This window comes from Oryzias latipes, chromosome 20 (assembly GCF_053564925.1).
Source record: "Oryzias latipes strain Hd-rR chromosome 20, Olatipes_Hd-rR_3.1".
Classification (NCBI taxonomy): Eukaryota; Metazoa; Chordata; class Actinopteri; order Beloniformes; family Adrianichthyidae; genus Oryzias; species Oryzias latipes.
The window spans coordinates 609144-679459 of NC_136256.1; the positions used below are offsets into that span (position 1 = coordinate 609144).

At 49.6% G+C, this 70316-nt stretch overlaps 4 protein-coding genes across 9 annotated transcripts in view; all 4 read left to right on the top strand.

Moving 5' to 3' along the window:
- reck (reversion-inducing-cysteine-rich protein with kazal motifs) overlaps positions 1–5075 on the top strand; it is a 65498-nt gene extending 60423 nt beyond the window's left edge. Inside the window, exon 20 of the mRNA XM_078938366.1 lies at positions 3366–5075. Within this exon, the coding sequence (XP_078794492.1) occupies positions 3366–3584 (219 nt within the window). The 3' untranslated portion in view covers positions 3585–5075. The remainder of the gene's footprint in view (positions 1–3365) is intronic.
- Positions 5076–13758: 8683 nt separating this feature from the next.
- Positions 13759–42503, top strand: tgfbr1b (transforming growth factor, beta receptor 1 b). The gene is made up of 9 exons (XM_078938367.1): positions 13759–13921; positions 32655–32906; positions 34263–34526; positions 35306–35536; positions 36231–36398; positions 36507–36663; positions 37478–37602; positions 37849–37979; positions 39241–42503. The coding sequence occupies exons 1-9, from the start codon at positions 13858–13860 to the stop codon at positions 39364–39366; spliced, it is 1518 nt and encodes a 505-aa protein (XP_078794493.1). The 5' UTR covers positions 13759–13857; the 3' UTR covers positions 39367–42503.
- Positions 41263–42503, top strand: LOC144988221 (uncharacterized). 5 transcript variants are annotated; one of them, XM_078938372.1, is made up of 2 exons: positions 41263–41388; positions 41428–42503. In XM_078938372.1, the coding sequence occupies exons 1-2, from the start codon at positions 41352–41354 to the stop codon at positions 42336–42338; spliced, it is 948 nt and encodes a 315-aa protein (XP_078794498.1). In that variant the 5' UTR covers positions 41263–41351; the 3' UTR covers positions 42339–42503. The 5 variants fall into 5 exon arrangements, with proteins under 5 accessions (XP_078794498.1, XP_078794500.1, XP_078794497.1 ...); XM_078938374.1 differs by having other exon boundaries at positions 41352–41934; positions 42013–42503; XM_078938371.1 differs by having other exon boundaries at positions 41352–41817; positions 41857–42503.
- A 27575-nt stretch (positions 42504–70078) lies between these two features.
- lancl2 (LanC lantibiotic synthetase component C-like 2 (bacterial)) overlaps positions 70079–70316 on the top strand; it is a 13307-nt gene continuing 13069 nt past the window's right edge. Inside the window, exon 1 of one of the 2 annotated variants that reach the window (XM_078938369.1) lies at positions 70079–70316. This exon is cut by the window's right edge and continues 483 nt beyond it. The gene's annotated coding sequence lies outside the window, so the exon portion shown is untranslated. The other variant, XM_078938368.1, reaches the window with a different exon arrangement.

The window sequence follows — 70316 nt, forward strand, 5'->3', positions numbered from 1 at the left end:
TGGACGTTATGGTGTGCATGTTGTGGAGGGGGGGCAAGGGGGTATTTATTTATGTAATCAGATGTCAGTTCATCTTATGTGCTACCATCAGCAAGCGTCTTTCCAGAACGTTCACAACAGCGTTCCTCCTCTTCTCTGAACAGTCTCAAGCCCAGAAAGGGTCCAGAAATGACCCCCCAACAGCGTCATCACAGAAAGGCACCTGGGCCCTCAGGGACCATCAGAGGATGCAGAGTGGTTGCAGTAGTTGCTGCAGTTAGACGAGGTGCTTAGGATGCCGGAGGTCTCAGCAGACCTTCACTGTGAGTGGAGGCATCCTCAGGAGCAGGTCAGGGAACCATCCGTCCGCCCTCAGCACGCCATGCTCTGAAGGGAGACGCTCACTGCCACAAAGAGGCGATCGTCCCACTTCTGTCACACCTACAGCCTGAAGATGAGGCCATCAGCCCCTCAGACCTGGAGGAGAGACTCCTGACACGCCAGGAACAGGAAGTCTGAAGGCTCAGACACGCCAGGAACAGGAAGTCTGAAGGCTCAGGCACGGCAGGAACAGGAAGTCTGAAGGCTCAGGCACGCCAGGAACAGGAAGTCTGAAGGCTCAGGCACGCCAGGAACAGGAAGTCTGAAGGCTCAGGCACGCCAGGAACAGGAAGTCTGAAGGCTCAGGCACGCCAGGAACAGGAAGTCTGAAGGCTCAGGCACGCCAGGAACAGGAAGTCTGAAGGCTCAGGCACGCCAGGAACAGGAAGTCTGAAGGCTCAGGCACGCCAGGAACAGGAAGTCTGAAGGCTCAGGCACGCCAGGAACAGGAAGTCTGAAGGCTCAGGCACGCCAGGAACAGGAAGTCTGAAGGCTCAGACACGCCAGGAACAGGAAGTCTGAAGGCTCAGACACGCCAGGAACAGGAAGTCTGAAGGCTCAGACACGCCAGGAACAGGAAGTCTGAAGGCTCAGACACGCCAGGAACAGGAAGTCTGAAGGCTCAGGCACGCCAGGAACAGGAAGTCTGAAGGCTCAGGCACGCCAGGAACAGGAAGTCTGAAGGCTCAGACACGCCAGGAACAGGAAGTCTGAAGGTTCAGACACGCCAGGAACAGGAAGTCTGAAGGCTCAGGCACGCCAGGAACAGGAAGTCTGAAGGCTCAGGCACGCCAGGAACAGGAAGTCTGAAGGCTCAGACACGCCAGGAACAGGAAGTCTGAAGGCTCAGGCACGCCAGGAACAGGAAGTCTGAAGGCTCAGACACGCCAGGAACAGGAAGTCTGAAGGCTCAGACACGCCAGGAACAGGAAGTCTGAAGGCTCAGACACGCCAGGAACAGGAAGTCTGAAGGCTTAGACACGCCAGGAACAGGAAATTTTAGCGCTGAAGATAAAGAGAACCAGTGCAGAACTGAAGTGCTGGAAGCCGTCAGTCTGGAGATCAGGTTGGTGTCAGGGACAGAGGTATCTGGGTGTCCCAGAGGAGGAAGAAGAGGACTCTTCCTCTCTGAGGAAACGATGTTTCTCTTCTATCTGCCGCTCTCTCCGTCCTCTCGACCCAGGCCAGAAACACGCTGACCTGAGAGCGCTGCTCTGCTGACATCAGCGCCCGTCAGCGCTGTGGCGATCACAGCCAACATCAGGTTTCAGACGTGGTCCCAGCTCAGCCTCTCATTGAGGATCAACCGCTGACTCTGCCATCACGACACATAACAGCCGTCATTAAAATGTTCCAGCCGAGTTCAGATGATTGTTCCTCCTGAAGGACATTACAGCGGCTGTTTCTGAGCTTTTAACTGAAAAGAGACCATCAATGAATGGAAGGCTTCCTCTGCTGCCCGTTTGTGCAGCACAGCAGCACACATCCTTCAGGTCACACCACTGCCCCCCCCCCCCCCCCCCCCCCTTGTTTGGGCCACAAAATGCAGAACTTTGATCAGAACGGCTGCTTCTCACCATCTGTTTGACGTACGGCACAGTGTGGATGCAGCCACTGACTGTGGGGACGAGGTGAAGACTGAAGGTGTCCAGTAGACTCATCAGGAAACCTCTTCTCACACAAACACACAGCTATTGTGTGTTTGTGTGTTTCAGCTATTGTGTGTCCTTGTCTGTTATTGACTTTTTGCTCAATAGTAATACAGTTTGAACATTAAAAGTCAGTTCAATGTTCACAGAGGAACTGATTGGTGATCAGAAGCTCACTGCAGTGCTGCTAAACGTCCATGCTTGGTCTGTAGTGTTACCTAGCAACAGCCTCCTTCTGCAGTTATTGAACAGAATTCCTTTTCCAAGGTTTCATCCGTCATACCTTATTAATCCCTTTTCTGAACACAGTTTGAACAAAAACTCTGGAGCTGCCTCAAGTTGAAGTTGATCGCTGCTTTTCTGACAGCCAAGAGCTTTCAGAGGAAACAGACGAGTTCACGAAGAACCGAGGAGAGCAAAGCTGGAATTCAGGGCTCACGTCACAAAGACCAAAGCCATGTTTCAGTGATGATCCATTTAGGATGTGAGAAATACAGCGTGTGTCTGGGAGGAGAATCCCTAAACTCTCCTGGAAAGAACTGCAGGGAAGACATTCAAATCCAGCTCCAACCTTTACAAAGGTGGTTAAGAGAGAAAGACTCAACGAGATTCTTTAATATGGATTTTTGTTCCTTCATTGATTCTTTTTAGTGAAATATAGCTTATAATTTTGAAAACAAAAAAAAATACTGTTTATAGAAATTTAAGTTTGCTCTGAACTGAAAAAAAGAATATTTTCCTTAATTTCTGTTTTCATCTTTTCATTCTTTTTTGTATTTCTGTTTTTTAGTCAAACTAAAATGATCCTCTATTTTACAGCCAGAGGACAGAAGCGTCAGCAGACAATAATGTCAGTAAATGACCTCAAAGTGGGACAAAAACCTAAATCCTGGGAGGGTCACTGACCCACCGTGACACGACGGAGGGATAGAAACTGGAAGCTGCTGTGGCTGACAGGGAAGAAACCCTGAAACCAGAAGGATCCCAGCAGAACTGCAGCATTTTCAGTAGGATGTGGAAGCAAATGTGCTGGAATCCTTTTCAGCAGAACACATCTTTAGTCTACAGTTGTTTAATTGTGGGATTCATGGGTGGGGGGTACTGTGCAGAAAACGGCACCTGTTGTAATAGATTACATTTGTTGCTAAATTCATGACATCACTTCCTGTCTAAATGACACATTTCTGTTGAAAGGGAATGAATTGCTGCTTTATTCATTTCTGTTCAGATACACAGGGGGAGGGGCTCATCAATTCCCTCATGAATATGACACGGCGGGCTGTTTTATCTCATGTGTGTGGCCCCCCCCTGCTGCTCACACAGAGCCCACTCAGCTGCTCCTCTGCTGTCTTTCAGGTGGAAGCGTGCAGCAAGGAGGCGGAGAAGATCCAATCCCTCATCAACTACGCCAGCCCCACTCTGGTCTCCCACGTCCCCCTCTCTGCCTTCCTGAATGCGGACATCAGGACCTCCTCCATCACCTCCAGAGGCGCCCTGCGCTCTCCTCCAGCCTCTGGCCTGCGCCTCCTCCTGGTCCTCCTCCTCACAGCAGCGCTGGCTCTCCAGCAGGTGTAGGAGGCCTCCGCTTCCTCCTGGACTGTTCCTCAGGCGCTCCGTCCTGTCCATGTTGGTGCTGCAGAGGGAGGCAGCTGTCCTGACCATCACTCTATGACCCACCTGTACCACAATCAAGCTGTCGTCATGGAGACCGTGGAGCTGCCGCCATGAGCCCCGCCTCCATCACTGAGGCTCCTCCACGCGTGTCTGACCTTGAAGAAGCGTTTGCTTCAGACCAGCACCGTTTGTTCCTGCAGCAGCAAACCTTCATGCACCTCCTGTGTGAGTGCGTGCACGCTCCCAGCTGAGCGTGTGCGTGTTCGTGTGCGGGTCTGCATGTGTGGAACAAACTACATCTTCAAAAGAGGCCGAAAGGTCCGACAGAACGTTTTCAGACGTACGTGCACACACACCTGCATGTGTTGTGGGTGTGGCATTGTGTGGTGTGCACGTCTCAGACTGCAAGCCTTCAAGGTTCTGCAGATCTACTGGGTCAGACGGAAACTCTTCACCATCTGAAGACTCCAGCGAAGCGAAGCGGGATCCAGGCTGATCCTGAGAAGGTCTTCAGGGCTCATGGAGAGCATGGACCCTCTTCATCATCCTCCATTCTTCATCATCCTCAGACTTCAAAAGAGGACGTGGGGGCATCTATGTTGGTGCCGTCATTCTGATCCACACAGGACTGAAGGAACCCTGAGCAGAAGAGAACGAGCCAAAGAACAGAAAGACACAGACGCACTCATGAAAAAAGTTCAGGTCTCCACTCTAGACCCCCCCCCCCAATGGTCCAAAGCGCTCCATGGAAGAATACCTGAAGATGCTGAAGGTTGCAGTTCTCTGATGATTCCTCCTGGATCCTGCTTCAAACCAAAACCAGCTTCTGTTCAGACACACACTCTGACCTCAGCCCCCCTGTGTCTGTGTGGGACGCTTCATTCAGGCGGGGATGGGAGTGTGTGGACTGCAGCAGCTCACAGGTTGTGTGTTTGTGTTAGCCTGACCAGAGCTCTGTCTGTTCCTGGTCACGCTAACACACTGCTGCAGGTTGTGTGTTTGTGTGTTGTTGTCTGTTCCTGGTCCATCAGTATTATGCAGATGTGATTCTGCTGCAGTGAAGCTCTGAGACGTTGAACATCGTCTGATTCCTGCGTTCAGAAGCCATTTAACAAGAAGACAATCAGCTGCTTTCTACCTAAATTGTGTCTTATCTGAAGTATTAAAGAAAATGCAATACGTATATTTTTAAAGAAATATCTATATTTTTTATGGCTTCTCTCATGATCATGTATGTGCCATGTTTTCCCTTATTCTGCATGATGACGCCGGTCTGGTGTTCGTCTGCTCGGCATTCTCCTCTGACAGTATTACTGTGCTGAGCGGCGTGGTAGGGGGGCCCCTGATTCACGCCCCTCTCACTTCCTGTATACTATTGTTGTTGTTTCTCTGTGTTCATGTATAATGGGTGAATAAATGAGCGGGTACAGGAGATTTCTCTGCCCAACTCAAGCATCATGTGTGTCCACATTCACACTGAACTCATCAGGAGGATGAGGGGCATGTGTGGGCAGGTTGGTGGAAGATTGGCACCAGTCTTCAGCAGCGGAGCCGCCACAAGTGTGTGAATGGGACTGTGACTTTACCCCTTGTGCTATCCTAGGCACTTTAACATTGGGAGTTGGGTCATCTAGACCCAATAGACAGTGCTCTGAACCTTTTTTCTTCAATGATTTGTGGTCTTCACTGGTGTCCATGGATTACATGAAATCTTTCCACCTTTATCCACCTTTGTCATGGTAGGGAGAACACGTCAATGGAAGGGAGGGGTCATCTGGACCCCATAGGATAGCACAAGGGTTAAAGCACTTTGGGTGTTCCAAAGAAGGTAGAAAAGTGCTAAATAAGTATACACCATTTATCATTTACTGTCAGGATTTGGCTCCGTCTCCTCCTGCAGTCCAACCTCTGGTAATCACGATCATTGCCTTCACCTCTGTATTCAAACATGTGCTCCTGTCATTTTGTCCTCTGCAGCGATTCCGTCATGATAACGTTCTCCACTGTTGCCACGTTCCTGAGCTGCACTCTTGCTCCTCCCTTTACTAAAGGATCCTCGGTCATTGTTGCCCTCGTCTCGGATCTACACCTGCACCAGTCTGGATCAAAAAGCCTGACGTCAAACCCAGCATGTGAGTGTAGGGGCACACTTTCACCTGCAGGAGGCAGACTGCAGATGTTCATCAAGATGCTGTGCACAGCAACATTTGGAACATTTTGTAAATGATAATGTGATGAGATTGTAGCTCTTTTACTTTGTTCAACTTTCAAACAGTCCTTGGCTGAACTGGAAGAACAAAAATCCCGTGAGGGACAGCAGACGTCCTCCTTCCTTACAATCTGGCTTAGAGACAGCAAAGCAACAGGTCACATGACCACAGCTCTGTCCAGCACTCTGAAGGTCCAGGACCTCCAGGGTGATGACACAGTAACTGATGGAGTTTGACAGCCTGCCTGCCAACATGTCAGACTTTACTTCCCTGTGACAAACATGTACACGTTAAACCGTCACTGAAACCATGATGATCAGTGCTAATTAAATGAGTTTAAGGTTCTGGTTGAATCTATTGGTCCATTCTGCTGAAGGACAGCTGTTAGCGTAGCAGAGATGGAGACAGTCTTGTGTTTTCTTCACTGGTGTTTTCTTTCAGGCTTGTATTTCTCAAATATTAATGCAAATGTAAGAATGTATCGTATCACGTTGAGCACAAGATGCGACGCAGCTAAAAGCACAGGAGTGGTGGCAAAGCGGTGATTGGGTAGAAAGGGCTGTGCGGGCTCAGGCTGCCACACCTGCAGAATATCAGCATGTTTGGAGGGAATCGGATGCTCCAGGTCCAGGAACACCCCCCGCCTTCAGGTTTTCCTTTAACTGCATATGAATCCAGCCTGTTCTTTAACTGTGAAGGATGGTAGAATTTGAAGGGGGATTGCCACCAGGTGGAGCTGTAAGCTGAGGACCAAAAGTTTCTTTAGATTTTACTAAAACAACGTATTTACTGATCCTTGGTCTCCTAACTGACTGTTGTTTCCAACCTTAATCAACCAGATGTTCCACTTGGTGACAGGCTGGGAATCACTGGGTGTCTGACGATACACTGCTCACGATAACGATACTATCACCATATAATGTGATGATCGATATATATTGTCTCTAACAACTAACGATATATCAAACTTTAAGAAGGAAGAACTTGAAAAACTGTTTTTTGGAAAAGATTTCCCCATTTATTTTGTAGTTTTTAAACGCAATGATAATACACAACTTGTGTCCTATTTGGTGTAATGAATAACTTTGTCATACAACACTTTGTGTGCACAGTTTGTCAGGACTATTCCCCCAAAAGCCGCCTCCGCCCGTCCCGAAGCCCGTCCTCGGTCTGGAGATACAAATCTCCCGGGAGACACGGTTCTGGAGTCCGGGCGGCAGAACAGGGAAACGGACTGCGGTCCGAAGTCTCCTCCGTTGCGCACACTGCACCAAAGCACCCTCACATCCCTGCAAACACAAAGCCAAGAGTCTATCTGCTCTGCTCAGAGACATGCACATGCAATAAATGTGCGTGCGCACACGACTGCGCAACAGTACGAGCACAATTGATTAATCCGTGAGCACAGTTAACAGATTTTTTTATCTTTTTAACCACTGGCACCCGGCGGTCTCCGTATATTTCCTTTGATCTTTTGTTCATTTTCCACCACCTTGAATAGACTTTTCCGTCTGCCAAACACCAGAGTTCAGATGATGGAAACAAATTCACTTTGATGCAGACTCCTTTCTATTTATTTATTTTTTCTTTAAATCCAGTGAACCCAATAAATGATATTAATTTTATGGATGACAACTATTTTTTATTAGGAAGCAGCTGTTAGTTTGTCTGGAATTATGAGCGGTGAGTCTAAGCCCCGCCCCCACCTCTCTACCTGTTTGTTGTTTCCCCCCGCGTGCACCCCCCCCCCCCCCTCCAGCATGTTCTAATCTACACAGACAGATCAAAGACAGTTGACGGGATAGTGGGGGCGCCCTGACACAAATGTGATTAATTTTACGCTGAAATGGGGGCTTTTAGTCTACCAGATCACCACTGACTGTCTTTCCAGAAAAACTTTCCATCCCATAACAGACTCTGGTCGGCGTTCACAGCTGCAGACACGCCCCCTCTGCGTTCACGCTGCTCTCTTCCTCCTGCCCTCTCTGACGGTGTTAAAGGCTCCACCACAATCTGAGAACATGAGTCTAGGCCCTAGACTCATGTTCTGGGGAGAAACATGAGTGGGGAGAAAGAAAAGGACTTTTTGGGGGGCGCTCATGTGTCCCCTACAAAGATCAGCACTGGCTGTGTGTGCGCGCGCCGTGTGCTGTCTGAGCAATAGCCCCGCCCCCCGTGCACGCAAATATCCATTCAGACCTCTCCTCTTCAGCGAAAATAGAGAAATTAACATCATCATTAATTAACGGAAAATGGACTGACTTGGTGAGTTAAATATGGCAGATAACGTTTATATCTTGTGCGACTTCTCCAGTACCGATAGCAGAACCGTTGAGGTCAGATCAGAACGATACTGCGGTCTTGAAGAATGCTGACCCGGGGCTCGTTCAATACCGGGACTCGGTACCCATCCCTAGCAGCCAATGAGCAGCTGAGCCTTTACTCTCAGTGAAGCACACATGTCCACCAGCAGCAATCACCCACTAAAATACACAGTCTTAATGCTCTGAGTCATGGTGCTTTGACAGCATGACTCAGCTGGAAGGGTTTCTACCACCAACACCCAACCATTCAACGCACAGATGAGCATTTTATTTGGCCCCTGAAAACACTGTAGTAACCAGAGAAACTGTGGTCCAAACAGCCTGGAGAGTTTCAGGACTCCAACATTTCACTCAACAGTGAATGCCTTTCAAGGCTCCTGTCCAGTGCTGTGACACAGCAGCTTTGCAGACTTGTCACCGTTGGGTTATCGCTCAGTTTGCTTAGCCTCACATTTATAGGCAGACTCTTTCAAGCGACTCACAAAAGACACACACATCCATCTATCTTCAGAAGCCGCTGAATCCTTTTCAGGGCCGTGGGGGCCTGGAGCCTGTTCAAGGTGCTGTTGGGCAAAGGTGGGGTTTACCCTCAACAGCTGGCCAGTCTGTCACACCGGGCCACACATGCACACCCAGGGGCAATCCAGAGACACCAACTAACCTATGAAGCATGTTTTTGGACTGCAGGAGGAAACCCACACATGTACGCAGAGAACATGCAAAGGACGCAGCTGGGTTTTGACTGAAATGTTTACTTTTAAAGAAACCGTGTGTCTGTTTGTTTGGTTAAAGTGGGAGGAGCCAGCAAATGTATTGAAGTGCATCAAAGCTGGAAGAAAGGCTGAAGGGGGCGGAGCAAGTTTGAGCTGTGCAGCAAAAGTGGTTTAGTCAAATAAACGAGAATGTGGTTGCGGACGTTTTTGGACGTCTGCATCCTATAAAGGACGGGTCGCTCTGGCTCTGGTCTCACTGCGGTGGGTCTACTCATGTGCAAGTCAGATGCTCAGGAGTGTCAGCCAGATCTGTTTGGAATAAAATCCATTTCTCCTGGCTCTAGTCGCTCACTGAGGACACCCGCTGGTTGAAGAACAAACCTTGGAATCGTGGGAAAATTGTCATGTAGCCTGTTTGCTACTGGCATACAGCTGGGAGCACTAAATCGTTTGAAGATTTAGAGACACTGAACTATGGTAAGTAACATGTGTGACATGAAAACATACAATTAGATCAGGAACAATTCAGAGTCAAACATAAAGAAAACTTTATTAGGTCAGCACTTTTTCAAAAAGAATAACAAAAATCTTAACAGCACAGGTCGAAGGTTATATAAGAACAGGATCAAACAAGATGGGCTTCATCGTGGTGTGGCACTTAGCACCCTCTCCTCACAGCAAAAAGGCCCTGGTTTCTGTGCAGAGCTTGCATGTTCTCCGTGTCCGTGTGTGGGTCATCTCAGGACATTCTGGCTTCCTCCTACTGTCCAAAAACTTCTTCAGAGCTTCATTTTCTGCAATGAACTGGAGACTTTTCCATAGCAGTGGCTGGGTGGCTCCAGCATCCCGTGGCCCTGCAGGGGCAGGTTTAGAAGATGGGTGGAGTGTGAATCTGTATTCAACAGAAGAGACCTCATCAAGCTTCCACCAAACAATCAACATGGAGAGACCTGGGACCACCACAGCGGCAGCCCGCCTGCTCTCTGCTCCACTTCAGGGTTTTCTCCACACTCCTGGCTTATCAAGCCCTGGGACAGTTGGACTTCCTCACACACGACTGAAGGTTTCCCTCTGCCTCCTGAACACCAACGGTTGGATGAATCCCACCCTATACAGTCACTGCACTAAATGCAATGGTTGACTGAAGCGGTTCTGGTCTGACGACCATTCAACAGATGTTGTTTTAAAACCCAGAAATTCTCTCAACTGAGCACCAAAAGGTTTTTGTTGTTTTTTGGTTTCATTTTGTGCCAAAAGAAATGATTTTTTAGCTTCCTGTAGTTTTGCTTTTCCATCACAAGTCAGACGTTTTATTCTACTGATTGGATTGCACTGAAGGTGTCCTTGCCTTTTACCCCAGCAGAGAGAACGCCTCAGGACGTCCCTCACCATCTCTGCTTTGATCACAGACTTCACGCCGTCTCTTCTTGTTAGCTGCTCATTCTGACATCAAAGTTGGAAAGTTTGCTGTCTTGGTCAAATCTCTGGAAGATCAGGAGAAATTGGATTCTTTGTATTCAGCAGCATTTAAACGGGTGGTAAATAAAACACACGTTTCTAAGAGTGAAATGATATCAATTAATTTAGTCCTAGTTTTGTAAAGTTTACTCAGTTTAATTGACTGTTTAGTCTTCAATGAGCTACAGCTTCTGCCTATCTCCTTTTCCTTAAGTTTTTTCTTCTTTTTATTTTTATATACATTTTATATACATTCTCTTGACCAATGATGCTGGAGATTATGTTGTTCTGGTTCTGCTGGACCTAACTGCAGCATTCGATGCCATAGACCAGGGGTGTCAAACACACGGCCAGCGGGCCCTATCTGGCCCGCCAGGTGGTTAAGTCCGGCCCACGCATGAAGAGTAAAAATCACAAGGATGTTTAAAACAGAAAGCAAATTTGTAGTCCATTCCTGTGGCGAGTTATGATTTTTTTTAAAGAAATAACCGAAATGCGCAATTCCGCCACTAGGGGGAGCAAAGGAAAAGCAAAGCAGGTGAAAAAACATATCTCTGCACGTGCCAAAACTAACAGCTTTGTGTCTGGGTAAAATGCATTTTTGTTCCATTCGAGCCTCACCACTGTTATTTTGCTATAAGGATGATCAGTATTGACACAATAATGACCAAAATGTTGTCAAAAAGTGAAGTAGAGTCAAGAGCTTTCCAGGAAAAATAGTTTTTTTTGTTTGTGTGTGTACAAAGCTGAATGCAAAACTCCCATGCTTGATATGTCATCAACAGGTCGCGGTGTTCAAAGAATACAAAATTCAGCACCACTGAGACTCACCATACAGAAATGTTTCACCATTTGCAGTTAAGAAAAGAGAAGCATTACCAACTATTAGCTGGACTGAAAAGACAACCGTTTGCATTCACTGCAGCATTGACATTAGTGATGGAGCAGTGACAGCTACCTTATTGTAATTGGTGCAAACATCCAAACCCTTTTCAGAGGTGAACTTGTGCCCCAAAAAGCAGTCGACCTTTGCCAACATGAGTCTGTCAAGGATTACGATTCCAGATCCAACATCTCTGAGGAGACTTGGATGCAACTGAAGGAATCCAGTCATTTATTGCATTTTCGGTTGCTATTTTTGAAAACACCAGCATCACAGATATATACAGCTGTGCATATTTATTAAAGATGTTAAAAAGACCGTCACAGCTGAGTTTGTTGAGTTGATGGACAACAGCAGCTGATAAAATAGTCAGCTCTCTAGTTACTGTGCTGGACAATGTTGAAGTGAACTGGTCACTGATGTCAGTCTGGTCACTGATGGCGCCCTATCAAAGGTCAGGAAGAAGGCAGGTGTTATCACAAAATTCAGGCAGCAAACCAGGAAAAGATTCTTGGACATTTCATTGTGTTTTGCACAGTTGAATGACAGTAAATGTGTTTCTGCACAGGATTTGAATCCTGATATTGACGGTCGTGTGAAGTTTAAGAAGAGAAAGGGAGGATATATTCTTATGTTCAAAATGTTAGCAAGTTTAATTTAGTTTAATTTTTAATGGTTTGGACATTTACATTCATGGCACGGTGTTTCGTTTTTTTCTGTAGCCCCTTTTGAGTTTATTATCGGGATTTCTTCAGTGTCAGATGTCAAATATTCAGTCTGTATAAAAGTGAATAGACCAACTCTTTTTGAAGTGAAATTAATTTTATGTGAGATCCATTGGCTCCAAGTGATTAGGCTACTATGTTGGTTGAGGCATTTTTTTCCAACTGAGTAAAAAAACAAAAATAAAGCTGTTATTTTGCTTTTATGTTACTAATCCGGCCCACTTGAGATCAGACGGGCTGAATTTGGCCCCCGGACCAAAATGAGTTTGACACCCCTGCCATAGACCATGGCACTTTAATTTCTAGGCTCCGGAACCTGGTGGGGATTCAAGGTACTGCACTGGACTGGTTCAAATCTTACCTGGCGGAAAGAACCATGTGTGTCAGTTCGGGTGGTTACGAATCCACCACAGCTCGGGTTCCCTATGGGGTCCCACAAGGATCGGTTTTGGGACCTCTTCTGTTTTCTTTATATCTGTTACCTTTAGGGTCCATTCTAAGAAAACACGGCATTTCCTTTCATCTGTACGCTGACGACAGTCAGATGTATCTGCCGCTTAAAAAGGATAATCTCTCTGTGACGCAGCTCCTGTCATGTCTCCACGACATTAAGGACTGGTTGGCCCTAAGTTTCTTGAGTTTGAATGAAAAGAAAACAGACGTTGTTTTTTTTGGACCGAATGATTTTAGTGGACCGTCCCCGATTGATCTGGACTCTCTGAAGTTTTTTTTTAAATCAACTGTTTCTAACTTGGGTGTTAAATTGGATAGTGATTTTAAGATGGACTAACAGAGAAGCTCAGTAGTGAAGTTAAGCTTTTTTCATCTTCGTCAACTAGCTAAGGTAAAACCTTTTTTAACAGCTGCACATTTGGAAACAGTAATCCAGGCGTTCATCCCAGCTGGATTACTGTCATTCTCTGTATGTTGGACTCAGCCAGTCGTCTCTCTCACGTCTCCAACGTGTTCAAAATGCAGCTGCCCGTCTTCTGGTTGTAGGTCGTAAGAGAGACCACATCACGCCAATTTTAGCATCGCTCCACTGGCTGCATTTGCATTTTAGAGTTCACTTTAAGATTCTTTCATTTGTTTTTAAATCTTTACACGGTCTGTCCCCGCTGTACCTCTCTGAGCTTCTCTCTCCCTATTTGCCAGCCCGGTGCCTCAGATCAGCTGATCAGCTGCTTCTGGAGGTACCGAGGTCCAGATGAAGCTCAGAGGGGACAGAGCTTTTGCTGTAGCCGCTCCAAAGCTGTGGAATACTTTGCCGCTGGCCATTAGAGAAGCCCCTTCACTGACCATTTTTAAAACCCGTTTAAAAACCCATTTTTATGCCTTGGCTTTTAACCCAACATGAGACCACTGTCTTTTTACTGTTTTCTATAGTCTTATCTCCCTCTGTGTTTTTTAACATGTTTTAATGTTTGAAGTGTGTTCTGTAGGCAGAGCTCAACTTAAAAGGTCTGATTTCATAGCATCGTTATGAAAACAGGAAGTTGGTGTCTGTGCTGAAAACACAGCAGACATGACTGCAATGGAAAAGAGCTTTCTGCTGTTTTATCTGCCCTGTTGGGACAATAATGGGACAGTTCAGGGCTGTTGTGCTTCTGTGGAGTTCTGACTCCCTCCGAAGCAGACGACTTAACAAAAATGACCCAAACCTTTTATTCTGAACACATTTTTTCCTCCCGCATTTCTTAAGAAACTGCCTTCTTTACGAAGAGCAAGTGTTTGTTTACATGGGTGGAGGAGCCGCCAGTGCGGGGCGTGGCGTAGCGTCCTGTCCACCAATCAGCTGCAGCCTTGTCCTACACTCTGCGCAGGACAGGCGGGACTGTCCCCTCCCTCAGCCAATCAGCGCCGTCCTCTCCGCGAGCCAGCAGGAGTCCTCAGACAGGCGCCAGTCTGCTCCGGAGCCACGATGCACGCGCCCGCCTGCCTGCTGCTCGTGCTTCTAACGGGGACGAGGATACACGAGCACACCGGTGAGTGCGACGCGGAGGTCCGCTTCGGGTTCCGGCGGGGTTTGCTGGAGTCCTGCCCTCGGGTCGGGGCAGGGGGTTCGGTTCCGAGTGGCCTTTGTTTAGAAAAAGCACAGAGTAACTAAGATGGCGCGGGTCCGCTCGCTTCCGACCGTCTGAGGAATGTCTGCTCCGCCGCGGGGACTTTACCCGCCGTCGCCTCCGGACCCTGCGGACTTTCGGGTCAGCGTTTTCGGGTGGGTTCGGTCGGAGCCTCGGTTCGGTGTTAAGCCTCCCCGCTCCGTCCGTCCGCGCGGTGTCCGGCTAACTTACTCCACGCGGAACGGTTCCGTCGAGTTGGAGCGGAATATGTGGCAGAACTTGTGTGGCCACTTTCCGGTGTTAGCAGAACCTTCCAGCGGCTGGGCAGATGAGCTTCGTTTCTGAGGGAGGGGTGCAGTCTTTGGAAATCACTGACAGATGTGCGCGCGCGGCGCAAAAAAGTTGACCATTCCGAGCGCGTGCTCGCGTGCTCTCCTGCCACGGCTTCCGGCGGTCTCCGTTTGTCAGGAGAGGGGGATGGCTCCTCTCTCCGCTCGTTCCGGGGCAGCTGTTTTTCTCTATAGACCCCCCCCCCCCCCCCACACACACACCACCACCGCTGGCAACTTGTAAAGGTGGGACGTGGTGTGGGGGGGTTGTGATGTGGGGGAAAGGGAGGCAACAGCGCTCTCTTTGTGAGGGAGCGTGGTGTTCACGGGTGGGGGTCCACGTTCTGAGAATCAGAATCTGCATGAGAAAAGAAGACAGGAGCGCGCGGCGCACACTGGGAAAATAGGTGGTGCACGTGCATCCATCAGTAGAGCTGTCAGTGACGTGGACATCCGGGATACTGGTGAGAAGTATATCTTCACAAAGAGCAGAGGATCAGCATCACTGCTGCACCACGCCCCTGCATCTCTGCACACCGGAACAGCGGGGGGAGGGGGAGGGGGCGTTTATTTACTCCGCGTTGTACTGTAACAGCTGGGGGGGGGGCGTTTATTTACTCCGGGCTACACTGGAACAGCTGGGGGGGGGGGGTTACTGTGGGTTACACGGCTGTAATAGAACTTCCTAACCCACATCCCAGTGTTATACCCTGCAGAACACTCGGCGGTCCCGCGGCACGCCGTCCCCACGCGCCGTGACTCCTCCCACATTTATGCCTCCTGGACTGGTGGGTCAGGAAGCCCAAAGGGCTGCTTCACGATGGGCTCACATACGTGTCCCAGAGCGTGACGCGCCGTGTTCACGTTGACTGGAGGTTCCTCCATCAAATTCCTGTGTTCTGATGGCGAGTGATTGGACAAAGACAAAGAACAACCACCCACCCCCCCAAAAAGGAGACGTCTATTCTCCAGTAAAATCAGCATTAGATAAAGTCCTAAAATGTCAACTTGCCTGGTTGGTTTCAAAAGGACAGTGAATGTATTTCAGTTCCCACTGTGTTGTGTATGAGGGAGATGATGACGATGACGATGATGATGATGATGATGATGATTTCATCCTGAGGGGTCAGCGGCTCTTGGATGCTGGAAGTCATTTTTAGAATCAATCACTGATGTTGTGGAAGGATGCAGGTGGATTTAATGATGATGTGCAGAAATCCAGCCCAGCTGGGCTAACGGGGGAGGGGGGCCGGCTGGAGGGAAAAGGCAGAAAGTTGAAAGCTTTACGTTCAGATGTTGTTGTTTTAGATTCAGATTTGACTTCTCACAGGTTGTGGTTTGAACTGTTTGGACTTTTCTCCAACCAGTCAGGGTGGAAGTGCCAGAGCAACACATCTATCAAATCACCTCCCAGCTGTGGTTTTGATCCCAGCGTGTCGCTGAGCCTCCGTGGGAGTCCCGGACTCTCTGTGACCGTCCTTGGTCCTTCAGGTGGACGTCTAAGAACCGCCAGGTGTGAACGGCTTCGGCGACCCGAGCACATGCACACTGCTGGAAGTGCAGGCTGAGGGTTTGGAGGGCCGGTGTTGTGGTCGGTGAGGAGCGGCTGGGATGTCTGTCCTCCATGTCGTCTTCACATCATTCACTTTTAGAAGTCCCCTCTTAAATTCAGCACAAAGAAACAGTCGATGAGCGCAGATTGGTTTTTGTTTTGAAGGACCCTGAGCATCTCCTGAGGTTTTTAGTCAGAAGAACTAAAACCCAGCTGAACGGAGACTCGTACAGCTCAGTGTCTGCTCACATGAACACATTTGTTAGTTTGAACCTGCAGGGAGGTTTCATTTATTCTCTTTGGAGTTCCAAAAGGTTTTGCTTAGTCCTGGTTTACATTTACAATTGTTCTTCCACTTTTGTGACTTTGTGAGCAAGAAAAGGCTTTCTGGACACGATTTGGGAAGGAATCTGCTTTTGAATCAGAGATCAAATGTAAACATTAACAACTAAACATAAATCTCATTTTTAGCAGACATTTTCTTTGTCAGCGCTGCTTGGATTTAATCAAAAATGAATGTTTAGCCTGAACGGGACACAGAAGCTGGTCTGGCCCATGAGGGCTCGGATCATCTGTCAGTGTTTACACGTGAAAACACGGAGACGAGGAAGTATGTGTTTTCAGCCTGTGACCCGGCTGCAGGCCTGATGTTTCTCTAAGCGGCTCAGATAACCAGCAGAGGAATGTCTCAGAAAGGCAGCGGTCATGGGATTTTTTGTCAAGGTTACTGCAATCCTCTGCTTCCTCTTCCTCTCTTCAGTCGTTGCGGTTCTCTGCTGTCTTGTTCCTCTGTTTTGGTTCCTCTGGTGTTCTGGTGAACTGTTGTTCTTCTGGTGCCGTCTGTCGGCAGTGGTGGAGGAATGTCAGGCACGCTGGTGACCCTGAGCTGCTGTTGTCCTGGCGCAGAGACCCCTGACTAATTGGAGAGGTTTTAGTGTTTGCAGTGACTGCTGGGTTCAGAGGCACACAAAGCACTTCTGAACACTCTTCAACAGACCAACCATAAAGGCTGGGAGCCGCCGCCGGGTGACCGCATGTAGAGGTGGTCTGTCTGCCCCACGGCTGAGCCCATCACCAGTACAATGTTTCTCCTTGAATACTCACTTTAGCGCTTACATCTCAGGGTGGACGTTGGATGTGTTGGCAGCGAATCTGTGTGGCCTTCAACTGTAACTCAGATCTTTGTGCTGCTCCCTGAATGAAGGCAGTTTACTCCACTTGCTATCCTCCTAGGCCCCCATTACGTCAGAGAATTGTCTTGTCTGAAGTCTAATGTCTGGTTTTAGATTGTTTGCAGTTTAGACTGTCGCCGTGGAAACGGGCCCACCTCACTTAAAGTTCAAATAAACATGTTATTTCTTTGTTTGTAGATGACTGACTGGTGTGGTATGATGCTCACTGAACCGCGTCTGCACATGCACGCCCCCAACCATGAATGTTCTTCCCATCCAGTTTGTCTGGAGACAACGTTGGCCTTTGATGAGAACCGGAGCAGAACTCTGGGAGAACCCTGTCTCCAAAAGGCAGATCTGTTACTGGTGGTGTGCAGATCTGAACTTCAGACCCCCTCCAACAAGAATTGTGTTTTGATGTTTTTGACCTGTTCCTGTGGACCTTTTTTCTGATGGGGAAGGACATATATTAGGAGAACTAAGACCAAACTGCATTTCTGAGAATTTCTATATTTAAATTGATGAATAAGTGGTGTTGGAAAAAGACCTTGTTTGTGATATAAAAGTACCATCGGTAGGATAGAAGCCCCCTGCTCTGCTCCATTCTGATCATCCACTGTCAGACAAATGGATCCATGAACGTCTTTGTTTTCCTGGCCTGAGCCAGAACCTGGATCAGAACTGGACGGATGGATCTGATGTTGATCACCATTTGTGTTGTAGCAGTAATGTTAGGTTGGGGTTGTGAGGGGCTGTAAGCTAGTGGGACAGAGTGTAAAAGGATGGATAATGGGAAATATGGGCAGGTTTACTTCACACCAACTGTTCCACCCGAAACTCAGAGGCGAATCTTTAATGAACTCCTGCTGTTCTACAGAAACTATGTCTAAGAAAACGACACAAGCTTTTACATTTTTGTCTTAAAACAGCATAAGCATGATTAAAAGACCACTGGAAACACTTTTACAATAGATGCAAAGATGACCCGTTTGGGACTCTAATGCCCCAAACAGACCAGGACCAGGAGAAAACCCAACATGACAATGGGATAGTCCTGCCAATCCTTTCCCTCTATAGATTACAGGACTCTGTCTACTGAGGAGTCTCTTCTGACCTCCTTCAGAATCCTGTTGTGTTTTGCTTTTACCAGTAGCCCCTTGTTCTGAAGCGGCCGTTTGCTTAGTTGGTTCTCTGAGTTCAGGTGAGCCGGCATGTCGTCTTCCAACAAGCAGAGTCCAATGAACAAACAGAACAAGCCATCGCCATCGCCGTATAAACGTGTCCTCCATGTGTACGCGCTCTGAACAATAGGGGGTCAGTGTTTTGTGTGTGTGGGTCGAAGCAGCTGTCAGCATGCTGACGGTTTGTTCTTGAGGTCAAACTGTTGCATATTCATCAGGGCAGGCAGATGTCCTCCTCCTCTTCCTCTGCCTCCACTCCTCGATGGTCACAGAGCTGCTTCTGGGCAGAATTGGTTTTCTCTTAAAGCAACAGCAGCCTTTATGTCACACTTTAATTTTAAAAATGTACGTTAGCATTCCACCTTTGGATCAGTAACCGTGGTGATATTGTTAGGATAAACAACACAATGGTTTGCTGTTTTACACTGAAAGTTTAGTTTTGAGAAACCCATATGGTATTGGAATGTGGTGTGAACCTTTGAGGCTCAGACGACAAAAGGACGGGTGCAGCCTTTGCTCTGTTAAAGCTGGGGGCCACGCAGCCCCCGGGTGTCAGCTGGGTGGGGGGAGAGTCCAGCAAAGCAGATGGCAGGCTTTCAGTTTCAGGTTTTCAGGGTTTGTGAGTGGACCCCCTCCTTCAACACAGCTCACATCTGTATGGACAAAGAGTGGTAATAATGGGGCAGACCGGGTGGATGGGGGCAGGGTCAAGGGGGCAGGGTGGAGCGGTGACCTTTGGAAACCACTTGAGCCGAGGGTCACATGGGGGGAGGGTGACATTTGGATATCATTAGGCAGTGCTGTGGGGGTGTTTGTTCTTGTTGCTGGGCAGTTTTAGTGATTTCTGTGAATGAGGTGTACCCCCCACTTTGTCCTCAGGGAGGGAGGTGGGCCTGTCCTACAGACCTCCAATAAGAGGACAATCTCACAAACTGCTTGTCTCCTTAAAGTTTTTGGTACAACTTTAAGAGCTGTCCGTCGACAGGCACCTTCAGCCCACACATATGTACATTTTCTGACAGGGAGGGGTCCAAGAGCAACATTTCTGATGAGCCATTCTTTACATGCCACAGTAGACAGAATGACACCTCATCCTGAAAAAGTGTTTCACATCTCTAGCCTAAAGTAAGGCCTTACAGGGCATTCACTTGGGTAAGATGTGTGTAATTAAATGCTCTGTCTAACTATGTATACATATTCCTGGGTATTTGTAATCTGTTCCCAAAAATTCAAGTGCCGAGTGTTTTGCTGTGTCTGTGATCGCTGATTCACGATCTTGGTAAGACAAACGCAGAGCGTATTAAAATACACTTCAGGCAATGTAAAATCTGCTCTAAAATTGCAGAATGATTGTGGATCTTAAAGGTAACTCCAGTGTAGTAAATTGTGTTTTTGACATGTTCCTGCAGCATTTCTCTGATGATGATCATCTGAACATCAAATCTGCATTTCTGAGTATTTTCTTTTTTCAAATTGTGGAATAAAGAATAGGAGCAGACCAAAAAATGCAGTTTCACAAAGGTTGTAGTTATAACTCACAAACTACAGTCAACGGGCCATAAGCTTCCTGCTCTGCTCCATTCTGATCATCCACCTGCAGACAAACATATCCACGAAGGTCTTTGTTTGCCTCGTATGAGCTGGAATCTGGATCAGAACTGTACGACTGAATATCTACATTATTGCTCAACGTTTGTGTTGCACCGCTAATGTTAGCTTGGGGTGTGAGGGGCTGTAAGCTAGTGGGGGAGTGTTAACAGATGGATGATGGGAAATAAGTGTGGGCTTACTCCGCCCCACAACTCAGAAGTGAATTTCTGATGTACTTCAGCTGCTCTGCAGAAACTATGCCTTACAAAGCAACTAAAGTTTTTTTTATTTTGGTCTAAAAACGACATAATCATAATAAAAGTATCACTAGGAATGCTTAAACATACATCCGACTGTCTCCTGAAGTAAATACAATTGAAAGTAAAGTCTGAAGTACATATTTTTAAGTGTTTTTTGTAGATAAGCTCCGAATATGATTTTGTTTTAAACATACTTGACTATTTATGACGGCCTGCTAGCTAGTGTGGCAGAGAAGTCCGTACAAGAAGGCATCTGCAAAATGTTCATCTAAGGCGTGGCAGTTTTTGGTATTTCCACTAAGGATACATTTTCTAAAATCTTTGTGGTTTTTAATGTTTTCTTGTTCCTGATCGGCTGCTAAAAATAAAGGTATAAATTTTTGGGATCAAACGCATGTTATTTTGGTTTTTATACGTCTGGTAAAAAGACATGCCAAAAGCAACCATTCAAAAATAATACATCAAGAATTGTGGCTTCATTTGTGAATTATCGGTCTTGATTCGTGAATCGAATTGGATAGCCACCCTAATAATGATCCACAGCCCTGTTTTACCAATAAAAAAAATGGATCAACGCGTCTTTAAATCTATCTGTACAAACCAAAGCATCCGCTGACTTTACACTGCCTTAGTATCATCATGTCTATTTAGGGACATACAACGTTACCTTTGGGTTCAACGAGATGATGTCTGGATCTGCACCCTGTTTTTATGGTGAGGGGATCGTTTATCTTTGAATATGTTGGAGGTGGTGCTCCTTAACCAGAGTCGGTTTTCTGCTGGACGGGGTACCAGACTGTTGATGGTGGGACGCTGACTCTTCAGTCAAACTGCTTTGCCAAAAGTTCTGGCTCGGCTCCAAGGCTAGTGCTACAGTCAGAGCTTTAGGTCCAAAGTCTGCAGTCGGAGCAGCTTCACCGAGGTCAAACAAGCTTTTTATCAGTTATTGCAGAATAACTGTGTAATGATCTGTTACTTCTCCGACCGTAAAATGGCATTTTCTGTGAAAGTGCTCGTGTGAATGCTGAGTCTGGAGTCAATCAGTGCAGCGGTTATGGAAGGTATCAAGTTAAATACTTTTAAAGCAACAATAAAATGCCTCTACCTTATTAGGCTTCTAAGTCTTTTTTACTTGATACTAAGTGACCATACCGATGGACTTCCTTAGTCTGTGAACCCCGTGAGCTCAAGGAAGTGACCACACGATTTAGTACTGCAAAAAAAGAAATGATGTTGTAATTCAAAGAGCATTGCAAATCAAAAGACACGCTGCTGCAGCAAAAAAGGCCAGAATGGAAGTGGATTGTCGGGATTGTTTTTGACTGTGCACTACAGTGAGGAGGAGGAAGAACTGGAGTGTGAATTGGAAAAACAAATGAGAATGTGCATGAAGATATTAGTGTTGCATGTGTTCTTTTTAATGTGTTGTTGGGTCAGAGCTTGGTCACCCACGGAGAGCCCAGAGTAGAACCGCTTCTCCTCCACATCCAGAGGAGCCAGTTGAGGTGGCTCGGGCATCTAGTCCAGATGCCTCCTGGACGCCTCCATGGGGGGTGTTCCGGGCATGTCACACCAGGCGGAGGCCCCGAGGAAGACCCAGGACTACGTATCTCGGCTGGGCTGGGAACGCCTCGAGGTCCCCCCCAGAGGAGCTGGAGGAAGTGGCCGGGGAGAGGGAAGTCTGGGCATCTCTGCTTAGACTGCTGCCCCCGAGACCCGGTCCTGGATAAGAGGAAGAAGATTCACAGACATGAATCTTCCAAACTCTGTAACCCTTGTGCTATCCTAGGCACTTTAACATTGGGAGTTGGGTCATCTAGACCCACTAGACAGTGCTCTGAACCTTTTTTCTTCCATGATTTGTGATCTTCACTGGTGTCCATGGATTACATGAAATCTTTCCACCTTTATCCACCTTTGTCATGGTAGGGAGAACACGTCAATGTAAGGGTGGGGGTCATCTATGATAGCACAAGGGTTACAAGAGTCTGTATATACTTTGGCTAACATTGGAGCCAATTTTTCAGAGAAAGCTGCATAAAACTCACTCGGTAGACCGTCTGGGCCTGGTGATTTGTGTGGCTGCATTGATTTAATAGCTGCTACGACATCATCCAAGACAGAGACATCCTCAGGAGACAACGTTGGTATATGCAGATGTCTAAAAAAGTTAGAGAGAACATCAGAATTACAGGCATCCTCCGAACTACAAATTGTAGTAATAGTCTCGTCAATGGAGGGGGGGTCATCTAAGATAGCACAAGGGTTAAGGAAACATTTTTTAAAGTAACCATTTGTGGTCTAAAGCAGCAGTCCCCAACCCCCAGGGCCTCGCGGAACGGTACCAGACTGCACAGAAGTGCAGTCTGGTACCGCTAGACTGCAGCGGTACCGCTACCGCTAAAATAAAACCCAGGAACTAGCAAAATGAGTAAAAAACAAACGTCTTTGGAAAGGTTCTTTGCCAAGTGGAAAAGCCCAGCCAGGAGACAGAAGAGGAGCCTTCCACTCCCAAAAAGAGAAAGCTACATTTAACAGACAGTACTTCTGTTTAGCACCATGAGTGAGGGAAGGGGAGAGGATGATGACACCTTTGTGATATACAATGTTATGCGTGTCTAAATAAAAGCTCAGAATTCGTCTTATCACGGTTCTCTGCATCCTCCATCGTAGCGTTGCTACAGTATTTATCCGCCACATCTTAAAGGCTGGTCCGCGTAAGAATTGTCAAACATCCGTTGCGCAAAAAAGGTTGGGGGCTGCTGGTCTAAAGCACCATTGCTCCAATCTTCTGGAATAAAGTGTAATGCTGCAGAGCTCCACCTAGTGGCCAAACTATAACACAACTTTCTTAACAATCTGCACATTTTTGTTGGAGCTTCTGTGTTTGAGAAATCCTGTAACACTGTATGGTGTTGGTTTATTATTTCACTAATACATTTTACAGCACGTAAACAAACATGTTTAAATGAGTGGATTTTTGGTATCAATAAAAAGAAGACGTATATTAAATTGAGCCAGACTTTGGTGAATTGAATTGGGTTGAATCAATTCTGGAAATGAGTGGTGATACCCGGCCCTAGTCCTGAAACCGTATCAAAGTCCTAGAGGGATAAACGTCTATTCTGGCTGGAGCTTAGAAGTTCTGCTGTGTGAAGACGGTGGTTTTTGCTGTGCATGCACAGAGGAACATCGTAGATTCCTACTTTCTGCTCCTCCACCGCTCTCTGCTTTGTTTGCTTTAAGTTTTCCGGTTTTCCGGGCGAATATGCTAACATGGACTCATTTTACATGTCATAAAGAATGGGGCATAATTATCTGACAAGCTTTAAATGTCAGAGTTTTCAGGCCTTGTTAAGTGAATGAGTACAATGTTCAGTCTGAACCTCCCACAGGTCTGTCTGTTTTCTGACTTCCATTACAGTAATTAATAATTAAAAGCACTAAAAGTTCTTCAGACTAATGAATGCAGCTGCATCAGGGACCAGTCCATCTGGGAAGCTGGAACCAAACTGCTAAGTGAATGAGTTAAATGAGTTAAATGACAAGAGCTTCTTCCTGTGCGCACACACACACACACACACACACACACACACACACTGTCACACACAGCCATGGTAACAGGGAGCTGCACCCTTAACATTTGCCTTTCTTTTACAAAATTCAAAAAGAACAAAAAGGTCAAAATGCTTGTGTGAAAACAGTTTAAGAACTGGAATATTTAAGTTTCTAAAAGCTGAACAGGGAGCGGTGAGTCAAGCAGAAACAAAACTAGATCAGTTTAAATTTGGCTAAAGTTTATCACCAATAATGTTGTTTTATATAAAAAGCTTGCTGCAGGCATTGCTGACATTTTTCCTGTCAATCACCATTGTGTGGAAATTCATCACTGTGTAGTTTGAGGTGCCTTAAATGGTACAACTGTGGTCAAATTGTGGCAAGCCCCTTGTTTTGGTAATTGTTTTGAGAGAGTCTGGACCCACTAGACAGTGCTCTGAACCTTTTCTCTTCAATGATCTTCACTGGTGTCCATGGATTACATGAAATCTTTCCACCTTCATCCACCTTTGTCATGGTAGGGAGAACACGTCAATGGAAGGGCGGGTCATCTGGACCCCATCAGAAAGACAGCACAGGGGTTAAAGCAGACTGTGATGAAGAGGGCCCCTTGTTCAGCTCCTCTGTGGGTCTTCAGCACAGACCAGAGGTTCTGCAGTGAGTCTGACTGCCTTTAGCTTTCTGAAATGGGTCGACTACTTTCAGAAGAAAATTACACGCTGCTGCCGGAGGCAGTGCCGTCTGACCCTCATAATTGCTGTTTTATGCTCTGTGGTCAGACAGCTTTGAGTTTGCCAATCAGAATATCTAGTTATTTGCTTGTAAAAACAGTAATTTATTGTAGACATGCTTTGTTTTTGTGAAACAACAAGGCTTCTGCTGAGGTCCTGCCCATGCTGGTGCTTGGACCATGGCTGTGTCTCATAAAGCTGTAGAGCTGTTGGTGTGTTCAGTCATGCAGTCTGTCCAAAATGTAAATATTAACATTAAGTCGGGTTAAAGATTGTCTGTAGTCTGGCTGCAGGGCAGAGCTGGACTTAACGCCCCCCTCCCCACCACCAAACGGGCTTTCCTAAAAACAGCTAGATCAGCAGTAGGGCTGGGTGGATCAAATCGATTGGAATCACTCCAAGTTGGATAAATCATTAATCAATCATTAAAAGTAGAGAACGCATAACAGCAGGAAAGTGGAAGTCAGCTAACAAATAATGGAATTTCCCATAGGACGGTTAATGCTAACGCTCAGTCATCTTTATAGACACACTGACATGAATTTTCCAAACTCTTTAAAGGAAACATTTTTAAAAGTAACCATTAGGGATCTAAAGTCCCATTATCTCTCATTATCTGTGTGAAATTTGTTGCAGACACAATCGTACTCGGGAAACATTTGGTGGGTTAACCCCCTAATGCTATGACTCAGCCTGGGTTTGAACCCACGACCTTCCAGTTACAGGGTGGACACTCTGACCACAAGCCCACTGAAGCTCCATTTTTTGCTCCAGGAGGGGCAGAACATAATAATCTGCATGTTTTTGTTGGGGCTTCTCCTTTTTACTATTGTAAAGTATGTGATCTGTATCAGATGAATATCTTCAAAACAGACATACATTGTTAAAGAATCCTATACAAATATGTCTAAATGTGTAAAACCATGTGAATTCAAAGTCCAATACAGTGGATCCTGAATCGAATGGATCCAGTCTCAGGTGAATCGAAGAGAATAATTTCTGGAAATTATAGGGGATACCAAAGTCTAATCAGCAGCCCTCAAATGTTTGTGCACCACAGATCCGTTTAACCTCTAACAATATTTTCACAAACCGGGCTGTAACCTAATCTTGCAAACCACTTTGGGTCTAAAATGACCTGAATTTAGCATCTACTTGAAAGCAAAAACAGAATTATTTTTTCTTAGCTAGATATAAATTCAAACGTCAAGCCAGAAAGGTGTGCCAGAAAAATACAATTTATCATTTATCATGGAGATGAGATTAACGTCAAAAGCATCAATTCAGTTCAATAAGCAAACACTGACTGCTGGATGTTGACCAGGACAGACTGGAGATGCAACACAGAGGTGCTGCTGCTGAAACTGAGTTTTAAACGGGTTTTTTTCCCTTTGTTTTGTGCATGTTGGTAACATGGACGTGGAAAGTTCTGAAGCATTTGTGTAAATGTCCCAGATGTTGAAATGTCATCCTGAAAACAACACTTGGAGAGGTTTGGAGGCTTCAGAATGAGGGTGCAGTGCTTTTGTTCTGTATTTTTATGGACTGTTTCAAGGTTTGAATTTGAACAGGTTGCAGAAGTTCTGACTTGAGAACCGCCTGCAGTGAGTATGTGAAGACGTCAACTTGAGCTGAGATGTTTCCACATTGAATGGGGAAGAAGAAAGGGAGGTTATCTGTGTCACATTCATGAGAACAGGTTTGTTGAAATGATGGAGAAACCAGGAGGTGCAAAGTTCAGACGGGAATCGGGGTTTTCTTTTGGTCCTGCAGAAAACTGCAGTTTCTACTACAGTTTGAACAGCAGTGCAGAGGTTCTGCTAGACGGAAACACATCGACTGGTCATACGTCTCTGGTTTTGGTTTGATGGTTATGGTTGTTTCATCATTGGAGCATGTATGGATAGAGCATCATAACTGAAAGAGGAAAGTCCAGCTGCAGGCTGACACTAAAGGATCAGATTCCAGCAGTAAACATTTTTACACATTTGAATCGGCAGCCAGCTGCTGCCTCATGTGCAGCAGATGTCTGTTGCTCTGGTGTTGCATTATAACCATAAAACTTAGGAGAATGCCGCTCCCAAAGGAAATGGGGGCGAGTGATGCCACATTTACCAAGTCTGGTCTCCATACAGAAGAAGCTGAAGTCAGTTGACTCAGTTGACCCTGCGTTTCAGGTTTTCATGTACAAAAGTCTTGGGTTAATGTATGGCTACGTAAGTTTGCATGTCCGTCTTTGGGCTTTACGTGCAAAACATGCGGCCAATGACCAGTCGGCAAAGGTTGATCCCGTTGAACTTTAACCAGTCAGAGACTCGGATTCGTTAGTGAGGTATGGGTAGCGTCCGTCTCAAAACACGGAAGTACCAAAGGTTTAACGATTGATCCTGAAAGAGAAATCAGATCTTGGTGGTTTGTCCCTGGTCGGAATTATGACACCAAGTCCTTCATATATCTGAATAGAACTGGGGGGGGGCTTGGAGTAATAACATAAGTGAGATTTCCATGAATTTGTTATTTCGCGCCAAACCTCTTCCAACTGTAAAACTAACAAGTTCATGCGCTGGTATTGGGTAGAGCCAGTCCAGTGTGAACACCTTCTGCTAAAAGCAGGATTAGCCGTTTAGCATGTGATGCTAGTTCAAAGATACGCCTCCAGATAGAGCGGTCGGATTCTGTAACGGCTCTGAGGCGACCTCCAGAGCTGAATGTCCCTCACACCGTTAGAGGACGAGGAGAAGCCTTCATCATCCCATCAGTACTGAGGGTGACATTCAGTAGTTTTACCATAACCCCTCCCTGAAAGATTCAGATAATAAGGTGGTGTTCAAAGTTCTCCAGACTTTCAGTGGGACATGAAGTTCTCTGGAGGACTTTAGCTGTGTTTTTACGACAGTGATTTCCCTTTTGTTTCTTTGATGTTGTGCGTAGAACAGAGGATGGTCCCTTTCAACAGAAACTCTGGTTTCATTGGAGGCTAAAGCAGCCCCTTGCTAGTGCTGCTGTTAAGTTCTTTGCACATAAGTGGGAACCTTATGTGGAGAACGACAGCAGACACCTGAAGGTCTCAGTGAAACATTCAGCACACAACAGACGTCCTCTTCCTGTGTTGGAGCAGCAGCTCACAGGTCCAGGCTCTGGCGGCTCTCGCCAGCGTAGTCGTCTCGTGCTGAGGCTGACTCAGTCTGTCTTTATTTAGCCGGTGTGCTGTGTGTAAACACACACTTCCTTCAGTCTCGCACTCATTACTGCCGCTACAGCGGCGTTTTGTAGCAGCTGTGCCGTGCGAGTCCTCCATGCTGCTGGGAGCTCCCGCTCTGTAAATTATTCAGAGCTGCTCTCTGCTGATGTGTGTGGTGTTCCATAAGCTGGTCGTCTGAAAGGGACGTGTGAATGTCAGCTAAATAATCAGGGTCAGCTGGCGTCTTCCTGCTGGAGCTGACTGACACTAAATTGCGGCGGGTTTTTCTGTTCCGGTGCCATAAAACCAGGCCGTCCCCCTCCGACTGGGGGTCAGCTCCAGCTCCAGCCTGCAGCTGTTGAGGCTTCATGAACGACCCAGTCTGAGGTTTGTTCCCTGCACATGAGCTGGACTCACCTGAGGCTGAGCCCCCCGGGACAGATGGGAGCATTGGGACAGACTCACCCTGTGGGAGGAGCTTTTCTGGAGTCATTCTTTGGCTTTGGAGCTTCTGCTTACAGAGGAGGTGTCCGTTCTGGAGTTTGGATCTCTATTATTTCTCATCTTCAGGAGACATTCTTCATTAGAGACCCACTCTAATGTAAATTGTGTTTTTAATGGATTCTTGGAGCTTTTTTCTCATGATGGAGGACATGCATAAAACAATTGAAGCTGCATTTAGGATGCTTTATTTATCAGAGTTGTTGTGAATCAGGAGCAGATGAAAAAATGCTGCCCAGTTCGGACGTAGAAACTGCGATGGGCGGGCCATAAGCTCCAGGCTCCGCCCCTTTCTGATCATCCACTTGCAGACCAGCAGATCCATGAAGGTCTTTGTTTTCCTGTTCTGGAATTTATTATTTTGTTACACCGCTAATTTAACCTTGGGTTATGAGGGAATGAACTCCTGCTGCTCTGCAGAAGCTTTGTCCTAAAAAAAGACACAGGTTTTTGTTGTTTTTTTGGCTAAAAAGGGCATCATCAAAGAAAAAGACCACTTGGTTCAAAGAGATAATCAGATTGGTGCTTTAAAGGGCCTATATCATGCAAAATCAGATTTCTGAGCTTTTATGTCTATTATAATAATAATAAAGTCTATTATATAGAAAACAACCCCAAAGCGATATTTTGATCCATTTCTGAGCTTTCCTCTAAAAACCTGCACCCTGAACACCCCCCCCTCACCAGCTGACGAAGACCAATGAGAACCGCCCCTTCCAGGAGGAGTCTGCACCGCCAGCTCCGCCTCCAGGCTAACAGACACACCCACTTTCTCTATGTAGCTAGAGGAGATTGGCTAAACTCTTTCATTTTTACACATCCGTCTCTGCAAGTGTATGGATGTTTTTTGGGTGAAACGCAGAAACGGTGCCGAGGGCGGCTCTTGGATGATGTCATGAAATGGGCGGCACCCTCAAAGAGCAAAAGGCGAGGCCTCAGAGATCGATCCGTCTTACTTCTGGGTTGGAAAATGACAAATATTTAATAAAATGTGTTGTTTTGTGTGCCAGAGGTACTTTATTGTCAAATCCATGAGTATTGTTTAGTATGAAAAGCTTAACAAAAGCATGGTATGGCTCTTTAAACATGATTCACTTGGGGAAAGCGGTTGGTAACAAATAGCACAGCTGAGTCCTCATAGCACACTGAGCATGCTCAGTGCAGTCACACATGAACCAATCCTTTTGACTTGGCAGTCCCATCTTTATCTGATTTCTGGAGATATCCACTTTTTTAAGTAACGTAGACACAACAATCTGTTGGGCTTTCTCCAATAATGACAGTTGTCTGATTATGAGATGCTGGTGTAAAACATGTCAAAAAGCTGATGTGGCCCAGGATGTCTCCACTTTAATGTGTTTTTTAGTTCCATTCATGAAAGAACACAACACCACACTAAATGCATTCTACATAAACTGTAAAACACTGCATGCAACTTGGGTGTATTCAGACTGCAACAGTTCTTTGGTCCGGATCGGGGGAAATGAACTCTGGTTCACTTTAAGTGAATCAAAGGTGTCCAGTCTGAATACAGCCTGACTTTGCATCACTTTTATGAAAGTTTTTCATATGTACATGTGTAAATGAAATGCAGGAGACTCAGGGATGGTTTCTTATACATCCTCTGGGCTTTTCACTGATATGCGACACATTAATAAAGTGTTGCCTCTTGCCGTAAAGCCGCTTTTCTCCATGACGGACTAAGCTCCAGATTCACAGTTTCACTAATCTTTACACTAAGTTTTTAAAGGAATAAAACAATTACAGTTTTTGCCCCGTTTTATGCTCATCTTACAGACTAAAAGTTTATTTTGTACTGGAGATTGTAACGTTCCCTTTTATTCACTTCACCACCGCTGCAGTCAAGATTCGGCGATATATATATGCTGATGGTCCCGATGGGTTGAATAAAGCATCAATTCAGAGGGAAAGTTAATCGCTTACCGCTTGTTTTTGCCCAGATGATGAAGCAAAAGGTTGTTTTACAGAAGCCGGTGCAGTGATACAAATCATTTAAGCTAGCCGACCGGAACTTCTTTTATCACCGTGCGGTTATCAGGTTTTAACGCATACCCAGCAGCCAATCAGAATCGAGTATTCACCCGGACCATGGTATAAAGTTTTTTTAATGTATGATTTATTTATAAATTGTTCAAATGAGGAAAAACAAACAATTCAAAAACACAATTACAAAGAAAGAAAAGAAAAAAATGGATACAAATAAATAAAATAATGATACAAATGATATACTGTACTATCAATCTGTGTCCAGCAGAGACACTAAACACCTCATACCTGTTAATGTATTTGAAAGTTCACTGGGTCGTTTGTAAGGTCAAGGACATGACATGTTCTAAGAAAGGGAACCACATAGGGTTGGGCGATGTCCCCTAAATTGGCCGTTGACGATGTTTGCTGTCAACCATCGGGATGGACGATGATATCGTCGGGGGGGGGGCTATTTTTACATTTTTCGTTCTTGTATAACTGCTATTCGTTATTTTACTTTTTTTAATTTTATTTCCCAACTAATGAATAATCCGCGATGATCCAGTATAAACTGGGGGAAGTGACTTTAACAAGAAAAGTAACAAACAAAATAGACAAGAAGTAGTCCGCTCCCACACTTAACTAGTGAAGTGGACCGGCGGAGCGCGGACTTGCAGCTTTGTGTTTGATGGGAAGGGAGGGGGGGTGCTTTGTTACATGAGCGCTATGTGTGGGAGATTTAAGACTGCGATCCGTCCCGCAGCTCTAGGGGTTCCGGGTAACCGAACTCAGAACCGGGTCTAAAAGTGTGTGTCTGAGCACAGCTCGGATCGTCAGCACACAGCACACACAGAAATGTCGCTCAGTCCTTAGAAAACATTCAAACAATCACGCGGATTTGTGTTTCCAGTCGGGTCCCAAATAAATAAAGGCTGATGTTATTCCCACATGTTTACGTCCAGCCAGGATGCAGCGCCACCCAAAGCTAATGTTGTTAGCCCGTGTTAGCATACTGCTAATCCTGGCTTCGTTCAGAAAAAGCTCTGACCACACGGATTAAAATTCAAATGATGAGCGAACAGGTGTTTCATAATAACCGTAACATTATTAAAAGCAAGTTTAAAAGATCTTCTCGTATATTACCGAGCTGATACGCGCTGTTTAACATTGTTTTGTATTGAATTGTTACATTCAATAAAGTTTGGGAAAAAAAGCCGCTCGGCGGAATTTATATCCTTCCGTTTTTCAAACCCTACTGCGCGTGTGCGAATGATTTATTCCGACGGAAAGTGTGACCTTAGTGAACATTTGTTATATTCTGAAAACATTTTTTCTGGGCCCATGTACACGGTTGGATTCTAATCCGACCATTGATCCCATCAAGATATTTTGTACATGTAACCGCGGCTTATGGTGTCGACTTGCAACGTGGCGGGGGCGTGGCATCACGATGGTGTCTCTCCATCGGGATGTCACTCACCCATCACCGTCCATCGGCACAACCCTAGAACCACATTTCAGAGAATTTACATCCAGAGAAATCAAGAGAATGTCAGATCCCAGCTTAATAAAAAGTGAGTCTTTGATCCATTGTGAATGAGTGGGTGGGCAAAGATCTTCCCAGTGCATCAGGATAGTCCGCCGGGCGACTAGTGTCAGAAAGGCAATAAGATCCTCAGACCAAGGAGAGAGGGAGTGATTGTTGGGAAGTAGACCATAGAGGGCTGTCATTGGGGATCGCTGTACTCTGACGTTACTGACAGGATAAAGAGTCCCAGAAGTCAGAAAGCAACGGGCATGTCAAAAAAATATGAGGCCTAGATTACATTTACACAGTTAGGATCAGTACCAGGAAAGACTCTGGGACGTCTGCTTCTAGACCAATGAGCTCTATGAACCACTTTACATGGAATGATACAGTGCCGGGTGCATATTGATGAGGAGTGAATTCATGCAAGCACAGATCTCCACTGATCATCATTTATGTCTAGATGGAGCTCTTCTGACCAAGCCACGCGTAGGTCAGAAGATGCGTCAAGTGTGGATAGTAAGAGGTTATACATTTGTGATATTGTACCCTTCAGAGGGGTTGATCCCCATGAGAGTGTCAGGAAAATGACGACAAGTTAAATTACGAGCCTGCAGATAACTAAAGAAGTGAGTGTTGGGCAGATTAACCTTTTTAGATAATAATTCACATGGAGCAGAAGTTCCATCTGTATAAAGTCTTTAACTGAAACCACAACTTCTCCACAGGGCAACATGGACACGCGGGCTTCCATGTCACAGTTTCTGACCGCGCTGCACAAAATGTGACTGCTTAAAGCAGCTCTCAGAATTAAGACAACAGTCTTTCCAAAAACTGCTTAGAAAAGGAAGGATTTTCCTCTAGATTTTCAAAATAAAGCCTAATGGGGTTTTCACACCACTTTTTGATGAAGCTCACAGGTGTGTCGTGATCTGCTGCACTTTTGTTTAAAGAAAACCTTCATACTGAAGCATAATCATCCCCTACAGTGCAGCATTCCTGGTTCTCATGTCTAGATGAGTATCTTCCAAAAACGTGAACGTAGAAAGTAGAGTCTGACCTGTTGCCCCGTCTGTCCTGCAGCCTTGCAATGTCACTGCGACCGCTGCAGCGCCAACTCCAGCTGCACCACGGATGGCGTCTGCTATGCCGCCATCCTGATGTCAAATGGTCTGCCGGACAAAAACAGTCGCCACTGCATACCTGAAGACGAGCTGATTCCACGAGACCGACCCTTCGTCTGCGCCTCCTCTTTGACGGAAAACACCCGCATTTTCCCCTTATGCTGCAGGGAAGATTACTGCAACAAGGAGGTGGACCTGCATAACATCACAGGTAAGAACCGAACCTGTGATGCAACCGCTGCTGAACGCTGGGCTGTGTGGGGGGGTTGATGTGATGCCACCATCAGTGGTTCAGGAAAATAAAATCTACAGAAACTAAAAGAGGCCCACATTCAAAAAGAGCAACCCTAAAAACATCAGGGCTGGGTTGATCAAATTGATTGATTGATTGAATCAATAATTAATCAATAACTGATCCATCAAAGTAGAGATTGTTCTTTTATGCCTTTCCTTTTCCGGTGAACTAACGCATAACAGCAGTAAAGCCAAAGTCTGTTAGCTTGATGCTAACATGTAATGGAATTTCCCATAGGACGGCTAATGCTAACGCTTGGTCAACCTAAGCTTTATGGACTCACAGACAGGAATTTTCCAAAGTCTTTAAGAAAACGTTTTTTTAAAGTAACCATTTGTGTTCTGAAGCTCCATTTTTGCTCCAATCTTCTGGAATAAAGTGTAATGCTATAGAGCTCCACCTAGTGGCCAAACTGAAAGTTTCTTAAAAATCGGCACATTTTTGTTGGAGCTTCTCCATTTTAGAAAACCTGTAACACTGTAGGGTGTTAACAATCAGTGGTTTATTATTTCACTGATACATCTGACAGTAACTATCACATTAATGTGAATATTTTCAATGTATTTCTATACAAATATGTGCAAATGTGTAAACCGTGTCAATTTAAAATTGAATAGAATTGAGTGGATCCAAAGAATCGTGAATGGAATCGATCACGGCTCTGGTGGATCAAATTGAATCAATAAAGATGAGTTTCCGTGTTCCTGACCTTCAGCCTGGAGGCTGGCTGCATCTGCCATGGAGGTGTGAGTGCTGAATGTTACCGTGTTCTGCAGACCAGAGGAACCTGCGTGGACTTTCTGCAGATGGTCATTGCCATGCAGCTGACTTCAATCCAAGCTGCTGTCACTGGAGGGAATTCCAGCTGGTTTGCCTGTAAAACCACACTGAAGTACAAACCTAGGTGAACATTTAATGATTAGCAAACACGGAGTCAGAGTCGGTGCTAAAAGAATAGAGACGCAGCACAAAACCGTTTTGAAGTACTCAAGGAGCAGGAAGCAGTGGCTCTTTGGCTTTTTTGTATTGGCTGTGAGGCAGAAGCATGTTGTTTCCTTGTGTACAACAATCTGTTCTGACATTTCTCTGATGGTGCACACACTGGCGTCCTTCTGCAGGAACCAGACTCTCCCGGTTTCCTTCTGGTCTGATCCTTCTGTCCCACTCAGCTCAGTGGTTTGACTGCCAATAGTCAATAGAGTACAGGAGTAAAACATGTTTCCAGATGATTCATCTAACAACCTTTTCTCTTTTCTCTCTTTGCACGTCAAGATATCTACTCGACAAAACCGCCTCCCATTGGCCCCGTGGCCCTCGCCGCTATGATTGCTTGCCCGGTGTGTGTGGTCTGCCTCTTGCTGGTTCTGGCCTTTTACATCTGCCACAACCAGAGGGGGCTGGGGGCCAGGGGGGCTGGATCCCACCACCACCGCGTACCCAATGAGGACGACCCGACCATTGATCTCCCTTTTATTGGCATGGGAACAACCCTGAAAGACCTCATCTATGACATGACCACCTCAGGCTCTGGATCAGGTACTCCTCATGCCAAACGTGCCCAGGAGAAGTATCTAGACCGACAATGAACTTTTCAGCCAATTTTGAAGCCAGTGATGCCATGTTGGGATGTTTCAGTGGTGAAGGAGTGCAGCAGCAGTTTCTGAGGAACTAACCTTCAACAATAAATGCTGGGAGCTTTGGGAATGGATGTAGACATGAAAGAGGGAGTCATCTACATATACAGATGGTCAGAACCAATGTTCTAAGCATCAGTAACTCTAGGGTCAATAAGCAGTAATGCCACTGGCTCAATTACCACAGGATACTGTCAGTGTATTGTAATCATGCTTATTACATGTTTTCATCAAAGTGTTCACATTCACAACATATTTTCAGTGTAAAACATGGAGTCCCCATCTATTGAGTTTTCTCAGCTTTAGTGAAACAAAGTCTTGTACCTTGGAAGGAGGCAGATGAGGGAATGTGTGAAGAATGAAGGGTTTCATATGAAAAAGGCCCATTTTTGAAAGAACCTTGTTCGATCCGGAGATGCAAAGGGAGAAAGTGGAGACCAAACATTTACATTTAGGATTGACATGGCAGGAACTTGACTCCTGCTCTGCCAGCCTGAAGCTTTCCTACAGTGGTTCTGTTGGTGCGGTTCATGGTTGGTTGAGAGCAAAGTCTCAGTTTCATGTGATACCAGGCTAGAGAGAGTGGACGATAGTTGAAGGACATGCTGATTAGCAGAAGCATCCTTCAGCTCTGAAGAGCCTCGTCTGCCTCTGCTGAACCAGCGTCTGCTGTCTGCGCAGGCCTGCCGCTGCTGGTCCAGAGAACCATCGCCAGAACCATCATCCTCCAGGAGAGCATCGGGAAGGGCCGCTTTGGCGAAGTTTGGCGGGGGAAATGGCGTGGCGAGGAGGTTGCGGTGAAGATTTTCTCCTCTCGAGAGGAGCGCTCCTGGTTCCGAGAGGCAGAGATCTACCAGACTGTCATGCTGAGGCACGAGAACATCCTGGGCTTCATTGCTGCCGACAACAAAGGTGAGACGCCACACGTGGACGCCAGGCAGACTGAGCGAGCAGCTCAGAGGCATGAACGCATGGAGACTGGAAAACGGGCAACAGCTGATCTGCTGGTTCCGCCTGTCGGTGTGAAGCTGCAGTTACAGAACCTGCAGGCCGCTGCACATCCAAAACCAGGCAAACGCACACTACAACACCAAAAGGAAGTCATTCCCACTGCTTTGGTAAAAACATGTCTGTGCTTCCTGCAGTTGAGTGTCTGAATGTTTCTCTGCAGCTTCATGCTGCCTCCAGCCTCCTGTGTGTTTGTGTTCCTCCTCTAGACAACTTCTCTCCTACTTCAGTTTCCTGATTCCACAAATGGGGCTGTTTCCCGTTAACGTGGATCATTATGCACACATGAGCAAGACGTGCCGTTTTCTGGGATGAGCACTCTTGATTCGGGCAGACGGAGTGTTTCCTGTGGAAATGTGTTGGATAACGGAGCGGCTGCTCTGCTGTCTGTGAGCAGACGGGCTCCACGACAGTGTGGGGGAGTTCAGGTTCACAGGGATCAGACTGAAGTCTGTTCACGGCTGCAGCAGCCCACGTCTGTCTGACAGCGCAGCTCCTACCTTCTGGGAGTCTGGATGTCTGTAGGAGCGTGGTGGGAGGGCGGCTGTGACGGATCAATGTGAGCTGGAGTGTGTTACACCTGTGTGTGTGTGTGCAGATAACGGGACGTGGACTCAGCTCTGGCTGGTGTCGGACTATCACGAGCACGGCTCCCTGTTTGACTACCTGAACCGCTACACCGTGACGGTGGAGGGCATGATCAAGCTGTCGCTGTCCACGGCCAGCGGCCTCGCCCACCTCCACATGGAAATCGTGGGCACACAAGGTACACGCCCACAATGACACGCCCCCTACAGGTTCTCCATGAACTCCACGTCATGAAGGAAAGCTTCTCCGGGATAGAATGTCATTGAACGCACCGTCTGCTCTGCAGGAAAGCCAGCCATAGCCCACAGGGACCTGAAGTCCAAGAACATTCTGGTGAAGAAGAATGGCACGTGCTGCATCGCCGACCTGGGCCTGGCCGTCCGCCACGACTCTGCCACGGACACCATCGACATCGCACCCAACCACAGGGTGGGAACCAAGAGGTGAGCTCTGCAGACTCTGTGAAGACACGTGGGCGTGCACGGAGCTTCAACAACGGCACCAGACTACCAGGAAAGCTCTGAGCGTCCTCTGTCTGAGTCACACATGCAGGGAGCTCTGTGCTCTGAATGACAAACACGTGCAGGTCGCCTGCTGGACCACAGCACAGTGTCTGCGTTCTCATCAGCTCCACCTGCTGTGCTCTGACCTTACATTAATCCTAATGAGGCTCATTCTGAGGATTGCTACAGGTGTCTTCTCCAGGTGAGCCCTCACTAAAGCGCCATCAAATCAAAAACCGTGGTCAGTCAGCCACCAATTGTGCAGGATGTCCCACTTTAAAAGACGAGACGTCTGTCATATTCCTCAGAGGTAAACCTCAACGATGAGACAAATGAGAAAGACGGTCCAGAAAATCACATTTTCTGATTTCTAAAGAATTTATTGGTAAATTATGGTGGAAAATAAATAACAAAAGTTCAACTCAGTACTTTGTGATAAACTCTTTGTTGGTAAAAGGTCAAAGGTTTCCTGTAAGTTTTCTCTTGGTCTTTAGTGGAGTTTGGAGTGTGACTGTTGGAGGTTGTGGACAGGTGTCTTTCTATAGATAACCAGTTCAAACAGGTGACATTAATACAGGTAACCAGTGGAGGACAGAGGATCCTCTACAGAAGGAGTTACAGGTCTGTGGGAGACACAAATCCTCTTTGTTTGTAGATGACCAAATCCTTATTTTCTACCATAATTTACTAGTGGGTAGGGATCCTCTTCTGGATGAGCTGCATGCGTCTAACAGGAATGATGGTCTTTGTGCAGGTACATGGCCCCTGAGGTCCTGGACGACTCCATCAACATGAAACACTTTGAGTCTTTCAAGCGGGCGGACATCTACGCCATGGGGCTGGTCTTCTGGGAGATAGCCAGCCGCTGTTCCGTAGGAGGTAGGAGTTCCACCATCACATGTTCTCAAAGACGGGTTAAGCCTTTCAGCCGTCACTCTCATTGAGTTCATGGATGAAGGACATGAGATTCAGAGCATGAAGAAGAAGAACAGCCAGCCTCATCCATGCTTTATTTCCTGCTCAGAGCTCCGGGTTCTGCTGTTGGGACTGTAGGATTTGCTCTTTCTAACATCCAAGTCCACTGGGATGTGACAGCCACTCTGACTCCAGCTGTTGTGCTTCCAGGCATTCATGAAGACTACCAGCTGCCCTACTACGACCTGGTTCAGTCAGATCCGTCCGTGGAGGAGATGAAGAAGGTGGTTTGTGAGCAAAAGCTTCGGCCCAACATTCCCAACCGCTGGCAGAGCTGTGAGGTAAGACGGAGAGGAGGAGCCAGCTGCTGCCTCTGAGGCTCCCTCACACCAGCACACCCAGGTATGCCGGACCCTGAGGTCCAGAGGAAAGGCAGGAGGCTTTCAGCGCCGTCCAGACCGGGGGAGGTTCTCCAGGTCTGTGACTTGAATGACAAGGCCGTGCATGTCAGGCTAAGTCCTGATGTAAACCCAAGCTCAAATGTTCAGCTTTACGGACAGCAGAACATCTTTGCTCAGCCGCTGAAGCCTTCCTCCCGTCAGTCAGGTTCTGGATGGTAAACCAGCAGAGCGCAGACGTAGTGTGAGAAACGGTAGCACCACATGGACGTGGTCTGGCCCGGTCCAGCATCAAAGACCCGCTTGCTGTTCTCTCGGCTCCATGCTGCAGAGCTCTGGCTCCTCTGCAGGAGCAGCAGCTGCTTCACATGTTTGTTTGGGCTCCTGATGGGGGCTTTAGCGGGGAGCAGCCCCTCCCTCACAGACCGTCCTCGTCTGGTTTCCTGTTTGTCTGGACGGAAACCCAAGAATGTCTGGATGAAGGCGTGTGAGACATCACAACAGCAGAGCGTCACCATGGAGATCTCCCTGCAGGCAGACTGGATCAACAAGTCAGAGCCGGTCTGGAGCTGTGGGGGCAGACGCCCCTGTAATCCTGTCTGAAGCTAGTGCTGGGGGAGGGGTACATGAGTGAGAGCTTTAGAACCCGGTACAGCTGAGTCCAGCATGCAGGGACCAGAACCTGTCTGCAGGCTTCTGCCTGAAGACTCTGGTGAACCGTGAGTTTACATCCAAACAGATCAGTGTGAACACAAGCATCTGAACAGGACTGAGGGTCTAAACATGAAGCAGTGACTGCTGTGTTCCTGTACATCATGGCCTGGTGTCACCTGTCTGCAAAGATTAAGGTGTGCCTGCAGTTACACAGAATGACCACTGAGTGGCAGCAGAGAGCTCTGCAGGTCCAGCGTCAGTCTGTCCATAGAAACCATGGCTGATCCCTGCAGGAACCACCAGAGGGGCAGAGTCACATGCACACGCCTAGCACACGTCTGACACATGCCTGACACATGCACACGCCTAGCACACGTCTGACACATGCCTGACACATGCACACGCCTGACGCATGTCTGACGCATGTCTGACAGAAACAGACACAGTCACAGATCGGGTGCAGCAGGAGTGTCAGAAAGGAATGAGCGGCTGTAAAACTGAACCCTGTCTGTGTGTGTGTGTGTGTGTGTGTGCACGTGTGTGTCTGCAGGCCCTGCGGGTGATGGCCAAGATCATGAGGGAGTGCTGGTACGCCAACGGAGCAGCCCGCCTCACCGCTCTGCGCATCAAGAAGACGCTGTCCCAGCTCAGCCAGCAGGAGGGGATCAAGATGTAGACACACTGACTGCACACGTGCACACGTGCACGCACGTGCACAGCTCTGACTGGCTTCTACATGGACGTTACTGCAGGAGAAGAGCTTCTGCATCATTCTGACTCATTGGGGGCCTGAGCTGACCCCTCCTCACACACCTGACTGACTGACGCCTGAGGAAGACGATGGAGCCAAACCGTGCTCTTCCTCACTCTGCTGGGCTTGTTCATCCTCCTCTTCATCACAGACCTTCATGGTCTTCATCGGCTCCCCGCTCTCCCTCCATGGTGGAAACACAGGTCCTAATGTTTTGGCGTCTGTGAGTCCGGGTTCTACAGAACCTGAAGCAGGAACTGATCTGCAGCGCAGCAGAGCGTGCACAAGGAAACGTGCAAAGGGAAGCGTGCACAGTGAAACGTGCACAGGGAAGCGTGCACGCTCCTGCGTCCAAAGGTTCAACCCTCACAGCCTTCACACACACACACACACACACACAGAAAGCCGTCTCCATGGTGACGCTCCCTCACATGCAGGTCCAGCTGTGCACGTGTGTGGCTGCATGTGAGGGAGCGTGTTCAGAAGCAGGTTCTGCTGCGGTTCCGCTCAGATGAACCGGACCCTCCCTCAGTCTTTACTGCCAAACATGCTGCACATATGCAACACTCTGCCGGTCTGCCGACCGGGCCAGAACCAGCTGCCTCCATTGCCTCCATGCCTTCAGCCAGCTTCACAAAGTGCCGCCGCTCCGGAGCGCCTCCTCTGTGCACGTGCACAGACGTGCACACGCCTGTGCGATGGTGCTGTGTACATCCATGAGGCCTAAACACTCAGACCACCTCAGCCCTCCATCCGGCCCCCAGCAGACAGAGGATCCAACACCCTTCAGTCTTTACACCCCCACGAGCAAAGTGCACGTGCACGCTCACGTGCACGGTGTGGATGCTGATCAATGAGCTTCAGCTGAACGTAAAGCATGAGGCTGTTTCTGTAAACAGGACGAGGTTTGGACTGAAGGTCCAACTGTAGCTGCTGCTCTGTGGGTTCCTGACTGTACAGACTAGAAGACCCCCCCCTGAAGACCCCCGTCCCCTTTGGACAAACTCCAGAAGTCTGGACAGACGTTGGTTCCCCTGCTGTCACCTGCAGAGCGGTGACCCGGGCCGCCATGGCCTCTGCAGCGCTGGGGGGGGGACCTACTCCAGAAAGGTGTGAAGGAGGGGGGAGGGGGCCATGTCCCGACAGGAGGCATCAGAGCTGTTATCTCTGGAAATGACAGCAGTTTATTGTCTGTAGACCCCCACCCGGGCACTGAAGAGTCTCTGTAGCCCCCCCCCCCCCCCATCCGACAGGTCAATCTGCTGGGAACAGTCAGGGGGGGGCAGAGGGGGGAACCTGGTCTGTTGTGTAAATGTTTCAACTGTAAATATTGATGGAGACAAAAGAAGCTGCTAACCTGAATCTGTGGGGGGGGGGTCTTACAAGTCACAAGCAGCCTTGTTCCCTTAACCCCTCCTCCCCATGTGACCTGTGGCAGCTGCAGCTCCGCCCCCCAGGTCAGCAGCACTGAGGGGGGGCTGCGGTGAGGCTGTGGGTGTAGCAGAATCTCAATGTGTTTTCTGGTGCCTCACTGACATTTCTGACAGGTGGGGGGCATTAGTCCCCCCCCCCCCCCCCCCCCAATAAAGAAGGTTTTTTATTACCTCTGGACAGCTTTCAGTCTTTATTTAACCCCCCATGGGTTCCTTTGGTGCCTCAGCTGTACAGTCCCAGTGTCCGAGCCCCCCCACTCTAAAGCCGGATGTCTGCCATCTTGTGATGACGATGTAAAAAGAGGACCCCCCCCCCTCTTTATTTCTGACATGATGGTTTTTCTAAAGCTTGTGTGCAGGAGGGGGGGGGGGGGGTCTAGGAGGAACTCTGGAGCCTCCTCTGTCATCAGGGACCCGGTTACCATGGAAACCAGGTTCACAGGTGTGAGACTGAGGTAGAAAGCCCAGGTGAAGCTCATGGGTGTACCTGCAGAGCGGCGTGGACTCAACATAGGTCAAAGGTCATGTGACTTTCACTGTGGACTCAACATAGGTCAAAGGTCATGTGACCTTCAGTGTGGACTCAACATAGGTCAAAGGTCATGTGACCTTCAGTGTGGACTCAACATAGGTCAAAGGTCATGTGACCTTCAGTGTGGACTCAACATAGGTCAAAGGTCATGTGACCTTCAGTGTGGACTCAACATAGGTCAAAGGTCATGTGACCTTCAGTGTGGACTCAACATAGGTCAAAGGTCATGTGACTTTCACTGTGGACTCAACATAGGTCAAAGGTCATGTGACCTTCAGTGTGGACTCAACATAGGTCAAAGGTCATGTGACCTTCAGTGTGGACTCAACATAGGTCAAAGGTCATGTGACCTTCAGTGTGGACTCAACATAGGTCAAAGGTCATGTGACCTTCAGTGTGGACTCAACATAGGTCAAAGGTCATGTGACTTTCACTGTGGACTCAACATAGGTCAAAGGTCATGTGACCTTCAGTGTGGACTCAACATAGGTCAAAGGTCATGTGACCTTCAGTGTGGACTCAACATAGGTCAAAGGTCATGTGACCTTCAGCGTGGACTCAACATAGGTCAAAGGTCATGTGACTTTCACTGTGGACTCAACATAGGTCAAAGGTCATGTGACCTTCAGTGTGGACTCAACATAGGTCAAAGGTCATGTGACCTTCAGTGTGGACTCAACATAGGTCAAAGGTCATGTGACCTTCAGCGTGGACTCAACATAGGTCAAAGGTCATGTGACCTTCAGTGTGGACTCAACATAGGTCAAAGGTCATTTGACCTTCAGCGACCAGAATGTGAGCTTCAGGACGAGTCTCGTGTCCAGCCGTGTGGTCCGCTGCACCACCGTCACCTGACCTTGTGGCTGCAGCAGTCGCCTCCCTCAGGTGACGGTGGAGGAAAGCTGAAGCCGCGGCGGGAACAGGGGGGCTGAGCGGGACGGACCGGGGCTTCATGTGGAGGGTCTGACCTGCTGGAGAGGCTCCGCCCTCCGGGTTTGATGTGTTGAATGCTTCCTGTTGGGGTCCGGTGTCAACATGTATGTTCTTTAATGAGCTGTGACATGAATCAGTTTGAAATAAAGGAACTGTTGCTGTTAGTGGGATTTCCTTTCTGCAGCTGCACATGAAAACAACACGCTAAGACCACCACTGGAGAGCAGGTGTGTCACCTGTGAGAGTGCTGTGATGTCATCATCTCATCCACTGCCGGTTGGTTTTTTTAAGTCATCGGTTTCCCCAAAAGGTAAACGATCCCACATCTTAAGATGATCTAATAAAAGTGAATGACAGAGAACTAAAGAACGGACAGAACATGAAGACATCAGTGTTAGTCTGCCCCCTGCTGGCCTGGAGGGAGACTTGGAAAAAGGACAGAGCTGCTAGCATGTCTGAGGCGGTCCAGACGGGGACAGACTGACCGGGCCTGAACAGGAGCTGATGAGGAGAACCTGGAGCTGTTCCACACAGCATGTTCTGGGTAAAGGGGGTGACCCCCGTGGAGGTCCAGTTTCCCCCCACCACAACCTTAATAAGCCCAGGTTCTCCCCAGAACTGACCTGAATCTCTCATCTGCAGTCTGTGTTTAGATGTCTGAAGGATGGGATCATCTCCTAACAGTCCTGAGCTAAAGGCCCTGGTGAGGACAGCTGTCCTTTGGTACCAGCATCAAGGACGGTCATGAAGTAAAGGTTCTGTAAGCTTCACTGAAGACGCCTGCTCCCATCACAGCCACACTCAGAAACAGCTGTCACCACATCCAGTCGGGTCTCACCGGCCCCTCGCCGTCCTGAACCTTTCTGTGCCTCTGAGCGACGCCGTCTCTTCCTGCCAAGGCGGTCATGAGGTCCATCCACACACTGATGGCACAGGTGCAACCATGTTGGGGGTCTGACCCAGAGGCACCTGTCCATCCCATATTGAGAGTGCAGAGTGGAAACGTTAGTGAACCTAGACCGCTGATGAGTCCAGGAGCTTATTCTGTGAAATAAGACGTGTTCAGCAACAAGCTCCCTAAAGAACCCTCACCAGTTTGGACTGTGCTGTTCTAAAGAACTGTCTGATGTGAACCGTGCCTTGCTCAAGGTGACTCTCTCAGAAGACCTACACCTACAGACCTGCATGAATGTAGAAATGTGTCCAGATGAGACCCGTTGCTCTCTGTAAAGATGAGTGTGAGTTCAGGAGATGAAGTCCAGACGCTTCCTGAAATCAGCTGAAGGTTCACAGAAATCTGCAGCACATGCTGACATTTCTATAGAGCAGTCTGCAATGAGAAAACATTCAGCATGCAGGAACCTCTGGCCTTTAACACACATACAGCTGCTGTTTCCCACAGAAACGGACGTTTTCCTCCAAATATGTGGGAACAGTTGTTCCTGTACCAGAAGCTGCTCTGCATACGATGCAGTGAGAAGGTTTCACTCCAGTGACATTCATTATTATATTTAATAAATACCAGTTTTAGGACGGTTGTTACATTCTATTTTGCTTGATTTATCCGTCTCAAACGCAGCTAAAGTTAGCGTCTGGTTGAAGCACCCACTCTGACGTCTTCATCTTCATCACAAAGTCTGAGTTCAAACCAGCTGCAAACATTTGACAGAGAATGAAGATTCAGTAAAATAAAGTTTCTGATTTGTCTGAACTTTTAAAAGAGACATTTATGAATTCTCCCACAGTAACAGTCGAGGACGCAGATAAAACCCTGATCACAAAAACTAAAGAATCAGGATTCATGGAAACACAAAATAGGATCAATCTTTTTCCCCTGAAGGATGATGTGAGGCTGGGTTGAGTTCTCAGTGTAATGATGATGTCATGATGCTTTAACTGAAATACTCAAACATCTAAAACATTTTCTACTAATCAACAACTTTGTTTCACTGAATCCTCCTTCTCTGTAAAAATTTCTTAAGACTTTTAATTTGAAAAAATGTTTTTTTAGAAACTGGAAGCTTAAACATGTGAACCCCAACTTTGGCTCCGTTCAGACCAGAGCTCAACCTGACAAAGGTAGGAGAGCCCCCCCTACACGCTCTGTCCCAGAGCAAAGACGGCTCCCAGGGGGAGCTGACTGTCAGACCGAGTCCTGCACGGGATGGAGAGCACCCCTGAAAACCAGCAAGAGGAGCAAGCAGGAGGAACCAGAAGGAGGAACAAGGAGGAGGAACCAGAAGGAAGAACAAGTAGGAATCAGAAGGAGGAACCAGCTGGAGGAACAAGGAGGAGGAACCAGAAGGAGGAACCAGAAGGAACCAGAAGGGGGAACCAGCTGGAGGAACCAGAAGGAGGAACCAGAAGGAACCAGAAGGAAGAACAAGACGGAGGAACCAGGAAGAGGAACCACACGGAGGAACCAGGAGGAGGAAAAAGACGGAAGAACCAGTAAGAGGAACCAGAAGGAGGAACCAGAAGGAACCAGGAAGAGGAACCAGAAGGAACCAGAAGGGGGAACCAGCTGGAGGAACCAGAAGGAGAAACCAGGAGGAGGAACCAGGAGTAGTAACCACACGGAGGAACCAGAAGGAGGAACAAGGAGGAGGAACAAGACGGAGGAACCAGTAAGAGGAACAAGACAGAGGAACCAGGAGGAGTAACCACACGGAGGAACCAAAAGGAGGAACCAGGAGGAGGAACAAGACGGAGGAACCAGTAAGAGGAACCAGAAGGAGGAACCAGGAGGAGGAACAAGACGGAGGAACCAGTAAGAGGAACCAGAAGGAGGAACCAGAAGGAGGAACCAGGAAGAGGAACCAGAAGGAACCACAAGGGGGAACAAGCTGGAGGAACCAGAAGGAGAAACCAGGAGGAGTAACCACACGGAGGAACCAGAAGGAGAAACCAGGAGGAGGAACAAGACGGAGGAACCAGTAAGAGGAACAAGACGGAAGAACAAGAAGGAGTAACCACACGGAGGAACCAGAAGGAGGAACCAGGAGGAGGAACAAGACGGAGGAACCAAAAGGAGGAACCAGGAGGAGGAACAAGACGGAGGAACCAGTAAGAGGAACCAGAAGGAGGAACCAGGAGGAGGAACAAGACGGAGGAACCAGAAGGGGGAACCAGCTGGAGGAACCAGAAGGAGAAACCAGGAGGAGGAACAAGACGGAAGAACCAGTAAGAGGAACCAGAAGGAGGAACCAGGAGGAGGAACCAGGATGAGGAACCAGGAGGAGGAAAAAGACGGAAGAACCAGTAAGAGGAACCAGAAGGAGGAACCAGAAGGAACCAGAAGGGGGAACCAGCTGGAGGAACCAGAAGGAGAAACCAGGAGGAGGAACCAGGAGTAGTAACCACACGGAGGAACCAGAAGGAGGAACAAGGAGGAGGAACAAGACGGAGGAACCAGTAAGAGGAACAAGACAGAGGAACCAGGAGGAGTAACCACACGGAGGAACCAAAAGGAGGAACCAGGTGGAGGAACAAGACGGAGGAACCAGTAAGGGGAACCAGAAGGAGGAACCAGGAGGAGGAACAAGACGGAGGAACAAGTAAGAGGAACCAGAAGGAGGAACCAGAAGGAGGAACCAGGAAGAGGAACCAGAAGGAACCACAAGGGGGAACAAGCTGGAGGAACCAGAGGAGAAACCAGGAGGAGTAACCACACGGAGGAACCAGAAGGAGAAACCAGGAGGATGAACAAGATGGAGGAACCAGTAAGAGGAACAAGACGGAAGAAAAAGAAGGAGTAACCACACGGAGGAACCAGAAGGAGGAACCAGGAGGAGGAACAAGACGGAGGAACCAGGAAGAGGAACCACACGGAGGAACCAGGAGGAGGAAAAAGACGGAAGAACCAGTAAGAGGAACCAGAAGGAGGAACCAGAAGGAACCAGGAAGAGGAACCAGAAGGAACCAGAAGGGGGAACCAGCTGGAGGAACCAGAAGGAGAAACCAGGAGGAGGAACCAGGAGTAGTAACCACACGGAGGAACCAGAAGGAGGAACAAGGAGGAGGAACAAGACGGAGGAACCAGTAAGAGGAACAAGACAGAGGAACCAGGAGGAGTAACCACACGGAGGAACCAAAAGGAGGAACCAGGAGGAGGAACAAGACGGAGGAACCAGTAAGAGGAACCAGAAGGAGGAACCAGGAGGAGGAACAAGACGGAGGAACCAGTAAGAGGAACCAGAAGGAGGAACCAGAAGGAGGAACCAGGAAGAGGAACCAGAAGGAACCACAAGGGGGAACAAGCTGGAGGAACCAAAAGGAGAAACCAGGAGGAGTAACCACACGGAGGAACCAGAAGGAGAAACCAGGAGGAGGAACAAGACGGAGGAACCAGTAAGAGGAACAAGACGGAAGAACAAGAAGGAGTAACCACACGGAGGAACCAGAAGGAGGAACCAGGAGGAGGAACAAGACGGAGGAACCAAAAGGAGGAACCAGGAGGAGGAACAAGACGGAGGAACCAGTAAGAGGAACCAGAAGGAGGAACCAGGAGGAGGAACAAGACGGAGGAACCAGAAGGAGGAACCAGGAGGAGGAACAAGAAGGAGGAACAAGTAAGAGGAACAAGACGGAGGAACCAGGAGGAGGAACAAGACGGAGGAACCAGAAGGGGGAACCAGCTGGAGGAACCAGAAGGAGAAACCAGGAGGAGTAACCACACGGAGGAACCAGAAGGAGGAACCAGGAGGAGTAACCACACGGAGGAACCAAAAGGAGGAACCAAGAGGAGGAACAAGACTGAGGAACCAGTAAGAGGAACCAGAAGGAGGAACCAGGAGGAGGAACAAGACGGAGGAACCAGAAGGGCGAACCAGCTGGAGGAACCAGAAGGAGAAACCAGGAGGAGTAACCACACGGAGGAACCAGAAGGAGGAACCAGGAGGAGGAACAAGACGGAGGAACCAGTAAGAGGAACAAGACGGAGGAACCAGAAGGAGTAACCACACGGAGGAACCAGAAGGAGGAACAAGACGGAAGAACCAGTAAGAGGAACCAGAAGGAGGAACCAGGAGGAGGAACCAGGAGGAGGAACCAGGAGGAGGAACCAGGAGGAACCAGTAAGAGGAACCAGAAAGAGGAACAAGACCGGGGAACCAGGAGGAGGAACCAGTAAGAGGAACCAGAAGAAGGAACCACACGGAGGAACCAGAAGGAGGACAAGACGGAAGAACCAGTAAGAGGAACCAGAAGGAGGAACCAGGAGGAGGAACCAGGATGAGGAACCAGGAGGAACCAGTAAGAGGAACCAGAAGGAGGAACCAGAAGGAGGAACAAGACCGGGGAACCAGGAGGAGGAACCAGTAAGAGGAACCAGAAGAAGGAACCACACGGAGGAACCAGTAAGAGGAACCAGAAGGAGGAACCAGAAGGAGGAACCACACGGAGGAACGAAAAGGAGGAACCAGGAGGAGGAACCGGGAGGAGGAACCAGTAAGAAGAACAAGGAAGAACCAGAAGGAGGAACCAGGAGGAGGAACTAGAAGGGGGAATCAGGAGGAGGAACCAGTAAGAAGAACCAGGAGGACCCAGAAGGAAGAACAAGACGGAACCAGAAGGAGGAACCAGAAGGAGGAACCAGAAGGAAGAACCAGCTGGACGAACCAGAAGGAGGAACCAGGAGTAGTAACCACACGGAGGAACCAGAAGGAGGAACCAGGAGGAGGAACCAGAAGGAGGAACCAGAAGGAGGAAGAAGATGGAACCAGAAGGAGGAACCAGAAGGAGGAACCAGAAGGAACCAGAAGGAAGAACCAGCTGGACGAACCAGAAGGGGGAACCAGAAGGAGGAACAAGACGGAGGAACCAGGAGGAGGAACGAGAAGGAGTAACCACACGGAGGAACCAGAAGGAGGAACATGACGGAACCAGAAGGTGGAACCAGGAGGAGGAACCAGAAGGAACCAGAAGGGGGAACCAGCTGGAGGAACCAGAAGGAGAAACCAGGAGGAGGAACCAGAAGGAAGAACCAGAAGGAACCAGAAGGAGGAACCAGCTGATGGAACCAGAAGGAGGAACAAGACCGGGGAACCAGGAGGAGGAACCAGAAGGAGTAACCACACGGAGGAACCAGAAGGAGGAACCAGAAGGAAGAACCAGCTGGACGAACCAGAAGGAGGAACCAGGAGTAGTAACCACACGGAGGAACCAGAAGGAGGAACCAGGAGGAGGAACCAGAAGGAGGAACCAGAAGGAGGAAGAAGATGGAACCAGAAGGAGGAACCAGAAGGAGGAACCAGAAGGAACCAGAAGGAAGAACCAGCTGGACGAACCAGAAGGGGGAACCAGAAGGAGGAACAAGACGGAGGAACCAGGAGGAGGAACGAGAAGGAGTAACCACACGGAGGAACCAGAAGGAGGAACATGACGGAACCAGAAGGTGGAACCAGGAGGAGGAACCAGAAGGAACCAGAAGGGGGAACCAGCTGGAGGAACCAGAAGGAGAAACCAGGAGGAGGAACCAGAAGGAAGAACCAGAAGGAACCAGAAGGAGGAACCAGCTGATGGAACCAGAAGGAGGAACAAGACCGGGGAACCAGGAGGAGGAACCAGAAGGAGTAACCACACGGAGGAACCAGAAGGAGGAACAAGACGGAACCAGAAGGAGGAATCAGGAGGAGGAACCAGGAAGAGGAAACCAGGAGGAGGAACCAGTAAGAAGAACAAGGAGGAACCAGAAAGAGGAACCAGGAGGAGGAATTAGAAGGGGGAACCAGGAAGAGGAACCAGGAGGTGGAACCAGTAAGAAGAACCAGGAGGACCCAGAAGGAAGAACAAGACGGAATCAGAAGGAGGAACCAGGAGGAGGAACCAGAAGGAGGAACCAGGGGGAGGTACCAGGAGGAGGAACCAGAGGGAGGAACCAGAAGGAGGAACAAGACGGAACCAGAAGGAGGAACCAGGAAGAGGAACCAGGAAGAGGAGCCAGTCAGAAGAACCAGGAAGAACCAGAAGGAGGAACCAGGGAGAGGAACCAGGAGGAGGAACAAGACAGTGGAACCAGAAGAAGGAACCAGCAGGAGGAACCAGGAGGAGGAACCAGAAGGAGGAACCAGGAAGAGGAACCAGGAGGAGGAACCAGAAGGAGGAACCAGACGGAGGAACCAGAAGGAGGAATAAGACGGTACCAAAGGAGGAACCAGAAAGAGGAACCAGGAGGAGGAACCAGAAGGAGGAATAAGACGGAACCAAAGGAGGAACCAGAAAAAGGAACCAGGAGGAGGAACCAGAAGGAGGAACAATACGGAACCAGAATGAGGAACCAGGAAGAGGAACCAGGAGGAGGAACCAGAAGGAGAAACCAGAAGGAACCAGAAGGAGGAGCAAGACGGTGGAACCAGAAGGAGGAACCAGCAGGAGGAAGAAGACGGAGGAACAAGACAGAAACAGAAGGAAGAACCAGGAAGAGGAAGCAGGAGGAGGAACAAGACGGAGGAACCAGGAGGAGGAACCAGAAGGAACCAGCAGGAGGAACCAGAAGGAGGAACAAGATGGAACCAGAAGGAGGAACCAGAAGGAGGAAAAAGAAGGAGGAACCAGGAGGAGGAAAAAGAAGGAGGAACCAGGAGGAGGAACCAGAAGGAGGAACCAGGAAAAAGAACCAGCAGGAGTAACCAGTAAGAAGAACCAGGAGGAACCAAAAGGAGCAACAAGACGGAACCAGAAGGAGGAACCAGGAGGAGGAACCAGAAGGAGGAACCAGGAAGAGGAACTAGGAGGAGGAACCAGAAGGTGGAACCAGAAAGAGGAACCAGGAGGAGGAACCAGAAAGAGAAACCAGGAGGAAGAACCAGTAGGAAGAACCAGGAGGACCCAGAAGGAGGAACAAGACGGAACCAGAAGGAGGAACCAGGGGGAGAAACGAGGAGGGGGAACCAGGAGGAGGAACCAGAAGGAGGAACTAGGGGGAGGAACCAGGAAGAGGAACCAGGAGGAAGAACCAGTAAGAAGAACCAGGAGGACCCAGAAGGAGGAACAAGACGGAACCAGAAGGAGGAACCAGGAGGAGGAACCAGAAGGAGGAACCAGGGGGAGGAACCAAGAGGAGGAACCAGAAGGAGAAACCAGAAGGAGGAACCAGGAAGAGGAACCAGGAGGAGTAACCAGTAAGAAGAACCAGTAACCAGAAGGAGGAGCCAGAAGGAGGAACCAGTAAGAAGAACCAGGAGGACCCAGAAGGAGGAACAAGACGGAACCAGAAGGAGGAACCAGGAGGGGGAACCAGAAGGAGGAACCAGGGGGAGGAACCAGGAGAAGGAAACCAGAGGGAGGAACAAGACGGAGGAACCAGGAGGAGGAACCAGAAGGAGGAACAAGATGGAACCAGAAGGAGGAACCAGAAGGAGGAAAAAGAAGGAGGAACCAGGGGGAGGAACCAGGAGGAGGAACCAGAGGGAGGAACCAGAAGGAGGAACAAGACGGAACCAGAAGGAGGAACCAGGAAGAGGAACCAGGAAGAGGAACCAGTCAGAAGAACCAGGAGGACCCAGAAGGAGGAACAAGACGGAACCAGAAAGAGGAACCAGGAGGAGGAACCAGAAGGAGGAACCAGGGGGAGGAACCAAGAGGAGGAACCAGAAGGAGAAACCAGAAGGAGGAACCAGAAAGAGGAACCAGGAGGAGTAACCAGTAAGAAGAACCAGGAGGAACCAGAAGGAGGAACCAGGAGGAGGAACCAGTAAGAAGAACCAGGAGGACCCAGAAGGAGGAACAAAACGGAACCAGAAGGAGGAACCAGGAGGAGGAACCAGAAGGAGGAACCAGGGGGAGCAACCAGGAGGAGGAACCAGAGGGAGGAACAAGACGGAGGAACCAGGAGGAGGAACCAGAAGGAACCAGCAGGAGGAACCAGAAGGAGGAACAAGATGGAACCAGAAGGAGGAACCAGGAGGAGGAACCAGAAGGAGGAACCAGGAAGAAGAACCAGCAGGAGGAACCAGTAAGAAGAACCAGGAGGACCCAGAAGGAAGAACAAGACGGAACCAGAAGGAGGAACCAGGAGGAGGAACCAGAAGGAGGAACCAGGGGGAGGAACCAGGAGGAGGAACCAGAGGGAGGAACCAGAAGGAGGAACAAGACGGAACCAGAAGGAGTAACCAGGAAGAGGAACCAGTCAGAAAAAACCAGGAAGAACCAGAAGGAGGAACCAGGAAGAGGAACCAGGAGGAGGAACAAGACAGTGGAACCAGAAGGAGGAACCAGAAGGAGGAAACAGAAGGAGGAACCAGGAGGTGGAACAAGACGGAACCAAAGGAGGAACCAGAAAGAGGAACCAGGAGGAGGAACCAGAAGGAGGAACAATACGGAACCAGAATAAGGAACCAGGTAGAGGAACCAGAAGGAGGAACCAGGAAGAGGAACGAGGAGGAGGAACAAGAAGGTGGAACCAGAAAGAGGAACCAGGAGGAGGAACCAGAAAGAGAAACCAGGAGGAGGAACCAGTAAGAAGAACCAGGAGGACCCAGAAGGACGAACAAGACGGAACCAGAAGGAAGAACCAGGGGGAGGAACGAGGAGGGGGAACCAGGAGGAGGAACCAGGAGGAGGAACCAGAAGGAGGAACTAGGGGGAGGAACCAGGAAGAGGAACCAGGAAGAGGAACCAGTCAGAAGAACCAGGAGGACCCAGAAGGAGGAACAAGACGGAACCAGAAAGAGGAACCAGGAGGAGGAACCAGAAGGAGGAACCAGGGGGAGGAACCAAGAGGAGGAACCAGAAGGAGAAACCAGAAGGAGGAACCAGAAAGAGGAACCAGGAGGAGTAACCAGTAAGAAGAACCAGGAGGAACCAGAAGGAGGAACCAGGAGGAGGAACCAGTAAGAAGAACCAGGAGGACCCAGAAGGAGGAACAAAACGGAACCAGAAGGAGGAACCAGGAGGAGGAACCAGAAGGAGGAACCAGGGGGAGCAACCAGGAGGAGGAACCAGAGGGAGGAACAAGACGGAGGAACCAGGAGGAGGAACCAGAAGGAACCAGCAGGAGGAACCAGAAGGAGGAACAAGATGGAACCAGAAGGAGGAACCAGGAGGAGGAACCAGAAGGAGGAACCAGGAAGAAGAACCAGCAGGAGGAACCAGTAAGAAGAACCAGGAGGACCCAGAAGGAAGAACAAGACGGAACCAGAAGGAGGAACCAGGAGGAGGAACCAGAAGGAGGAACCAGGGGGAGGAACCAGGAGGAGGAACCAGAGGGAGGAACCAGAAGGAGGAACAAGACGGAACCAGAAGGAGTAACCAGGAAGAGGAACCAGTCAGAAAAAACCAGGAAGAACCAGAAGGAGGAACCAGGAAGAGGAACCAGGAGGAGGAACAAGACAGTGGAACCAGAAGGAGGAACCAGAAGGAGGAAACAGAAGGAGGAACCAGGAGGTGGAACAAGACGGAACCAAAGGAGGAACCAGAAAGAGGAACCAGGAGGAGGAACCAGAAGGAGGAACAATACGGAACCAGAATAAGGAACCAGGTAGAGGAACCAGAAGGAGGAACCAGGAAGAGGAACGAGGAGGAGGAACAAGAAGGTGGAACCAGAAAGAGGAACCAGGAGGAGGAACCAGAAAGAGAAACCAGGAGGAGGAACCAGTAAGAAGAACCAGGAGGACCCAGAAGGACGAACAAGACGGAACCAGAAGGAAGAACCAGGGGGAGGAACGAGGAGGGGGAACCAGGAGGAGGAACCAGGAGGAGGAACCAGAAGGAGGAACTAGGGGGAGGAACCAGGAAGAGGAACCAGGAGGAAGAACCAGTAAGAAGAACCAGGAGGACCCAGAAGGAGGAACAAGACAGAACCAGAAGGAGGAACCAGGAGGAGGAACCAGAAGGAGGAACCAAGAGGAGGAACCAGAAAGAGAAACCAGAAGGAGGAACCAGGAAGAGGAAACAGGAGGAGTAACCAGTAAGAAGGACCAGGAGGAACCAGAAGGAGGAGCCAGGAGGAGGAACCAGTAAGAAGAACCAGGAGGACCCAGAAGGAGGAACAAGACGGAACCAGAAGGAGGAACCAGGAGGGGGAACCAGAAGGAGGAACCAGGGGGAGGAACCAGGAGGAGGAACCAGAGGGAGGAACAAGACGGAGGAACCAGGAGGAGCAACCAGAAGGAACCAGCAGGAGGAACCAGAAGGAGGAACAAGATGGAACCAGAAGGAGGAACCAGAAGGAGGAAAAAGTAGGAGGAACCAGGGGGAGGAACCAGGAGGAGGAACCAGAAGGAGGAAACAGGAAGAAGAACCAGCAGGAGTAACCAGTAAGAAGAACCAGGAGGACCCAGAAGGAAGAACAAGACGGAACCAGAAGGAGGAACCAGGAGGAGGAACCAGTCAGAAGAACCAGGAAGAACCAGAAGGAGGAACCAGGAAGAGGAACCAGGAGGAGGAACAAGACGGAACCAGAAGTAGGAACCAGGAGGAGGAACCAGAAGGAGGAACCAGGGGGAGGAACCAGGAGGAGGAACCAGAGGGAGGAACAAGACGGAGGAACCAGGAGGAGGAACCAGAAGGAACCAGCAGGAGGAACCAGAAGGAGGAACAAGATGGAACCAGAAGGAGGAACCAGAAGGAGGAAAAAGAAGGAGGAACCAGGGGGAGGAACCAGGAGGAGGAACCAGAAGGAGGAACCAGAAGGAGGAACCAGGAAGAAGAACCAGCAGGAGTAACCACTAAGAAGAACCAGGAGGACCCAGAAGGAAGAACAAGACGGAACCAGAAGGAGGAACCATAAGGAGGAACCAGAAGGAGGAACAAGACGGAACCAAAGGAGGAACCAGAAAGAGGAACCAGGAGGAGGAACCAGAAGGAGGAACAAGACGGAACCAGAATGAGGAACCAGGAAGAGGAACCAGGAGGAGGAACCAGAAAGAGAAACCAGAAGGAACCAGAAGGAAGAACAAGACGGTGGAACCAGAAGGAGGAACCAGCAGGAGGAACAAGACGGAGGAACAAGACGGAAACAGAAGGATGAACCAGGAAGAGGAACCATTAGGAGGAACCAGTAGGAGGAACAAGACGGAGGAACCAGGAGGAGGAACCAGAGGGAACCAGCAGGAGGAACCAGAAGGATGAACAAGATGGAACCAGAAGAATGAACCAGAAGGAGGAACCAGGAGGAGGAACCAGAAGGAGAACAAGATGGAACCAGAATGAGGAACCAGGAAGAGGAACCAGGAGGACGAACCAGATGGAGAAACCAGAAGGAACCAGAAGGAGGAACAAGACGGTGGAACCAGAAGGAGGAACCAGCAGGAAGAACAAGACGGAGGAACAAGACGGAAACAGAAGGAGGAACCAGGAAGAGGAACCAGGAGGAGGAACAAGACGGAGGAACCAGGAGGAGGAACCAGAAGGAACCAGCAGGAGGAACCAGAAGGACGAACAAGATGGAACCAGAAAAAGAAACCAGAAGGAGGAACCAGGAGGAGGAACCAGGAGGAGGAACCAGAAGGAGGAACCAGGAAGAAGAACCAGCAGGAGTAACCAGTAAGAAGAACCAGGAAGAACCAGAAGGAGGAACAAGACGGAACCAGAAGGAGGAACCAGGAGGAGGAACCAGAAGGAGGAACCAGGAAGAGGAACCAGTCAGAAGAACCAGAAGGAGGAACCAGAAAAAGGAACCAGGAGGAGGAACCAGTAAGAAGAACCAGGAGGACCCAGAAGGAGGAACAAGACGAGACCAGAAGGAGGAACAAGACAGTGGAACCAGAAGGAGGAACCAGCAGGAGGAACCAGGAGGAGGAACCAGGGGGAGGAACCATAAGGAGGAACCAGACGGAGGAACCAGAAGGAGGAACAAGACGGAACCAAAGGAGGAACCAGAAAGAGGAACCAGGAGGAGGAACCAAAAGGAGGAACAAGACGGAACCAGAATGAGGAACCAGGAAGAGGAACCAGGAGGAGGAACCAGAAAGAGAAACCAGAAGGAACCAGAAGGAAGAACAAGACGGTGGAAACAGACGGAGGAACCAGCAGGAGGAACAAGACGGAGGAAAAAGACGGAAACAGAAGGAGGAACCAGCAAGAGGGACAAGACGGAGGAACAAGACGGAAACAGAAGGATGAACCAGGAAGAGGAACCATTAGGAGGAACCAGTAGGAGGAACAAGACGGAGGAACCAGGAGGAGGAACCAGAAGGAACCAGAAGGATGAACAAGATGGAACCAGAAGAATGAACCAGAAGGAGGAACCAGGAGGAGGAACCAGAAGGAGAACAAGATGGAACCAGAATGAGGAACCAGGAAGAGGAACCAGGAGGACGAACCAGAAGGAGAAACCAGAAGGAACCAGAAGGAGGAACAAGACGGTTGAACCAGAAGGAGGAACCAGCAGGAAGAACAAGACGGAGGAACAAGACGGAAACAGAAGGAGGAACCAGGAAGAGGAACCAGGAGGAGGAACAAGACGGAGGAACCAGGAGGAGGAACCAGAAGGAACCAGCAGGAGGAACCAGAAGGAGGAACAAGATGGAACCAGAAAAAGAAACCAGAAGGAGGAACCAGGAGGAGGAACCAGGAGGAGGAACCAGAAGGAGAAACCAGAAGGAGGAACCAGGAAGAAGAACCAGCAGGAGTAACCAGTAAGAAGAACCAGGAAGAACCAGAAGGAGGAACAAGACGGAACCAGAAGGAGGAACCAGGAGGAGGAACCAGAAGGAGGAACCAGGAAGACGAACCAGTCAGAAGAACCAGAAGGAGGAACCAGAAAAAGGAACCAGGAGGAGGAACAAATAAGAAGAACCAGGAGGACCCAGAAGGAGGAACAAGACGAGACCAGAAGGAGGAACAAGACAGTGGAACCAGAAGGAGGAACCAGCAGGAGGAACCAGGAAGAGGAACCAGGAGGAACCAGGAGGAGGAACCATAAGGAGGAACCAGACGGAGGAACCAGAAGGAGGAACAAGACGGAAACAAAGGAGGAACCAGAAAGAGGAACCAGGAGGAGGAACCAAAAGGAGGAACAAGACAAAACCAGAATGAGGAACCAGGAGGAGGAACCAGAAGGAGGAACCAGGGGGAGGTACCAGGAGGAAGAACCAGAAGGAGGAACCAGGAAGAGGAACCAGGAAGAGGAGCCAGTCAGAAGAACCAGGAAGAACCAGAAGGAGGAACCAGCAGGAGGAACCAGGAAGAGGAACCAGGAGGAGGAACCAGGAGGAGGAACCATAAGGAGGAACCAGACGGAGGAACCAGAAGGAGGAACAAGACGGAACCAAAGGAGGAACCAGAAAGAGGAACCAGGAGGAGGAACCAAAAGGAGGAACAAGACAAAACCAGAATGAGGAACCAGGAGGAGGAACCAGAAGGAGGAACCAGAAGGAGGAACCAGGAGGAGGAACAAGACGGAGGAACCAGTAAGAGGAACAAGACGGAGGAACCAGAAGGAGTAACCACACGGAGGAACCAGAAGGAGGAACAAGACGGAAGAACCAGTAAGAGGAACCAGAAGGAGGAACCAGGAGGAGGAACCAGGAGGAGGAACCAGGAGGAGGAACCAGGAGGAACCAGTAAGAGGAACCAGAAAGAGGAACAAGACCGGGGAACCAGGAGGAGGAACCAGTAAGAGGAACCAGAAGAAGGAACCACACGGAGGAACCAGAAGGAGGACAAGACGGAAGAACCAGTAAGAGGAACCAGAAGGAGGAACCAGGAGGAGGAACCAGGATGAGGAACCAGGAGGAACCAGTAAGAGGAACCAGAAGGAGGAACCAGAAGGAGGAACAAGACCGGGGAACCAGGAGGAGGAACCAGTAAGAGGAACCAGAAGAAGGAACCACACGGAGGAACCAGTAAGAGGAACCAGAAGGAGGAACCAGAAGGAGGAACCACACGGAGGAACGAAAAGGAGGAACCAGGAGGAGGAACCGGGAGGAGGAACCAGTAAGAAGAACAAGGAAGAACCAGAAGGAGGAACCAGGAGGAGGAACTAGAAGGGGGAATCAGGAGGAGGAACCAGTAAGAAGAACCAGGAGGACCCAGAAGGAAGAACAAGACGGAACCAGAAGGAGGAACCAGAAGGAGGAACCAGAAGGAAGAACCAGCTGGACGAACCAGAAGGAGGAACCAGGAGTAGTAACCACACGGAGGAACCAGAAGGAGGAACCAGGAGGAGGAACCAGAAGGAGGAACCAGAAGGAGGAAGAAGATGGAACCAGAAGGAGGAACCAGAAGGAGGAACCAGAAGGAACCAGAAGGAAGAACCAGCTGGACGAACCAGAAGGGGGAACCAGAAGGAGGAACAAGACGGAGGAACCAGGAGGAGGAACGAGAAGGAGTAACCACACGGAGGAACCAGAAGGAGGAACATGACGGAACCAGAAGGTGGAACCAGGAGGAGGAACCAGAAGGAACCAGAAGGGGGAACCAGCTGGAGGAACCAGAAGGAGAAACCAGGAGGAGGAACCAGAAGGAAGAACCAGAAGGAACCAGAAGGAGGAACCAGCTGATGGAACCAGAAGGAGGAACAAGACCGGGGAACCAGGAGGAGGAACCAGAAGGAGTAACCACACGGAGGAACCAGAAGGAGGAACCAGAAGGAAGAACCAGCTGGACGAACCAGAAGGAGGAACCAGGAGTAGTAACCACACGGAGGAACCAGAAGGAGGAACCAGGAGGAGGAACCAGAAGGAGGAACCAGAAGGAGGAAGAAGATGGAACCAGAAGGAGGAACCAGAAGGAGGAACCAGAAGGAACCAGAAGGAAGAACCAGCTGGACGAACCAGAAGGGGGAACCAGAAGGAGGAACAAGACGGAGGAACCAGGAGGAGGAACGAGAAGGAGTAACCACACGGAGGAACCAGAAGGAGGAACATGACGGAACCAGAAGGTGGAACCAGGAGGAGGAACCAGAAGGAACCAGAAGGGGGAACCAGCTGGAGGAACCAGAAGGAGAAACCAGGAGGAGGAACCAGAAGGAAGAACCAGAAGGAACCAGAAGGAGGAACCAGCTGATGGAACCAGAAGGAGGAACAAGACCGGGGAACCAGGAGGAGGAACCAGAAGGAGTAACCACACGGAGGAACCAGAAGGAGGAACAAGACGGAACCAGAAGGAGGAATCAGGAGGAGGAACCAGGAAGAGGAAACCAGGAGGAGGAACCAGTAAGAAGAACAAGGAGGAACCAGAAAGAGGAACCAGGAGGAGGAATTAGAAGGGGGAACCAGGAAGAGGAACCAGGAGGTGGAACCAGTAAGAAGAACCAGGAGGACCCAGAAGGAAGAACAAGACGGAATCAGAAGGAGGAACCAGGAGGAGGAACCAGAAGGAGGAACCAGGGGGAGGTACCAGGAGGAGGAACCAGAGGGAGGAACCAGAAGGAGGAACAAGACGGAACCAGAAGGAGGAACCAGGAAGAGGAACCAGGAAGAGGAGCCAGTCAGAAGAACCAGGAAGAACCAGAAGGAGGAACCAGGGAGAGGAACCAGGAGGAGGAACAAGACAGTGGAACCAGAAGAAGGAACCAGCAGGAGGAACCAGGAGGAGGAACCAGAAGGAGGAACCAGGAAGAGGAACCAGGAGGAGGAACCAGAAGGAGGAACCAGACGGAGGAACCAGAAGGAGGAATAAGACGGTACCAAAGGAGGAACCAGAAAGAGGAACCAGGAGGAGGAACCAGAAGGAGGAATAAGACGGAACCAAAGGAGGAACCAGAAAAAGGAACCAGGAGGAGGAACCAGAAGGAGGAACAATACGGAACCAGAATGAGGAACCAGGAAGAGGAACCAGGAGGAGGAACCAGAAGGAGAAACCAGAAGGAACCAGAAGGAGGAGCAAGACGGTGGAACCAGAAGGAGGAACCAGCAGGAGGAAGAAGACGGAGGAACAAGACAGAAACAGAAGGAAGAACCAGGAAGAGGAAGCAGGAGGAGGAACAAGACGGAGGAACCAGGAGGAGGAACCAGAAGGAACCAGCAGGAGGAACCAGAAGGAGGAACAAGATGGAACCAGAAGGAGGAACCAGAAGGAGGAAAAAGAAGGAGGAACCAGGAGGAGGAAAAAGAAGGAGGAACCAGGAGGAGGAACCAGAAGGAGGAACCAGGAAAAAGAACCAGCAGGAGTAACCAGTAAGAAGAACCAGGAGGAACCAAAAGGAGCAACAAGACGGAACCAGAAGGAGGAACCAGGAGGAGGAACCAGAAGGAGGAACCAGGAAGAGGAACTAGGAGGAGGAACCAGAAGGTGGAACCAGAAAGAGGAACCAGGAGGAGGAACCAGAAAGAGAAACCAGGAGGAAGAACCAGTAGGAAGAACCAGGAGGACCCAGAAGGAGGAACAAGACGGAACCAGAAGGAGGAACCAGGGGGAGAAACGAGGAGGGGGAACCAGGAGGAGGAACCAGAAGGAGGAACTAGGGGGAGGAACCAGGAAGAGGAACCAGGAGGAAGAACCAGTAAGAAGAACCAGGAGGACCCAGAAGGAGGAACAAGACGGAACCAGAAGGAGGAACCAGGAGGAGGAACCAGAAGGAGGAACCAGGGGGAGGAACCAAGAGGAGGAACCAGAAGGAGAAACCAGAAGGAGGAACCAGGAAGAGGAACCAGGAGGAGTAACCAGTAAGAAGAACCAGTAACCAGAAGGAGGAGCCAGAAGGAGGAACCAGTAAGAAGAACCAGGAGGACCCAGAAGGAGGAACAAGACGGAACCAGAAGGAGGAACCAGGAGGGGGAACCAGAAGGAGGAACCAGGGGGAGGAACCAGGAGAAGGAAACCAGAGGGAGGAACAAGACGGAGGAACCAGGAGGAGGAACCAGAAGGAGGAACAAGATGGAACCAGAAGGAGGAACCAGAAGGAGGAAAAAGAAGGAGGAACCAGGGGGAGGAACCAGGAGGAGGAACCAGAGGGAGGAACCAGAAGGAGGAACAAGACGGAACCAGAAGGAGGAACCAGGAAGAGGAACCAGGAAGAGGAACCAGTCAGAAGAACCAGGAGGACCCAGAAGGAGGAACAAGACGGAACCAGAAAGAGGAACCAGGAGGAGGAACCAGAAGGAGGAACCAGGGGGAGGAACCAAGAGGAGGAACCAGAAGGAGAAACCAGAAGGAGGAACCAGAAAGAGGAACCAGGAGGAGTAACCAGTAAGAAGAACCAGGAGGAACCAGAAGGAGGAACCAGGAGGAGGAACCAGTAAGAAGAACCAGGAGGACCCAGAAGGAGGAACAAAACGGAACCAGAAGGAGGAACCAGGAGGAGGAACCAGAAGGAGGAACCAGGGGGAGCAACCAGGAGGAGGAACCAGAGGGAGGAACAAGACGGAGGAACCAGGAGGAGGAACCAGAAGGAACCAGCAGGAGGAACCAGAAGGAGGAACAAGATGGAACCAGAAGGAGGAACCAGGAGGAGGAACCAGAAGGAGGAACCAGGAAGAAGAACCAGCAGGAGGAACCAGTAAGAAGAACCAGGAGGACCCAGAAGGAAGAACAAGACGGAACCAGAAGGAGGAACCAGGAGGAGGAACCAGAAGGAGGAACCAGGGGGAGGAACCAGGAGGAGGAACCAGAGGGAGGAACCAGAAGGAGGAACAAGACGGAACCAGAAGGAGTAACCAGGAAGAGGAACCAGTCAGAAAAAACCAGGAAGAACCAGAAGGAGGAACCAGGAAGAGGAACCAGGAGGAGGAACAAGACAGTGGAACCAGAAGGAGGAACCAGAAGGAGGAAACAGAAGGAGGAACCAGGAGGTGGAACAAGACGGAACCAAAGGAGGAACCAGAAAGAGGAACCAGGAGGAGGAACCAGAAGGAGGAACAATACGGAACCAGAATAAGGAACCAGGTAGAGGAACCAGAAGGAGGAACCAGGAAGAGGAACGAGGAGGAGGAACAAGAAGGTGGAACCAGAAAGAGGAACCAGGAGGAGGAACCAGAAAGAGAAACCAGGAGGAGGAACCAGTAAGAAGAACCAGGAGGACCCAGAAGGACGAACAAGACGGAACCAGAAGGAAGAACCAGGGGGAGGAACGAGGAGGGGGAACCAGGAGGAGGAACCAGGAGGAGGAACCAGAAGGAGGAACTAGGGGGAGGAACCAGGAAGAGGAACCAGGAAGAGGAACCAGTCAGAAGAACCAGGAGGACCCAGAAGGAGGAACAAGACGGAACCAGAAAGAGGAACCAGGAGGAGGTACCAGGAGGAGGAACCAGAGGGAGGAACCAGAAGGAGGAACAAGACGGAACCAGAAGGAGGAACCAGGAAGAGGAACCAGGAAGAGGAGCCAGTCAGAAGAACCAGGAAGAACCAGAAGGAGGAACCAGCAGGAGGAACCAGGAAGAGGAACCAGGAGGAGGAACCAGGAGGAGGAACCATAAGGAGGAACCAGACGGAGGAACCAGAAGGAGGAACAAGACGGAACCAAAGGAGGAACCAGAAAGAGGAACCAGGAGGAGGAACCAAAAGGAGGAACAAGACAAAACCAGAATGAGGAACCAGGAGGAGGAACCAGAAGGAGAAACCAGAAGGAACCAGAAGGAGGAACAAGACGGTGGAACCAGAAGGAGGAACCAGCAGGAGGAACAAGACGGTGGAACCAGAAGGAGGAACCTGCAGGAAGAACAAGACGGAGGAACAAGACGGAAAAAGAAGGAGGAACCAGGAAGAGGAACCAGGAGGAGGAACAAGACGGAGGAACCAGGAGGAGGAACCAGAAGGAACCAGCAGGAAGAACCAGAAGGAGGAACAAGATGGAACCAGAAAAAGGAACCAGAAGGAGGAACCAGAAGGAGGAACCAGGAAGAAGAACCAGCAGGAGTAACCAGTAAGAAGAACCAGGAAGAACCAGAAGGAGGAACAAGACGGAACCAGAAGGAGGAACCAGGAGGAGGAACCAGAAGGAGGAACCAGGAAGAGGAACCAGTCAGAAGAACCAGAAGGAGGAACCAGAAAAAGGAACCAGGAGGAGGAACCAGTAAGAAGAACCAGGAGGACCCAGAAGGAGGAACAAGACGAGACCAGAAGGAGGAACAAGACAGTGGAACCAGAAGGAGGAACCAGCAGGAGGAACCAGGAGGAAGAACCAGAAGGAGGAACCAGGAAGAGGAACCAGGAGGAGGAACCATAAGGAGGAACCAGACGGAGGAACCAGAAGGAGAAACCAGAAGGAACCAGAAGGAGGAACAAGACGGTGGAACCAGAAGGAGGAACCAGCAGGAGGAACAAGACGGTGGAACCAGAAGGAGGAACCTGCAGGAAGAACAAGACGGAGGAACAACACGGAAACAGAAGGAGGAACCAGGAAGAGGAACCAGGAGGAGGAACAAGACGGAGGAACCAGGAGGAGGAACCAGAAGGAACCAGCAGGAGGAACAAGATGGAACCAGAAAAAGGAACCAGAAGGAGGAACCAGGAGGAGGAACCAGGAGGAGGAACCAGAAGGAGGAACCAGCAGGAGGAAACAGGAAGAAGAACCAGCAGGAGTAACCAGTAAGAAGAACTAGGAAGAACCAGAAGGAGGAACAAGACGGAACCAGAAGGAGGAACCAGGAGGAGGAACCAGAAGGAGGAACCAGGAAGAGGAACCAGTCAGAAGAACCAGAAGGAGGAACCAGAAAAAGGAACCAGGAGGAGGAACCAGTAAGAAGAACCAGGAGGACCCAGAAGGAGGAACAAGACGAGACCAGAAGGAGGAACAAGACAGTGGAACCAGAAGGAGGAAACAGCAGGAGGAACCAGGAGGAGGAACCAGAAGGAGGAACCAGGAAGAGGAACCAGGAGGAGGAACCATAAGGAGGAACCAGAAGGAGGAACCAGACGGAGGAACCAGAAGGAGGAACAAGACGGAACCAAAGGAGGAACCAGAAAGAGGAACCAGGAGGAGGAACCAAAAGGAGGAACAAGACGGAACCAGAATGAGAAACCAGGAAGAGGAACCAGGAGGAGGAACTAGAAGGAGAAACCAGAAGGAACCAGAAGGAGGAACAAGACGGTGGAACCAGAAGGAGGAACCAGCAGGAGGAACAAGACGGAGGAACAAGACGGAAACAGAAGGAGGAACCAAGAAGAGGAACCAGGAAGAAGAACCAGTAGGAGGAACAAGACGGAGGAACCAGGAGGAGGAACCAGAAGGAACCAGCAGGAGGAACCAGAAGGAGGAACAAGATGGAACCAGAAGAAGGAACCAGGAGGAGGAACCAGGAGGAGGAACCAGAAGGAGGAACCAGAAGGAGGAACAAGGAAGAAGAACCAGCAGGTGTAACCAGTAAGAAGAACCAGGAGGAACCAGAAGGAGGAACAAGACGGAACCAGAAGGAGGAACCAGGAAGAGGAACCAGTCAGAAGAACCAGAAGGAGGAACCAGGAGGAGGAACCATAAGGAGGAACCAGACGGAGGAACCAGAAGGAGGAACAAGACGGAACCAAAGGAGGAACCAGAAAGAGGAACCAGGAGGAGGAACCAAAAGGAGGAACAAGACGGAACCAGAATGAGGAACCAGGAAGAGGAACCAGGAGGAGGAACCAGAAGAATAAAACCAGAAGGAACCAGAAGGAGGAACAAGACGGTGGAACAAGACGGAAACAGAAGGAGGAACAAGACAGTGGAACCAGAAGGAGGAACCAGCAGGAAGAACAAGACGGAGGAACCAGGAAGAGGAACCAGGAGGAGGAACCATAAGGAGGAACCAGACGGAGGAACCAGAAGGAGGAACAAGACGGAACCAAAGGAGGAACCAGAAAGAGGAACCAGGAGGAGGAACCAGAAGGAGGAACAAGACAGAACCAGAATGAGGAACCAGAAAGAGGAACCATGAAGAGGAACCAGAAGGAGAAACCAGAAGGAACCACAAAGAGGAACAAGACGGTGGAACCAGAAGGAGGAACCAGCAGGACGAACAAGACGGAGGAACAAGACGGAAACAGAAGGAGGAACCAGCAGGAGGAACAAGACGGAGGAACAAGACGGAAACAGAAGGAGGAACCAGGAAGAGGAACCATTAGGAGGAACCAGTAGGAGGAACAAGACAGAGGAACCAGGAGGAGGAACCAGAAGGAACCAGCGGGAGGAACCAGAAGGAGGAACAAGATGGAACCAGAAGAAGGAACCAGAAGGAGAAACCAGGAGGAGGAACCAGGAAGAAGAACCAGCAGGAGTAACCAGTAAGAAGAACCAGGAGGAACCAGAAGGAGGAACAAGACGGAACCAGAAGGAGGAACCAGGAGGAGGAACCAGGAAGAGGAACCAGGAGGAGGAACCAGAAGGAGGAACTAGAAGGAGGAACCAGGAGGAGGAACAAGTAAGAAGAACCAGGAGGACCCAGAAGGAGGAACAAGACGGAACCAGAAGGAGGAACCAGGAAGAGGAACCAGAAGGAGGAACCAGGGGGAGGAACCAGGAGGGGGAACCAGGGGGAGGAACCAGGAGGGGGAACCAGAAGGAAGAATCAGAAGGAGGAACCAGGAGGAGGAACCAGAATGAGGAACCAGTAAGAAGAACCAGGAGGACCCAGAAGGAGGAACAAGACGGAACCAGAAGGAGGAACCAGAAGGAGGAACCAGGAGGAGGAACCAGAAGGAGGAACCAGGAAGAGGAACCAGTCAGAAGAACCAGAAAAAGGAACCAGGAGGAGGAACCAGTAAGAAGAACCAGGAGGACCCAGAAGGAGTAACCAGGAGGAGGAACCAGAAGGAGGAACCAGGAAGAGGAACCAGTCAGAAGAACCAGAAGGAGGAACCAGAAAAAGGAACCAGGAGGAGGAACCAGTAAGAAGAACCAGGAGGACCCAGAAGGAGGAACAAGACGAGACCAGAAGGAGGAACAAGACAGTGGAACCAGAAGGAGGAAACAGCAGGAGGAACCAGGAGGAGGAACCAGAAGGAGGAACCAGGAAGAGGAACCAGGAGGAGGAACCATAAGGAGGAACCAGAAGGAGGAACCAGGAAGAGGAACCAGGAGGAGGAACCATAAGGAGGAACCAGACGGAGGAACCAGAAGGAGGAACAAGACGGAACCAAAGGAGGAACCAGAAAGAGGAACCAGGAGGAGGAACCAAAAGGAGGAACAAGACGGAACCAGAATGAGGAACCAGGAAGAGGAACCAGGAGGAGGAACTAGAAGGAGAAACCAGAAGGAACCAGAAGGAGGAACAAGACGGTGGAACCAGAAGGAGGAACCAGCAGGAGGAACAAGACGGAGGAACAAGACGGAAACAGAAGGAGGAACCAAGAAGAGGAACCAGGAAGAAGAACCAGTAGGAGGAACAAGACGGAGGAACCAGGAGGAGGAACCAGAAGGAACCAGCAGGAGGAACCAGAAGGAGGAACAAGATGGAACCAGAAGAAGGAACCAGGAGGAGGAACCAGGAGGAGGAACCAGAAGGAGGAACCAGAAGGAGGAACAAGGAAGAAGAACCAGCAGGTGTAACCAGTAAGAAGAACCAGGAGGAACCAGAAGGAGGAACAAGACGGAACCAGAAGGAGGAACCAGGAAGAGGAACCAGTCAGAAGAACCAGAAGGAGGAACCAGGAGGAGGAACCATAAGGAGGAACCAGACGGAGGAACCAGAAGGAGGAACAAGACGGAACCAAAGGAGGAACCAGAAAGAGGAACCAGGAGGAGGAACCAAAAGGAGGAACAAGACGGAACCAGAATGAGGAACCAGGAAGAGGAACCAGGAGGAGGAACCAGAAGAAGAAACCAGAAGGAACCAGACGGAGGAACAAGACGGTGGAACCAGAAGGAGGAACAAGCAGGAGGAACAAGACGGAGGAACAAGACGGAAACAGAAGGAGGAACAAGACAGTGGAACCAGAAGGAGGAACCAGCAGGAAGAACAAGACGGAGGAACCAGGAAGAGGAACCAGGAGGAGGAACCAGAAGGAGGAACAAGAAAGAACCAGAATGAGGAACCAGGAAGAGGAACCATGAGGAGGAACAAGACGGAACCAAAGGAGGAACTAGAAGGAGGAACCAGGAGGAGGAACAAGTAAGAAGAACCAGGAGGACCCAGAAGGAGGAACAAGACGGAACCAGAAGGAGGAACCAGGAAGAGGAACCAGAAGGAGGAACCAGGGGGAGGAACCAGGAGGGGGAACCAGGGGGAGGAACCAGGAGGGGGAACCAGAAGGAAGAATCAGAAGGAGGAACCAGGAGGAGGAACCAGAATGAGGAACCAGTAAGAAGAACCAGGAGGACCCAGAAGGAGGAACAAGACGGAACCAGAAGGAGGAACCAGAAGGAGGAACCAGGAGGAGGAACCAGAAGGAGGAACCAGGAAGAGGAACCAGTCAGAAGAACCAGAAAAAGGAACCAGGAGGAGGAACCAGTAAGAAGAACCAGGAGGACCCAGAAGGAGTAACCAGGAGGAGGAACCAGAAGGAGGAACCAGGAAGAGGAACCAGTCAGAAGAACCAGAAGGAGGAACCAGAAAAAGGAACCAGGAGGAGGAACCAGTAAGAAGAACCAGGAGGACCCAGAAGGAGGAACAAGACGAGACCAGAAGGAGGAACAAGACAGTGGAACCAGAAGGAGGAAACAGCAGGAGGAACCAGGAGGAGGAACCAGAAGGAGGAACCAGGAAGAGGAACCAGGAGGAGGAACCATAAGGAGGAACCAGAAGGAGGAACCAGGAAGAGGAACCAGGAGGAGGAACCATAAGGAGGAACCAGACGGAGGAACCAGAAGGAGGAACAAGACGGAACCAAAGGAGGAACCAGAAAGAGGAACCAGGAGGAGGAACCAAAAGGAGGAACAAGACGGAACCAGAATGAGGAACCAGGAAGAGGAACCAGGAGGAGGAACTAGAAGGAGAAACCAGAAGGAACCAGAAGGAGGAACAAGACGGTGGAACCAGAAGGAGGAACCAGCAGGAGGAACAAGACGGAGGAACAAGACGGAAACAGAAGGAGGAACCAAGAAGAGGAACCAGGAAGAAGAACCAGTAGGAGGAACAAGATGGAGGAACCAGGAGGAGGAACCAGAAGGAACCAGCAGGAGGAACCAGAAGGAGGAACAAGATGGAACCAGAAGAAGGAACCAGGAGGAGGAACCAGGAGGAGGAACCAGAAGGAGGAACCAGAAGGAGGAACAAGGAAGAAGAACCAGCAGGTGTAACCAGTAAGAAGAACCAGGAGGAACCAGAAGGAGGAACAAGACGGAACCAGAAGGAGGAACCAGGAAGAGGAACCAGTCAGAAGAACCAGAAGGAGGAACCAGGAGGAGGAACCATAAGGAGGAACCAGACGGAGGAACCAGAAGGAGGAACAAGACGGAACCAAAGGAGGAACCAGAAAGAGGAACCAGGAGGAGGAACCAAAAGGAGGAACAAGACGGAACCAGAATGAGGAACCAGGAAGAGGAACCAGGAGGAGGAACCAGAAGAAGAAACCAGAAGGAACCAGACGGAGGAACAAGACGGTGGAACCAGAAGGAGGAACAAGCAGGAGGAACAAGACGGAGGAACAAGACGGAAACAGAAGGAGGAACAAGACAGTGGAACCAGAAGGAGGAACCAGCAGGAAGAACAAGACGGAGGAACCAGGAAGAGGAACCAGGAGGAGGAACCAGAAGGAGGAACAAGAAAGAACCAGAATGAGGAACCAGGAAGAGGAACCATGAGGAGGAACAAGACGGAACCAAAGGAGGAACCAGAAAGAGGAACCAGGAGGAGGAACCAGAAGGAGGAACAAGAAAGAACCAGAATGAGGAACCAGGAAGAGGAACCATGAGGAGGAACCAGAAGGAGAAACCAGAAGGAACCACAAAGAGGAACAAGACGGTGGAACCAGAAGGACGAACCAGCAGGACGAACAAGACGGAGGAACAAGACGGAAACAGAAGGAGGAACCAGCAGGAGGAACAAGACGGAGGAACAAGACGGAAACAGAAGGAGGAACCAGGAAGAGGAACCATTAGGAGGAACCAGTAGGAGGAACAAGACGGAGGAACCAGGAGGAGGAACCAGAAGGAACCAGCGGGAGGAACCAGAAGGAGGAACAAGATGGAACCAGAAGAAGGAACCAGAAGGAGAAACCAGGAGGAGGAACCAGAAGGAGGAACAAGAAAGAACCAGAATGAGGAACCAGGAAGAGGAACCATGAGGAGGAACCAGAAGGAGAAACCAGAAGGAACCACAAAGAGGAACAAGACGGTGGAACCAGAAGGACGAACCAGCAGGACGAACAAGACGGAGGAACAAGACGGAAACAGAAGGAGGAACCAGCAGGAGGAACAAGACGGAGGAACAAGACGGAAACAGAAGGAGGAACCAGGAAGAGGAACTATTAGGAGGAACCAGTAGGAGGAACAAGACGGAGGAACCAGGAGGAGGAACCAGAAGGAACCAGCGGGAGGAACCAGAAGGAGGAACAAGATGGAACCAGAAGAAGGAACCAGAAGGAGAAACCATGAGGAGGAACCAGGAGGAGGAACCAGAAGGAGGAACCAGGAAGAAAAACCAGCAGGAGTAACCAGTAAGAAGAACCAGGAGGAACCAGAAGGAGGAACAAGACGGAACCAGAAGGAGGAACCAGGAGGAGGAACCAGAAGGAGGAACAAGAAAGAACCAGAATGAGGAACCAGGAAGAGGAACCATGAGGAGGAACCAGAAGGAGAAACCAGAAGGAACCACAAAGAGGAACAAGACGGTGGAACCAGAAGGACGAACCAGCAGGACGAACAAGACGGAGGAACAAGACGGAAACAGAAGGAGGAACCAGCAGGAGGAACAAGACGGAGGAACAAGACGGAAACAGAAGGAGGAACCAGGAAGAGGAACCATTAGGAGGAACCAGTAGGAGGAACAAGACGGAGGAACCAGGAGGAGGAACCAGAAGGAACCAGCGGGAGGAACCAGAAGGAGGAACAAGATGGAACCAGAAGAAGGAACCAGAAGGAGAAACCAGGAGGAGGAACCAGGAGGAGGAACCAGAAGGAGGAACCAGGAAGAAGAACCAGCAGGAGTAACCAGTAAGAAGAACCAGGAGGAACCAGAAGGAGGAACAAGACGGAACCAGAAGGAGGAACCAGGAGGAGGAACCAGGAAGAGGAACCAGGAGGAGGAACCAGAAGGAGGAACTAGAAGGAGGAACCAGGAGGAGGAACAAGTAAGTAGAACCAGGAGGACCCAGAAGGAGGAACAAGACGGAACCAGAAGGAGGAACCAGGAAGAGGAACCAGAAGGAGGAACCAGGGGGAGGAACCAGGAGGGGGAACCAGGGGGAGGAACCAGGAGGGGGAACCAGAAGGAGGAACCAGAAGGAGGAACCAGGAGGAGGAACCAGAAGGAGGAACTAGGGGGAGGAACCAGAAGGAGGAACCAGGAGGAGGAACCAGAAGGAGGAACTAGGGGGAGGAACCAGAAGGAGGAACCAGTAAGAAGAACCAGGAGGACCCAGAAGGAGGAACAAGACGGAACCGGAAGGAGGAACCAGAAGGAGGAACCAGGGGGAGGAACCAGGAGGAGGAACCAGAAGGAGGAACCAGGAGGAGTAACCAGTAAGAAGAACCAGGAGGAACCAGAAGGAGGAACAAGACGCAACCAGAAGGAGGAACCAGGAGGAACCAGACGGAGGAACCAGCAGGTGGAGCCAGGAGGAGGAACCAGAAGGAGCCCAGAGCGTCCACAATTACTGCAACTGTTACAGAGGTCTGGAAGGAGGAGATGTTTCCCAGCATGCAACAGGAGTTGAAGATGATGAAGACCATGCAGGTGTCAGACATAAACCACAGTTTTGCTGAACTTCAGGCTTCAATGCATGCGCGTGCCAGCCGCGCGCTCTCGTAAATGCGGCTTTCACTCAGTCACACCCCCACGGTCACACATCAGAGGAGGAGGAGGAGGGGGGGGATGGGGGGGCTGCTGTAATCCGGTCCTCGCAGCATCACTCAGCTCCATCTGTCCCTGTCCTCTCTGCAGGGCGGGTCTTGGGGGGTTCTGGTGCTGCTTGTCTCTGCGTGGGTCCGGTACCGGGACGCTGCGTGACGGAGGCGGATCTCAGAGGGAGGGGGACCGGAGGACGCGGTGACATCTCCGCCTGCGGACCTTTTGTTCTCAGCC

Bases quoted from the DNA above. Each gene is read 5' to 3' on its own strand.
- LOC144988221 (XM_078938372.1), top strand. From the start codon at position 41,352: ATGGGTGTACCTGCAGAGCGGCGTGGACTCAACATAG. The intron at 41,389-41,427 runs GTCAAAGGTCAT...GACTCAACATAG, and splicing joins GCGGCGTGGACTCAACATAG to GTCAAAGGTCATGTGACCTT.
- tgfbr1b (XM_078938367.1), top strand. From the start codon at position 13,858: ATGCACGCGCCCGCCTGCCTGCTGCTCGTGCTTCTAACGGGGACGAGG. The intron at 13,922-32,654 runs GTGAGTGCGACG...TCTGTCCTGCAG, and splicing joins GAGGATACACGAGCACACCG to CCTTGCAATGTCACTGCGAC. The intron at 36,399-36,506 runs GTACACGCCCAC...TCTGCTCTGCAG, and splicing joins GGAAATCGTGGGCACACAAG to GAAAGCCAGCCATAGCCCAC.